General features: G+C 36.1%; 1 protein-coding gene across 1 annotated transcript; it reads left to right on the top strand.

Moving 5' to 3' along the window:
• Positions 1-45939: 45939 nt before the first annotated feature.
• Positions 45940-47374, top strand: LOC131160609 (calmodulin-binding protein 25-like). Its single transcript, XM_058116442.1, has one exon. It carries the CDS (start codon positions 46478-46480, stop codon positions 47159-47161), a length of 684 nt encoding a protein of 227 aa, XP_057972425.1. The 5' UTR covers positions 45940-46477; the 3' UTR covers positions 47162-47374.
• The last annotated feature ends 24715 nt before the right edge of the window (positions 47375-72089 follow it).

The raw sequence follows: 72089 nt of genomic DNA, 5'->3' as shown, positions 1-72089 counted from the left end.
TTCTGAGAATTAGAATTTTGTCTGACTTGATAGAAGTTGATTGGATCATCTACACCTATGTCAAACTCATGTTCTTGGAGAAAGACAATATAATTATCCAAAATTGCACTTCTCCTTTTTCTAGTGGATCTCCTCAATGGCATCACTTCTTGAGGTTGTTGAGTTTGCTCTTCTAGAGCAATATCCTCATTTTTTGTAGGGAGCACAATAATATTCTCTTGTATCATTTCTTGAACAAGTTCAATATCAATACTAGGAAGAGAAATAAATTCCTCCTTAAAGACAATATCCCTAATCTTATCTGGGGAGCCCCCCCCCCCCCCCACAAACTCAACTTCCTTAAGAAACTTGGTGTTTTCTGTCTCAAAGAAGGTCCTTCTCGAGGAATCATAAAATTTATAACCCCTTGACCTTTCAGCGTACCCAACAAAGTAGCAGTTAATTGTCATTAGGTCCAGTTTCTTTTCATTAGGCCCACAAGGCCTAGCCTTAGCCGGACAACCCCAAATGTGTAAATGCCTAATACTTGGCTTTTTGCCAATCCAAAGTTTATAAATAGTTTTAACTACTGCCTTACTTGGCACCCTATTTAGTATATATGCTGTAGTCTTTAGTGCTTCTCCCTAAAGAGATTCTGGTAAAGAAGAATGATTAATCATACTTCTTACCATGTATTTAAGTTTCTTGTTTTGTCTCTCAGCAACGCCATTCAAGGTTTCCCTGGCATGGTGTACTGTGGGACGATACCGCATTCCACTAGGAATTTAGCAAAGGGTCCTGGATATTGTTCTCCTGATCCATCATATCTACCATAGCATTCACCACCACAGTCAGATTTAACGGCCTTAATTTTCTTGCCTAGTTGGTTCCCAACTTCGGCTTTGAAAACATTGAACATGTACAGAGATTATGACTTCTCATGTATCAAATAAAGGTGCCCATAGCGCGAGTAATTATCTATAAACGTGATAAAATACTGTTGTCCATTCCAAGAAGTTGTAGGGAATGGACCACATATATTAGTATGTATCAGTTCTAAGACACTTGAGGCTCTATTGGCACCTAAATTTCTTTTGTTTGTCAATTCCCCCTTAATACATTCCACATAAACTTTAAAGTTCGTTAAGTTAAGAGGTCCCAGGATTCCGTCCGACACAAGCCTTTCCCTTCTCTGTTTAAAGATATGTCTTAACCGCTTATGCCACAAGGTGGCGGAGTCCTCCTCAGTTAATTTGTGTGTTTAGTACCTCATGAACTAACATGCAAGGACTCATTATTAGAGGCAATAGTATCCAACATATATAAATTGTCAACCAAAGATCCCGTTGCAACCATATTTGAATATTGAAAAAGACAACTTATTATTTTTGAAAGAACAAAAATAACCAAATTTGTCCAATACAAAAATTGAAACCAAATTCCATCTAAAATACGGTAGCACATGTCTCTTCCAAATCCAAAATACAACCGGGTTTAAATAACAATCTAAATGCCCCATTAACTTAGTATTAGACTTCTACACATTGTAAAGCCCATACCCAATAGATTTTAAAATAACTCAATAAAATAATTGTTCTTAAATATGTGAGCCCACAATAGAAAATTAAAATTTCTTGACGGGAATGTGATGTTAAGGTTATGGACATTCAAAAATTTTGTATGATATAATAAAACATTCTTTAAAGGCACTTGTAGAGGGCCATGAACCATCACTATAGAATTTAGCATAAAAGTTTAAGAAAATTAATTGTGAAATTTGTCTTATGGGTCCACATAATAACAAAAGAGAGAGAGAGACATATATATATATATATATATATATATATATATATATATATATATATATATATGGATCTGTGATATTTATGAGCATGTAATGGATAACATCATCCTCTAATTAAGTTAAATATGGACCATGTGCCAAGTATGATGAAGCCAGAAATGCTTTTAGAGACCATAAAATATATAACTATACTGTTTGAGGACTGATTCCAAGTAATCAAATACTCGAATGAGATAAGGGGATTTTGTAAGAATCAATTTTTAGAAATCATGAAAAAAATATTATAGAAATTTGAATCATCCCCTAGCCCTTCCCTCCAATTTTCAAGTAAATTTAATTAAAGTTTTTTTTTTTTTTTTGGGAAATATTTCATGATTCTCAAAAATATGATCTTTATAAGTCTACAACATTGTATCCTATTACCAAAAAAATAATGATAATAATTTTTCACTAAAGAACAACACATTAAAAATGATATTCAAATCATGACATATATTATATACTATGTCACATTAATATTAATCATCAGCCTTACTACATATTATATTAATTTAAAAGGTCAATTCTAGGTTTTTACTATTTATACCTCCATCTCCTAAGATTTTTTAGAAGACATGCGAATGAATAAGGTTGAGACTTATATCATGAAGGTCTTAAGATTATACGTAAGAAGGGTAAGGAAGGGGTATGATAGTATGAGATAGTATGAGAAAGGAGATGGATTCTCTCTCATTATATATCCCTACACCTTGTGGGCATTTAATGACAGCAACAACAACAACGAGGACAACAACAACTGTATCTCTTAAGAAATATCCCAATGGTTAGAGTTTGAGACTTTCATATTGGAGAAGTGCTAAATTCGAACATCAAATGGAATAGAAAAGAGTATGTGATTGCAGATGAACTGCCTCCTATTATGTAAACCAAATTCAATATAAGCATCTAATCAACCAAAAAATAAAAAAGTTTCCTACCACTCTAAGATCAATAGAATCCGCAAGCCCAACTAGAGAATAAATTGTATACCTTTTTTTTTTTTTTTACCGCGACAAAATATTATCATAATATTTCAATAGTTATAATTAATGTTTATATATTAAATCGTCATGTACACAATTTTTTAAATGTGAAAAATTAAAATAAAATGTCATTTGAATTTTGAGTAATATTTTGAAAATATTTTTAAATTGCTTAAATTTTTTAAAAACAACTCATAAACTCTTATTGTGCAAATTAATGCGCATTGGAAACAAACAAACCATTTGGATCAATGCAACAACTAGCGATGAATAATACAGAAAAACCAATCACGCAGATTATAAGCAAGAAAATAAAATAATGACACAAAGGATTAACATGGTTCAATCATGCCTACGTCCACCAGAGCAAATGGTTGTAATTTCCACAATACTCAAAATCAAGGTTACCGCATTGTAAATATGCTAACCCTTACATACAAAGTAGTTAGAAAGTTCCCTAAATATTCCTGTATCAACCCCCCGGAGGTATTCCCTCCTTAAACCCCAACCTTTTCAACTTCTCATTTCAAATTCAAAAATAGCGCCGAGCAAAACCATTGATAGTTTCAGACAAATCATTGACGGTTTCTTACTAAGATTGAAACCGTCAACGGTTTATTATCGACACCAAACTGTCAATGTAATACTTGTAAACCATCGACGGTTTCTTCTATAAAGCAACCTCTCTATTTTTCAAACCATGTTTTCTTTATACATGTGTTCCACTCAATATTTGAGCCACATATTACAACAATTTCCACCTTGACGAATATACACTCCTTAGGAGAAAAAACCAAAAACATAACCCGCAGCTCCACCTAGGACAAGAGGTTGGGACGCCTTTCGTCTAGCATGTGGAGACATTGATCAAGTCCAAGCAATGCTTGAATTTATCCATGGTAACAAACTTTGTCAGCATGTCTGCTGCATTCTTAGAAGTGTGAACTTTCTCAAACAAGAGTTTACCAGAAGAAACCAATTCCCGGATCCTATGAAACTTCAAATCTATGTGCTTGGTCTGTGCATGATACACCTGGTTCTTCACCAAATAAATGACACTCTGACTGTCACAATGCTACTGAACTCCTCTTTACAGAATACCCAACTCCTTGACCAATCCTGTAAGCTACAATGCTTCCTTAGTAGCTTAGGCCACTGCCATATACTCCGACTCAGTTGTAGATAGTACAACTAGAGATGGTACCATGGACCTCCAACAAATAGGCCCTCCCATAAGGGTGAACACATACCCTGTTATAGACCTTTTGTTATCCAAGTCCCCTGCATAGTCTGTATCCACATATCCCACAACTAAAGGATCACTTTGTTGTCTACCAAACATGATGTCATAGTCTATAGTACTCCTCAAGTATCGAAAAATTCACTTGACTACATTGTTGACTTTTTGAGTTTGATCCTTGTTTTGATGTTGACAAAGCACATATATCTTATGTGTATACTTAGCTTGTGAACAGGTATATAATTCAAATCACACATAAGATCAACGGAAAATAGACTCCAGTAGGAACATAAAGCTCGCACACTTCTAGTGAATTCCATGGATTATGTAGAGCAAAAGAAGAAGACATTTAATTTAAGTTGTATATGCATTTAATTTTTATTATTTGGTTTGTAATAATGCATGCATCTGCATGATATGTTTGAAAGCTCAGAACGACCTTAGGTTGACCATAGGGGACCTAACAATAGCACCAAAAGTCTTTTTTTAAAAGGTTAAAATTAAACAAGGATTTTTGAAATAGCTTTAAGGTCAAAATCGAGGCAAAAAGTCGACCGACGTTGGATTTTTTTGGCTTAATTCAAAATCCTTGACCATAGAGAACCGGACAAGGACTATAGCTGACCTTAGGACATAAAATATTTAATGGAAAAATCTCTCACTTAAAAACCATACTCATACATTTAAAGTGAGATTGTGTTAAGGTCAAAATCAAGAGCAAAATATGAATTTCACTTACCTCAGTCGACCAACCATCGCAAGGTCATTTGACCATGGTCGACCGAACTGAGAAGTTGACCAAATTAAAAGCTTCGTTCGACCGTACCCTTGGCATTATAAATGCCTTGGTTGTCTGAACCTTCAAAAGTCAAAATGTTGATTTCGCTCAATCAACCATTCTATTTTCAATGCACCATCCTCGGTCGATCGAACCATCAGCCTCTGACACCTCAACTACTTAGTTGACTAAACCTAGATGAGTAGCCTACTGATCTTTTGTCTTGGTCGACCGAACCTACAAGGGTTCAAAATTTCCCTAAGTTAGTCAAACAAATCTATAGTTCAAATTTGCCCTAGTCGACCGAACCTTGTCCTTGGTCGACCTTTCCAAAATACCGAGCGTGTCCCTCAATGGTCAAATTTCCTAAAAATATATAAATACCCCCCTTCATAACTTAGATTAGTAACTTTGATTAATTCTAAATTTCTCTCTAATCCTTTGTTAATCAAATTTCCCTCAAATCAAGTTTTATTGCTAAAATCATTCTTTTGGGGCAAAATCTTTTAAGCAAATCTCTTTCAACTCTCTTTTACTTGTTTATTTCAAAATCATTTTTGAAGAGAGAATTTTATTTTGGGTCTTTAATTTGCATATACTCTCACTTGTTATTTATTTCCAAAAAATCATTTTTGAGAGTATTGCTTAGGCTTTCTCCCAGCTATTTCTTTGATAAATATTTTTGGGAGAATTATTTACCACACAAATATTTTATTGAGCTTAAATTCATAAATTCTCCAAATATTATTTATTTGCAAAAATATTAATAGGAGAATATAATACTCATTTTTCATATATATTTTATTTGTGCAAAAATTACTTGAAAAGCAAACCCTAGGTTCTCCTATATTGAAATATATTTTTGGGAGAAAATTTTATTAGGGTCATATCTTTGAGTATTTTATCATACACATCATTTCTCAAAGAATGAAAATATTGTTTTGAAAAAACACTCTTTCTCTACTGAGCACATTTCATATCATAAGAGAGTGCATGTATTTGAGCTTTTGTAACATTCTCAAAATTTCTCCATTTTTTTTAATATCTATATAACCATACCTAAACAGCAGAAACATAAGTCATACAACCACATATACTATACAATACCATAATTCTGTACATATAGACTATAGACATATACAATAACTCCCACCAGTATCATCTACCCCAAAAAAATACAAAACCCTTTCACAAACTTACCCTACAACCAGGGTAGGCAAGTCTACTCTCTATCCGCAAGCCTGATCTGCTCGCCTAGCTGGTTCACCTGAAAAATGGTAAAGTAATAGAGTGAGACGATGCTTAGAAAGTGGAAATATGCTATTACTAGTGTGTGGCGACCGAGTCATAAAACTATAACATTAATATATATAAAACTCCATGATCTGGAAAATCTGTAAAACACATGTATAGTAGCTTAAAACATTTATATCATCTAAAATTTCTATCATTCATACTGCTATATCATACTATATACAACAAAAGCTGTAAAACTGTATACATATAAATAATTGTGCTCTTTCCTTGGGACTCTGTATGTCATGATTTAACCCCTCATGACAGGGTTGTGCGGCCCGTAGATGGGACTTAACCTGGTCAGCCCTCCAGGTAAGTCATCATACTCTACACTACCTCAACCTGGCCAAACTGCATCCACTCCTAAGCTTGGGACTGGCTACTACCTCGTCAACCGACCCCCTCAATCCAGCGTTTTGGGGAACTGCATCCTCTCCGAACACAATTAGACGGTACCCACACACTATCTGAGATATGTGGTTGCACTCTATCTGTATATAGCAACGGTACTGTGCTCTATATTCTGTATCTATACTATATATGTCTGTAATCTTTCCTCAGGGATCTGATACTATATATATACATATATACTCTTTTACTGTTTTCATCATGTTTCCAAAATAACCATAACGCTATAATTTTGTACTGTAAATACTGTAATATCTGAGTAACTGTAGCATCTTGATGCTATAACTATATAATTTTTCTTTATAATCTGTCTGTAAAAACTGTGCGTTGTGGCATTTAAGAAAACATGACATTCTGTAAATACTATAATATACTGAACTGAATAAAATCTATATAAATATGTCTGTTAAATATCTATGAATATCTCTATATATATACTATATAACATGATATGCTGAAACACTGAATAAATTCTACATCAAGTAAATATCTACTCAGGCCACACAAACATTAAAACTCTTATTCTGTAAAAATTGTACAATAAATTGGTGTGTGTATATATATATATGAAATCTCTGTTAACATTCTTAAAACTCCTAGCATAGCATATTTCTCTTACCTTAAATCTGAAAAGCCTCTCACTGAACTCTAGCCCTACACCCGTAGGGTTCTCCACTCAACACCCTAAAAACAACATCCCCCGGAACAAAACTTCAGTATTTTTCTACATGCAACATTTCCTATAACTGCAGGGAGAGTAGATTCTGAATAAAACACCTTACCCTAAATTTGGGATGAATTTCAAACTAACTCCGCCAATGATCAACTCCAGGATAGGTTGTAATGGCTTTTGCTCTGCCCGTTTAAGTGAGCAAGGATAATGTAATCCTTGGTGGGTATGCCTAAGGCAAGGATGTAAGTGGGTTTGGCCGAACCTCGATAACAAATATCGTGTGTCTCTCTCTTTATCTCATTTACTTTCTACACTTTAATTTTCATATGTGTATGTTTCTTTATTTACTGTTATAATTATTTGCATGCACATATTTTTGTTAAATGAGATATGCCGCACGTGTATGTTTGAATGTATAGTTTCATCATTTTTCATACATGCTATTATACTGAATGGGATATGGACTGTGGTGAATCGATGTAAATGTTTAAATTAGTCAAAATATTTTTAAAACCCATTTCAATCCCCCTCTTGGAATCACACTAATTCTAACATACATCCTAATGTTGTCGACTCAGATTTGAAAGAAACTTGCTCACTACACTGAAAGCTTGTGCTAGATCCGACCTTGTACAAACCATAGCATACATCAAACACCCAACTTGTGGTAACCCAAAAATTTGCTCTGATACCAACTATAGTAGCCTGATTTTTATACAGCGGAAGACCTCAAATATATTTACCAAAGTACTTAAAACCTTTTATTACAACAATATCTCCAATATCAAATATTATCATATGTCAAATTCTAAAAATTAAAAATACAACTAATCTAAGATCTATTCTAAATAAATCTTATTATCCCACCCACGTTTCCTCTACGTTACTCTGATTTCGGTTAGGCTCCTCAGGGTATCTGAAATATATGAAAATAATTGGGTGAGACACCTCTCAGTAAGTATGGACTAGATTATTATCAGTGTGGCCAAAAAGAGCTTTAGTGTAAAAATAATTTAATAATAATAACTGTTAAAACTGCATTTGAATAATTGTAAATCAATTGTATAAAATTAAACTAACTTTCCTGCAAATCATAACTTGGGCCTAATAAATGGCCCTGATAACATAAATATATAAATACGTATAAAAGACTCCCTTTGGCTTATATATGTCATATTTAACCCCCATGACTAAGTTGTGCGGTCCAAAGACTGGACTTAGTTAGTTGGCTGGCCACCCAACCAACCTAAGTCAAATATCATGTCTGTAAGATCAATTTTCCTACCACAACCTGGTCCAAAAATAGGTGGGTACTCCATCTTTACTTAGGCCAAATCGACTATCCATAGCCAACACTTCCACAACAGTGTGGCTGCACTAATATTCATCTCTAGCTACAATACCGAGCATTCACCACATTTGAACAATCATGGTTCTTAAAACATATAAATATAATTTTTGCAATAAAAACAATATCATAGTTTCATATGCATAATCCTGCATAAAAACCTCAAACTTACTCATTATTCACAATCAAGTACTAAATATATCACCGTAAAAATCTCATCATTTTCCCAACATAATCTCATCATTTTCTTAACATATCATTTGTAACAAACTCTCATCATTATTCCCAATAAAACACGTAATAAATATATCACTGCAAATATCCCAAATCTACTCAATTATTAAATGAAATAAAATAAACTCATGTCACATAATTTGTATAACAATTATAATTTCATAAAATATCAGAGAGAATGTTTAAAAATATATTAGGATATATTTTAATAAAAATGCGGGTATAATCACCTTCCCATATTTAAATTTAATCCCCAATATATTTTGAAAAACCCAAATATGATCAAATCCTTGCAGTTTAATTTGATCCAATCATATGGAAATAATTGAATTTAAAAGATCAATTTAAATCAGGAATATATTTAAAATAAACCCTGACATAATCTAGTCTACTTACCGTAACCCTGGAGTGGTGCCTGTTGAATCAGGTGTAATCCCAAGAGGGGGGGTGAATTGGGTATTTATAAAATTCTTTGACAATTATTTACCTCTTAAACCCTTCTTATATATTTTCCAGTGACTTTTTGTTACTCAATTACTTATGTGTAAGGCTATCCAACCAATACATGCAATATACACAATTTAAATGCAGTACTGAAAATAAAGAGTAAAGGGAAGAGAGAAGACAAACACAGTTTTACGAGGTTCAGCCGACTTGGCCTACATCCTCACCTTGAGCAACCACTCAAGGATTCACTGAATCCCTGCTCCTTAAATTGAGATGGAGCTTCCCTTACAATCCGCTGCTTACAAGAGGCACAGCTCCCTCTTACTCTGCTACTTACAAGAGATACAGCTCTCTCCTCACACACTAGTTCACACACCGAACCGTGAATACAATAGAATCTGAAAAATAACACTCAAAAATGCTTCTAACAAATGCGTGTGAGTACAAATCAAATTCCTAATACATTAACATATGATATAACTTGAAGCTCATGAATGTATGAAAACGATACAATCGTTTTAATGTATGTTATGCTTCAACACACAAATCCCTATTTAATTAAAACTCCCAAGTAAATATATATTTGAAATGTTTTGGAGTATACTAGGGCTCTTCATTCACTTTGAAAAAAATGCACAAATATGTTTGATGTGAACTTATTAATAAAAACTTTGTCTTGAGTATTAAATCAATCAAAATCACAAAGTTTTCTTTCAAGTATTCAATCACAAACTGAGTATATTATTTTTCAGAAAATATCCCTCAATAGAATATATAGTTATAAGTACCAAAGATATTTAATCAAACGTTAATATATCTAAAATATAATTCCTTTAAAAAACACACACTTGAATCAAACCTTACAATCGATCACACAACTTAAGTCAAGTAATGATCTTGTTTAGAATAACTATGTATATGTATAGGCACCTTCAAGATCAACCTTTTAATCAAAATAGGTTTCTCAATAATAAGCTCTTTCAATGAAAAATATGTATATTTATATACTCTTGAATCAAAAATCAAACAACCAAGCTAAACAAGCTTTATCAAGTAATGATCTTTTCAAAAATCAATTTTTATACTGCACACACAAGATCAAAACTTTTCTAATGATAATCAAGAGCACATAATGGGATGAGATGAGAAGTTCTTAAGAATAGTAACTTGAAAGATCAAACCTCAATACTAGATTGAAGTATAGTTGAGTAAACAAGTTCCCTTTGAGAATCTGAGTTGATTTGCCCAAGCTCGAAGATTAGAGATTGAAGTGTAGGCAATCGTATAACAATAGGAGCAAATTTTCAATGTTCTTTCAACAAGGTGTGTTCTTCTCTTTCTTGTGTGTCTAATATCTGTTCTAGGGTTTAGATATTCAGTATATATAGTGTCTTACCCTTAGGATTGATCTCAGCCGTAGGATCAATAAAATAGCTCGCGAGTTCTTTTAATAAAAAACAAGTTTTTAAGTTTCCCGCAAGTTCAGGCGCCTAAGGTCGAAAGCCAAGGCGACCGAAGTTCTTTAAGCCTTTGAAAAGTCAAGTTGGAATACAGGGTCAGGCACCTAAGAAGGTAAGTTCAAGCTCCTGAAATGGGTTCAGGCGCCTGAGGTTCCAAGGTCAAACGACCGAAGAGCCTCTGCCAACTTGCTGTGTTTCCCATTAATTCTTCAAGCTACCGAACTTAATCTTCAGGCTCCAGAATAAATTCTTCAGGCAACTGAGGTGAAGTTCAGGCTACCAAAGTCCCATTTTTCTCAATTTTTCTTCTCTAGTTTTAAATTCTGCTTTGCTTCTTTTCTTGGGTCTTTTACAAAACATATTTTCCATGATTTAAAAAACATTTCTAAGTCCATGGAAGTTCCCTAATGATGTACATGAAATGCATGAATCCTAGAATCATTCTAAGTTATGTTGAGCCTCAAATTAAATCATATGACAATGTAAGTACATAAGTTCTAAATACCCATTCCCAAGATATTCTTGAACTTTGCTGCTTGCACCTTGATTCTCGTACTCTTTGAGTTCAATGGATCTTGCCAAGATTTGTAAGTTTTACTTGAAGGCTCCATGACTTGTCATCTTTCCATGCATGCTTAATATAGTTCGTGTTCACAAACTTCATGCACAAATCAAATATCAAGTGATTTGTCATTATCAAAAACGGATTGGACTCGTAGAGTCAACAATCTCCCCCTTTTTGATGATGACAAATGCACGAGCAAAAATATATAATGGGTTACGCCTAACAAGGCTCCCCCTCAATTAATGCATCAATTAATCAGTGAATGACAATATGCACATATTCATATACAAAGTGTTTAGCCCGAATCCAAATGAAATATGAAATATGCTTATGATGAATATGCTATGCTCATAATAAATATGCTCATGATGTTTCAACCATGACATCAAACAACTATTTTTCCCTTTTGCATATCTCCCTCTTGTATTAGTTTTACCAACATTCTTTGCTTCCATTTTATTATTTTTGCTTTCAAAGTTTCTCCCCCTTTTGACATCAACAAAAAGGTGTAAACTAATAAAGCATAAGTAGACATACCTTTATGTTCTTCTCCCCTTAGAGATCTAAAGGTTTTGAATGTGTCCAATTGTTGATCAATGCAATACCAAGTGATTATATCATAAGTGATGTTGCTCCCCTTGAATTATATCATCTAACATGATTCTAAGCAACCTCTCGACTATGCAAAAGACCTAATTCAAGCCTAATTTGAATAAACCTATCCTCCGCAAGTGGTTTCGTGAATATATCTACCCATTGTTCATCCGTGCATATAAACTCTAGTGTTACATCCCCTTTTTGCACATGGTCAGGAAGAAAGTGATGTCATATTATGTGCTTGGTTCGTGAATGTAATATGGGATTCTTTGAGATATTTATTGCACTCGTATTATCGTATCTTATAGGGATTGTTTCATAACTTAATCCAAAATCCTTCAGTTGTTGCTTCATGTAAAGCATTTGAGCACAACAACTACCTTTCGCTATGTATTCAGCCTCAGTTGTGGAAAAAGCAACTGAATTTTGTTTCTTGGAAAACTAAGAGACCAAGGAGTGTCCTAAGAAATGACAAGTACACTAGTGCTCTTCCTATCCACTTTGCTGCCCGCAAAATCAGCATCTAAATAACTAAGAATCTCAAAGGATGTGTACTTAGGATACCATAACCCAATGTCCATGGTTCCTATCAAATGTCTAAGTATCCGTTTAACAGCTAGCAAATGAGACTCTTTTGGAGCAGACTAAAATCTTGCACACAAACATACGCTAAACATTATATCTGGTCTATTGGCAGTCAGGTATAACAAGCTACCTATCATTCCACGATATAACTTAACGTCTATTGGTATACCTTGTTCATCTTTGTCTAATTTCAATAAAACGCTCATAGATGTACCTAGTATTTTTCCGTCTTCCATATTAAACTTTTTGAGTAAGTCTCTAATATACTTTGATTGATTTATGAATATTCCATGATTTTCTTATTTGATCTAAAGTCCTAGGAAGAAATTTAGTTCACCCGTCATGCTCATCTCAAATTCATTTTGCATGGTATTGGCAAATTCATTACACAATTATTTATCTGTAGCGCCAAATATGATGTCATCTACATATACTTGCACTAGGAGAATATCATCTTTCTTAGACTTTATAAACAGAGTTGTATCTATCTTTCCTCTTATAAATCCATTTTCTAATAGAAAACCGCTTAGCCTTTCATACCAAGCTCTAGGAGCTTGCTTTAAACCGTACAAGGCTTTAGTCAGTTTATACACGTGATCTGCATTCTTATGGTTTTCAAAGCCTAGGGGTTGTTCTACATACACTTCTTCATTTATGTAACCATTTAAAAATGCGCTTTTGACGTCCATTTGATATAGCTTGAAATCCTTAAAAGCTGCATATGCTAAAAGCATTCGTATGGCTTCCATCCTAGCTACAGGGGAAAATGTTTTTTCAAAATTTATACCTTCTTCTTGATTATATCCCTGAGCTACTAATCTAGTCTTATTTCTCACAACTACTCCATGTTCATCTTTCTTATTCTTATATATCCATTTGGTCCCTACGATTGACTTATCCCCAGGTCTGTGAACTAAAGCCCATACTTTGTTTCTTTCAAATTGATTTAATTCTTCCTTTTAACTACACCATTTTGTTGCGGTGTTCTAGGAACTGCAAAATTATGGGCAATTCCTAATGAATTACAATAGTCTTCCATGCCTTGATTTTTAAATTCTCTACCCCTATCACTTCGAATTTTAGTAATTGTATATCCCTTTTCATTTTGGACTTTCTTGCACAGGTTTATAAATTTTTCACATGCTTCGTCTTTATGACCTAAGAATAGTACCCCATGTGTATCTTGAAAAGTCATCAATTATGACAAAAGCATATGATTTTCCTCCTAAACTCTGAATTGGGTTTGATCCAAATAAGTCCGGCCAAGTGTAGCATTTAGAGTGGCCTAGTAGTGATCTCTTTCTTCTTCTTAAAGCTTGCCCTAGCTTGATTTCCTAGTTGGCATGCATCACAGATTTTATCTTTCACAAATTTAGTCTTAGGCAAACCCTTAACTAATTCTTTCTTAACTAGTTTTGAGATTAAATTCATGTTTGCGTGTCCTAGTCTCCTATGCCAAATCCATCTCATTTCATTCATAGCAGATAAGCATGTCACGCTCTATGAAGTTAAGTTATCAAAGCTTGTGGTATATACGTTTTCATGACGTTTAGCAATGAACAATATCTTATTATCAGTTTTGTGTTCAACTATGCATTTGTCATGTTCAAATGATATTTTGTAGCCTTTATCACATAGTTGACTTATGCTCAATAAATTATGTTTTAAACTTTCAACTAATAAAACATCATCAATAATGAGTGAGGAATCATTACCGACTTTACTGACACCTGTGATCCTTCCCTTAGCATTATCTCCAAAAGTAACAAACCCTTCATCTTTGGGTATGATGGATGTGAATTTTGCTTTATCCCCAGTCATGTGGCATGAGCATTTGCTATCCATATACCATCTATCTTTTGAGGATGCTGATCTTAAGCAAATGTCAATGTCATCATGTGCCATTAGACACAGATTGGCAACCTCGTCGTCACTGGATTCAGATTCTGAACCGCTAGTGTTGTGTGTATCCCAACCAACTTTCAACACCTTCTTCTTTTTCTTTGAAGCTTTTATGAGCTTGGGGCACTCAGACTTGATGTGTCCAACTTCTCGGCATTTGTAGCATGTTGGTGGATCCTCCTTCCTTTTCTTCATGCTTTGCTCTCCTCTTTCCAATTTAGAGTTCCGGAATTTTCTGTTGAACTTTTTGTTCTTCTTCAAGAATTTCCCGAACTTCTTTGTTAGCAAGTCCATGTCATCATCCATTTCAGAATTGCTTCCCTCACTTGAATAGCTTGATGATGCATTAAGTGCAGTGACCTTCTTAGCTTTGCTTTGCTCATTTTTCCTCTCGTTTATTGCCAGCTCATAGGTGATGAGTGATCCAATGAGTTCGTCACCGACATCTCCTTGAGATTTCTCCCTTCTCCTATTGCTGTAGCTTTCACTTCCCATACTGGAGGTAATCCCCTAAGTATTTTCCTGATCAACCCATAAGTAGGGTAAGTTTTTCCAAAAGCATTTAAAGAGTTAACGATGTGTTTGAATCTAGTGTACATGGATTGTATGAATTCATCAGTTGTCATTCTAAATGCTTCATATTCACTAGTGAGCATGTCTATCCTACTATCCTTGACTTCCTTAGTGCCTTTATATGTAACTTCTAATTTTTTCCAAATTTCTTTAGCTGAGTTACATGCCATTACCCTATTAAATTCATTAACATCTAATGCACAGAAAAGTAAGTTCATGGCAGTGGCATTGATTTGTACTGACTTCCAAGATATATGCTCACCCTACGCTTCCAATAGGTGTAATTTACACCACAAAAGATGGGTGGTCAAGTGGATGAGGGTCCCTCACTGAGTGGAGTTACACCGGTGTTTGCCATGTGATCGTTTTACAAATTAATTATCAAGTCTATGTAAACCCTCTCGGATACCAAATGTTGAATCAGGTATAATCCCAAGAGTGGGGGTGAATTGGGTATTTATAAAATTCTTTGACAATTATTTACCTCTTAAACCCTTCTTATATATTTTCCAGTGACTTCTTGTTACTCAATTACTTATGTGTAAGGCTATCCAACCTATACATGCAATATACACAATTTAAATGCAGTGCTAAAAATAAAGAGTAAAGGAAGAGAAAAGACAAACACAGTTTTACGAGGTTCAGCCGACTTGGCCTACGTCCTTACCTTGAGCAACCACTCAAGGATTCACTAAATCCCTACTCCTTAAATTAGGATGGAACTTCTCTTACAATCCGCTGCTTACAAGAGATACAACTCTCTCCTCACACACCGGTTCACACACTGAACCATGTATACAATAGAATCTGAAAAATAACACTCAAAAATGCTTCTAACAAAAGCGTGTGAGTACAAATCAAATTCCTAATACATTAACATATGATATAACTTGAAGCTCATGAATGTATGAAAATGATACAATCGTTTTAATGTATGATATGCTTCATCACACAAATCCCTATTTAATCAAAACTCCTAAGTAAAGATATATTTAAAATGTTTTGGAGTATACTAGGGTTCTTGGTTCACTTTGAAAAAAATGTACAAATATGTTTGATGTAAACTTATTAATAAAAACTTTGTCTTGAGTATTAAATCAATCAAAATCACAAAGTTTTCTTTCAAGTATTCAATCACAAACTGAGTATATTATTTTTCAGAAAATATCCCTCAATAGAATATATAGTTATCAGTACCAAAGATATTTAATCAAACATTAATATATCTAAAATATAGTTCCTTTGAAAAACACACACTTGAATCAAACCTTACAATCGATCACACAACTTAAGTCAAGTAATGATCTTGTTTAGAATAACTATGTGTATGTGTAGGCACTTTCAAGATCAACCTTTTAATCAAACTAGGTTTTTCAATAATAAGCTCTTTCATCGATAAATATGTATATTTATATACTCTTGAATTAAAAATCAATCAACCAAGCTAAACAAACTTTCTCAAGTAATGATCTTTTCAAAAATCAATTTTTATACGAATATGCACCCACAAGATCAAAACTTTTCTAATGATAATCAAGAGCACGTAATGGGATGAGATGAGAAGTTCTTAAGAATAGTAACTTGGAAGATCAAACCTCAATACTAGATTGAAGTACAGTTGAGTAAACAAGTTCCCTTTAAGAATCTGAGTTGATTTGCCCAAGCTCGAAGATTAGAGATTGAAGTGTAGGCAATCGTATAGCAATAGGAGCAAATTTTCAATATTCTTTCAACAAGGTGTGTTCTTCTCTTTCTTGTGTTTTTAACATCTATTCTAGGGTTTAGATATTCAGTATATATAGTGTCTTACCCTTAGGATTGATCTCATCCTTTGGATCAATGAAATAGCTCGCGAGTTCTTTTAATAAGAAACAAGTTTTTAAGTTTCCCGCAAGTTCAAGCACCTAAGGTCGAAAGCCCAAGCAACCGAAGTTCTTTAAGCCTTTGAAAAATCAAGTTGGAATACAGGGTCAGGCACTTAAGGAGGTGAGTTCAGGCTCCTGAAATGGGTTCAGGCACCTGAGGTTCCAAGGTCAGGCGCCCGAAGAGCCTCTGCCAACTTGCTGTGTTTCCTATTAATTCTTCAGGCTACCGAACTTAATCTTCAAGCTCCTGAATAAATTCTTCAGACAACTAAGGTGAAGTTCAGGCTACCGAAGTCCCATTTTTCTCAATTTTTCTTCTCTAATTTTAAATTCTGCTTTGCTTCTTTTCTTGGGTCTTTTACAAAACATATTTTCCATGATTTAAAAAACATTTCTAATTCCATGAAAGTTCCCTAATAATGTACATGAAATGCATGAATCCTAAAATCATTCTAAGTTATGTTAAGCCTCAAATTAAATCATATGACAATGTAAGTACATAAGTTCTAAATACCCATTCCCAAGATGTTCTTGAACTTTGCCGCTTGCACCTTGATTCTCGTACTCTTTGAGTTCAATGGATCTTTCCAAGATTTGTAAGCTTTACTTGAAGGCTCCATGACTCGTCATTTTTCCATGCATTCTTAATATAGTTCCTCTTCACAAACTCCATGCACAGATCAAATATCAAGTGATTTGTCATTATCAAAAACGGATTGGACTCGTAGAGTTAATAGTGCCTACGACGTGTGGATGATGAAATTTCTTGGTTAAATCGTTGAAGAGCGAAGCTAGAACTTGGGAATAATATCCGTTCTTCAATTTCGTAGAGAAATGGAAGAAAGTTTGAGAGAGAGAGAGAGAGAGAGAGAGAGAGAGAGGATTTTGGGTGGGGGGGTTTAATAGATTTTGCTTTCTTGAAGTATTAGGAAGCATCTGATACTTATATATATAATATTATTATATTATTATATTATATTATATTAATATATTATTATATTATATTATATTAATATATTATTATATTATATTATTTAATTAATAATATTTATTATTTATTTATTTATTTATTTATTTTTATTTTTCTTACACTTCTATGCATATTATTTTTGGGGTCGTTATACAACTGTACTAGCATATGGGACTTTTGACATGCCATGAACATCATCATTCGTCTTTGGACACTGGGCAATAGACAATCTAAAATGATTCACCAACGATGCACTCATCGTTTTTGCATTATCCATGCTAAACCTCTCCAACACCTTCTCAACATAGCTACCCTGAGATAACCACAATCTCCCTAGAGCTCTGTCCCTGTGAAACTCCATCCCAAGAATCTCATTGGCCGCACCCAAATCCTTTATGTCAAATTCTTTGCTTAACTAAGTTTTAAACTAATTAACATCAGTCATACTTTGTGCAGCAATCAACATGTTATCCACATAAAGTAATATAAAAATAAGTGTACCATCATCAAGACTGTCCACATAAATGCAACAATCATACTCACCCCTTCTATCGTCAATCTAGATCATGTAGGAGTCAAAACATTTGTACCACTGCCTCAGAGACTGATTCAGCTCGTTAAGTGATTTTCTCAATTTACAGACCAAGTGTTCCTATCCAGGTTGACTAAACCCTTCTAGTTGTACCATGTAAATCATCTCCTCCAAATCACCATGAAGAAACGTTGTCTTTATGTCTATTTACTCCAAATGCATATTGAAATGTACCACCAATCCCAACACTACCTTGATGGGAGCATGTCTTACCACAGGTGAGAAGATCTCATCATAATCAACCCTTTTCCTCTATGAGTAACCCTTTTCTACTAACCAAACCTTGAACTTCTCTCTTTCTTTTTCTGATACTACTTCTTTCTTCCTATACACCCATTTTCATCCTATCGCTCTCTTGCCTTCTAGAAGCTCCACCAACTCTCACATCTAGTTATTATGTAGTGACTCCATCTCCTCCACCAGAACACTTATCCATCTACTTTTCTCTTGACTGTGCACCACCTCTTGAAAAGTAGTAAGATCCTTGCTACTAGTAATGAGTGTATAAGAAACCAAATCATCAAATCTATACATGGGCGGTGACCTAAAAGTGCATCTAGGTCTGTGTATAGCTATACTGTGATGTTGCTGGTCTCTTGAGCTAGAATTTCCTATATTCTTAACATTGTCATCTCTGCTCTGAGTCTCTAACTCCACCTACACCACATGCTCATTGCTGTTGCAGTTTTCTGGTACTTGCTTCTTTTCTTCTACCTCCTGAGTACGATGCACCATGGATTTCTCATCAAAAATCACATCTCTACTGGTCACCACCTTATTTGCTTTCAGATCCCACAACTTGAACCCACCTTTCTGATACCCTAGAAAGATACACTACCTAAACTTTGCATCAAGCTTCAATATCTCCTCAAAAGAAAAATGCACATACGCTGGACATCCAAACACTCTCAAACTAGGGTAGTCTACCACGTTGCCTGTCCACACCTCCTCTGCAACTTTCTCATCTAGTGATGCCCTTGGTGATTGGTTAATTAAGAAACATGTCATACTCACTATCTCTGCCCCAAAGTTCTTTGCAAGCCTTGCATTCAACCTGAGACATTGAGCTCTTTTAGCTATAGTTCGGTTCATCCTTTCCACCACACCATTCTGTTGTGGTGTCTTGCGTACTATGAAATGTCTCCTTATACTATGCTACTCGTACAACTTCATGAACCTCGAATCAGTGTACTCAATTCCATTGTCTGCCTTAAGGCATTTAATTTTCCTCCTGGTCTAGTTTTCCACCTCAGCTTCTATAATTTGAACTTGGAAAACGTCTCTGACTTGTGCCGCATAAAGTACACTCGGACCTTTCGTGAATAATCATTAATAAAACTCACGAAGTACATATGTCCACCCTGTGATGCTACCCTTATTGACCCCAAAACATCTGAATGAATATAGTCAAGAATTCCCTCCATCTTGTGTGTGCCTGTCATAAACTGCACCCTATTCTGTTTCCCAACAACACAATACCTATAGAAATTCAGCTTGCATGTTCTGACACCCTTCAAAAGATTTCTCTTATGAATCTCCGTCATCCCACACTCAGCCATATGCCCTAACCGCATATGCCACAAGACATTATTATCTGATTCTGACTCTATAGATGCAGCTCCACCTACAACTGTGGTACCCAACAATGTTTAAATATTCCCTACTAATTTTTGTCCTTTCATCATCATTCAGACGCCTTTACTCACCTTCATTTCCCACTTACATACTTGTAACTAAACTCATTACAATCTAAAGTGCCCAATGTAATCAGATTCTTCCGTAGATCCAATATGTGCCTAACATCACATAATGTTCTTATAACACTATCAAACATTTTAATTCTGATATTCCCTATTCCAACAATTTTTCATAACGCATCATTTCTTATCAGAATAGAACCAGAAATTACTAAACTGTAGGTGTTGAACCAATTTTTATTTGGTGTCATGTGATAAGAACATGTTGAATCCAAGATCCAAGAATCTGTGAGACAATCTGAATTCGATGAAACAGAAAGCATATCACCATCACCACTCTTTGAGTATCCTTCTTCCAATACATTCATAGATTTTGACGAACCCTCTTGATATTCTGTATTCCCCTTCTTCCTATCTGGACAATCTGGTTTTATGTTCCCCTTTTTCTCGCACTTAAAACAGCATATGTCCTTCTTCTTCCTAGATTGGGACTAAGATTTATCACTACTTGGTCCGCTCCAGAACTTACTTCTCCCACGTTCCTCGTTACCCTTCACTACAAGCCCTTTAACTTGTGAAATCTGTTCGCTGGCTTTCTTCCTCTGATGAAAACCTAGCAAAGCGCTTGTGATCTCCTCTAAATTCTGGGTTTCTTTTTCCCACGTTAGATTTGTAACCAAATTTTCATATGTATGAGATGCAGGTAGGGAATTCAGTAGCATCAACGCCTTAGCTTCTTCCTCAAACTTCACATCAACCCACATCAAATTACTAATGATCTAATTGAATACGTTGATGTGTTGGTTCAAATTCAAACCCTCTACCATCTTAAGCCAATACAATTTCTACTTAAGATACAACTTGTTCGTCAACGACTTGGACATATATCGACTTTCTAGTTTCGGCCAAACTACCGCCAATGATTCCTCATCCATAACGTGATACATCATGTCATCAACCAGAAAAATTCTGATAGTTGTCACATCCTTCGCTTCCAATTCCTTCCAACTTGCTTCGTCCATGCCTTCCGTTTGCCTTCCGTACAATGCCTTCACCATACTCTGCTACACTAACAGATCTTTAACCCTTCTCTGCCATAGTCTGAAATTTCCTAATCCGTCGAACTTGAAAACATCGAACTTTGCAAAAGAAATCCTAGCCATTGTAGCCAATTGCTCTAATACCAATTTGTTGTGCAAATTAATATATAGCGGAAACAAACAAACTATTTGGATCAATGCAGCAACCAACAATGAACCATACAGAAAAACCAATTACACAGATTATACGAAAGACAATAAAACAATGACACAAAGGATTAACGTGATTTTTCAATGCCTACGTCCACGGGGAGCAAACGACTGTAACTTTCACTATCCTCAAAACCAGGGTTATCGCATTGTAAATATGCTAAAGCTTACATACATAGAAGTTAGAATCAACCCTCGAAGGTAATCCCTCCAAAACCCCGACCTATTCAACTTCCCAATTCAAAATTAAAAAGCAACGCAAAGCAAAACCGTCGACAGCTTCTTACTAAGACTGAAACAATTAACGGTTTCAAACAAAATGTCAACGGTCTATTACCAGGGCCAAACCGTTGATGTAACACCTGCAAACCATCGACAGTTTCTTCTACAAACAGTTTCTCTATTTTTCAAACCATGTTTTCTTTGTACATGTGTTCCACTCAATATATAAGTCTTATATTACAACAGCTCTCAAGTTTTATAGATTTGGAACCACTTATAGAAAGATACTTTTTTGAAAAAAAAATATTTATTTGTGAAAAAACACTTATCAAAAATAGCATGCAATTACTTATTATAAGAACCTTTTTAGAAAATTATTTTTTAAGAAATTTTTTGTTTCCCTAAAAAAAATATTGAAAAAGTAATTTTTGGAATAAATATTTATTTAAGTATAAGTCAAACACTACTTATTGATATAAGTTAACAACTATTCATAATGAGTACTTATTTACTAAGATATTCCAAATGAGAGCTTACTCCTTAAATGCGAAAGAGTAAATTTAAACATATAATTATTAATTTATTTTTAGTTTTATATTATTTTAAACGTTTTGATTGATTAAGACTTTAAAAATATTTCTAAATATGAAATTTATTAGATTGTAGAAGTTCTATTGGTATATTGTTAAATTATTTTGAAAACTAGAAAATGAAAGTTTATATAAGAATTTACGGATAGTTTGATCATTTTTATTATTTTGATTATATTTTAGTTTATCAAGGTTATAACCTAAAGGCTACAATTCTACAGGCCGCACACAAAATCCAAACTAAATTCAACAATCACATAAATTGAAATCCAAACAATGAAATAAAATCTACACATTCATCATCAATTAAATATTAAAATAAATGTGAAATTAAATAAAACCCTAACCTCAAAATTTTTTAGGTTTCCATGGATATGACTTTAACAACAAAACTAAATTCAACAATCACGCAAATAGAAATATAAATAATGAAATAAAATTTACACATTTATCAATTAAACATTGAAATTAAATAAAAGTTCTAAATCTCAAAAATTTAGGATTTCATGGATATGACTTCAAATAAGCAAATTTACTTCAATATCAGCAAATTGAAAGCACAATTTAACATTTTCTACTTCCAACTATCATAAATTTTAATTCAAATTTGTAAATGTAAGAAGAATTTAGGGTTGCAAACAAATGCAATATGGGAGGAAAATACATCATCTTTATTGTTTAAATAAAAATTTTCCTACTGTTCGCAAACCCTTCACAGTTTACTGGTAGTAGGGGTGACAAAATGGGTTAACGGGTCGGGTTCAGGTAGGTCATAAATGGGTCGGGATTAAACGAGTTCAGGTTCAGGTTGACTTGTTTATTAACAAGTGACTAATATGTAAACCCAAACCCACCCGTTTAATAAACAGGTCACCCGTTTAAAAAATACAATTTATTTATTTAAAAAAAATTAAACATTTCTTATAAAAATGATATTAAAAAAAAAACACTCTATTTTATTTTTAAATAGGTTGTAGACACCTCAATTTTAATCGGACCTCTCTTTTCTTCTTAGTGTATGGGTTTTTTGTTGTTTGTTCCCTTGCATTGTGGAGAGTATGTGGGGATCCTTTGTGTTGGAATTGATGTGTTCCCAAGAGGGGGGTGAATTGGGTATTTAAAAATTTTCTCCTAGGTCAATTCAGAATCCACAAACAGTATTACACAAACCTAGGGTCTTTCTATATAATAAAAAAACCTATCAAATATTCAAACAATTAAACACAAACATTCAAGTGCTGAAATTTAAATTTGCGAAAATTAAAAGCAGACACAAGAAATGTTATCGGCGTTCAGCCAATACTGCATACGTCCCCGCCTCAACTCGCAAGCCCGAGGATTACCACTGTTGCTCACTTAGCGAGTAAAGCGACACCGTTTACAACACCAGGTCAAATTACCAGGGCTGACCTCAACCTTTACAACCTCTCCTTAAAGGGGCGGAGAAAACCCACCTCAGGTCACGCCTGAATTACAACCGATTAATACAAATTTTGCGTATAATGAAAGGTGCTTCTAACATAAGCAGATTTTTACAAAATTACGATCCAAATATGCAGTCACATATAATAGGAATATATGCTCAAGTGAGATAATTTCTAACAAGATTTCAACTCTCCAAAGATATATATAAACGTGTGTATATGTGAGAGTGACTACCTTTGATTTACAAAGATTATAATCAGTATGTAATATCAAAGGAACTTTGAATCTCAAGGTAAGAATCTCAATAGTAATATTTTTCAAATATTAAGCACAATTTAGATTTAGGGATCAAGCTCGCTCAAAAATAATTTATCAAATAGTGCAAGCAAGCTTTCGAATCTAGCAATGAAGATGCCAAGACTCAGAAGCTAACAAGAGTTCTTCTTAGATAATATTTATCAATCAAATATATTGAGAAAAACCCTAACTTTACTCTCCAAGAAAAATATCAAACAATGCAAGACAATGAGAGTAAAAAGCTTCAAGCGCAAAATATGTAAGCACACACAAGTTAGAATCAAACTCACTCTAACTTGCAATTAGTTTGTAAGAAATGAGCACAAGAAAAATAAAACTCTTTGTTTTGAAAAAGATTTAGCAAGAATAAAAATGAGAGAGTATTAAAAATTTGGCTTGAAAATATGAAGTATAAGCAATATGAGTTTAAGAAAAATCAGAGAGAATTTTTGCTAATTATATTGCTAATCCCCTCCTAATATCTCCAAATGAATGGGTATATATAGAATTCCCTTAATTTTAGACTGTTAGGGACACAGAGGGAATTTTTTAAAAGTTTAATGAAAGTTAATTAAAAATAATCCTGGTTTAACGCGGTAAAATAAGGCAACTCAAGAGTTTCGGTCACCCAATTAACTGTTCGGTCTGCCGAACTCCATAATTCGGTCGCCCAACCCTATTTTGAACTAAACGTTTGGTCGCCCGGGGACAGTAAAAAGGTAGCTTTTAAACATTCGGTCGACTAGGGATAGTTAGTTCAATTTAAGTTCAGTCAGCCAAGAAAAGTCAAAAGTTGACTTCCTGGCCGTTCGGTCACCCGAGGCATTTATAACGCTAATGGTTCGATCAACAGAGGTCTCTTGAAAACTTTTCTTCTTCTTTTGACCTTATATGATTTAATCCCTATTTGTATGTGTTTGCAATTTTGGCTTAAGGGACTTAGTAATGATGTGTCCTATGGACAATCATGGCCTTGAGAGTTAACCCCAAAAATCTAACGTCGGTCAATCCCTAAGGTCAATCTATGGTCTTGATCATATAATCCTATCATGCATGATGCAGTTTTTACAGGCCATAATAAATTACAAACCAAACTGAATTGAATGCAACAAGAAATAAAATTTGTCTTCATTCCTTTTCCTTTTTCAAGAGCCATCTTAGACTTGAACTTTATGGACTATATGGCTTCCTTGTGTTCCTACCCTTAATGCATGCAAAGGATGATCATGTTCAAACAATTCAGTGCACATGTAAGATACTTTGTATTTGTCATAATAAAAACAAAATAGAACTCAAAAAGCCAACACTTTTGTAGTAACATGATAATTTACGAAAGGAGGGGTCGATTTTATATTCTGAAAATTGAAGGATCCTTTTAAAAAATCCAAGTAGCTCCTTTCACATTCATGAGCCCTTTTGTGTTAAAATTAAGGCCTGCTTATTGAGTCATGTCATGTTAAAATTAAGGTCTGTCTATTGAGTCCTTTTATTATTGAGTCCTTCTTATGTTGATATTAAGTCCCTTTTATTTTAAAATTTAGTCATGATTATTTTAAAATAAAGTCCTTTTTATTTTAAAATAAAGGCCTTCTTTTATTGAGTCAAGTCCCTTTTATTGAGTCCTTTATTTATTGAGTCCTTCTTATGTTAAAATTAAGTCCCTATTATTTTTAACTTTTGAGTCCTAGTTATTTTGAAATTAAGTCCTTTTTATTTTAAAATAAAGGCCTTCTTTTGTTGAGCTAAATCATTTTTATTGAGTTCTTATAAGGTAAAATCGAGTCCTTTTGTTACGGAGCCCACTAGGTCCCTATTGTTTTAAAATCGAATCCCTGAAAATTGAGTCCTTTTTTGTTTTAAAATTTAGTGCGTGTTATTAAATCCCTTTGTTTCCTAGAATTAAGATCATCCCCTTTTGTTGCACTTGGGTCCCACAAGGCAATTAATGAAAAAACCAAATTCTCACATTTATTGCATTAACATGTTAGAGTACATATATAAGGAATACGTACAGGGAATACACCATACAAGGGATACAAATACAATATACAAGGAAATCCAAATACAAAATAAGTTGCACTCTAGAAAACCCTAATTCAAAATTTAGAGAGGACGAGCAACGCCCCTGTGAGCAGGAATATCCTCCAGCATCTCTATGGATACTTGCACCCAAAGATGGAAAGTAGATCAAGTGTGTAAAGGCAAATCAAATTTAAAGCAATCATGTGATTTTGAAGATTGGGGTGTATCCCCCCATATATTCAGCCAGACACTCTAGTAGAATGAGAATCAGCTTAAATCACAAGAATAGGGGGATTTTTTGTTGTAGGAAGGAAAGTGCAGCTAGGGTTTTTCTTAAAAGGAAACAATAGAAAAGGGAAGGACCATAGGCTGCCTAAACTAGCTAAGGCCCAACCCTATAAATTGAGGGGTCTCGCAGGGTTCAAAGGAGGAATTCATAGAGAAACACAGAGAAACACATTCGGAGAAAAATAGAGCACTAAAAAGGAAGGAGAAACAACAGTTTTGAAGGGCAAAACCCTAGAGACACCAAAAGGTGAAGTTCTCACCCTACTCAGATGGCACACATCAGTGCCCCATCGGCTCTCAAAGGCACAAACCAGTGCTCCCTACAACCCAAAAGGCTACCTAGACAGACACAAACCTATGGAAAAGAAGACCCAAATGAGTAGAAGACTTCAGGTATACATTTACTAGCTTATCCTTCCATAACCTATCCTATGCACTCAGTCAGAAATAGGATTCCCCATCCCTATGTATGCAAGCATGAAGGTTCCCCTCAGCAGACCAAGCAAAGCCCCCCACAAACCCACTCTCTCTGAAAGGCAGGGAGGCCCAAACTAGTGAAACCAAATCAAACCCACGACCCAATCCCAAATAGTGAACCATGCCCCAAGCCCAAACACAAACCAAGGCCCAATCCTAAACTGAAACCCAAGCGCTAGGTTCAATAATGAGCCAAGCCTCGAGCCCAAAAATAGTGAACTAGGCCCCAAGCCAAAACTCAAACCAAGGCCCAATCCTAAACTAAAACCCAGATGCCAGGCTCAATAGTGAGCCATGCATTGAGCCCAAAAACAAATCTGATATGAATGGTGTTTCCCAAGAGAGGGGTAAATTGGGTATTAAAAAATACTCTTAGGTTAAGTATGTGTTATTTCAAAATCCACAACTAGAATTATGCAACTTAGGGTCTTTCTAAGCAATCTTAGTTCCCACAAATATTAATGTATGCTGATAAATAAAATAGATAACAATTTAATCAAAAGCATACAAGTGCGGAATGTAAAAAGTATAGAGAAAGAGAATGACACAGTAAATGTTATCGAGGTTCGGTCAAACCAGCCTACGTCCCCACCTTGGGTCAACAATCCAAGAATTCCACTAAATGCTTTTTTAAATGAGGCGAAATGAAGCCACTTACAACTCTCCTTACGAGGTTGAGCCACAACTAGTTCTCCTTAAGAGGCGGAAACACCTTGGTTCACTTTCCGCACAGAACCAAGTCGTACACACTTTACATGATGGTGTACCTCCTAGCTCACCTAACCAAATTCAAGCCAAACCAGGACTCCTTATAGGGTGAGTCTCCCTCATTAGGCCACTCCTGGAATACAAAGATATTCAATATTTTTCATACAAACAAAATGCTTCTACAAAAGCATAAATGTATAAATTGAAGCTTTGAATGCACTCTCATATGAAGTGAAATATGCTCAGTAGAGTAAGGGTATTTTTCTCAATAATATTTTTGTAATCTTTGAATAAAATATTTATACTGAATACTTCAAAGATTTAACCCCAATAAAACTTTTCTCCCAAAAATATTTTTCAATAGGAATGTAGGAGAACCTAGGGTTTTGCTCTCAAACCCTTTTTGCAAATGATGAGAAAAATGATCTTCGAGTAAAAATGTATATGAAGATAAATTCTCAAAGATTCAAAAAAAAAAATCAGTGATTTCTCCAAAAAAAAAATTTAGCAATAAATGATGCAAGGAGAAATTTTATTTTTGCTCACAAAAATATTTACAATAAAAACAAGATGAGCTTATGAATCTTGCAATGGAGATGCAAAAGGATTCACAAGCTAAATAAGGTTTCTCCAAAAATATATATCAATAAAGAATATGTGGAGAAACAATAGTGATAGTTTCAAGAAATGATTTTAAAAAAATAATAAGTGAATGAGAGTAAATGATTTTTTATATGAAAAATGTATGCCCAAATCAATCCTCTCTTGAAAAGATTTTCAAAATAATAAGTGTAGGAGAGTATAAATGAATACAAAAACAAAAACAAAAAAATTCAGAGGATTTTTAATCTGACCATTAATTAAAAAATAAGTAATGAGGAGCTCTTTATAAAGTGTGGGAAAAATATGACCGTTTAGGACCTATTAGGCATTTTTTAATTTGTTTAATGACAAATTAATGACGTTTAAATGCTAAAAAAATCATCTGACCTGAGAGGTTCGATCGACCCTAAGCTTCATCGATCGACTAACCCAAGCCAAAAATTTAAATTTTTTACAGGCTCGATCAGCTGAGCCAACCGTTAGTCGGCTACTCTGAGGCGATTTTCCAAACCGCGAAAAATAGACTGCCGAGCCAAGGTTTGGTCGGCTAACCCTTGAGGGTCGGTTGGCTGAGGGCCTTTTAAACTAAAATGGCCAATCGGCCGAGCTTAAGAAACCTAACCAAATATGAAGGCCAGTTGGCTAGCCTTGAGGCTTTGATAATAGGTCGGTCAGCTGAGGTGGTCAATCAACTAAGGCATTTTAAGCCTGAGAAGGTCGGTCGACCGGGGTCTTTATAAAACCTAAGTTTAGCCCTGTTTTTGACCCTAAAGTTATTTCAAAAACTTTGTGTGTTTTAACTTTTATGAAAAAAGTTTTCGATTAATGATTGGGTCCCCAAAGGTCTGTCTATGGTTATATGAGCTTTCATCCACATTATGCATGATATGCATTATTACAGACCAAAACATATATGCAATTACAATTTAAGAATATGTCTTCTTCTTCTTCTTTGCTCTTTTATCTTCATGGAATACGCTAGATGTATGATACAAGCTTTCTGTGCCTTATGACTTCCATTTTCCAGTATCTTATGTCCATGTTGAAATGTAAATCTATTCACATACTGAATGCACACATAAGATGCGAGTGGTTTGTCATAATCAAAACAGAATCGAACTCAAAAAAGTCAACAATCTCCCCTTTTTTATGAGGACAAACACACGAGAGAAAAATGGATTTAGCCTAAAAAGGCTCCCCCTAATAATATGCATAACTAAAAATAAGCAGTATAGTTCATGCATATCAAAAGACAGAAGACATTTTAAATTAATCATGCATTTAAATTTTTGCAATGAAGCACATTAAAGCTCACATATTTACCCCATTAAAAATATTTACTCTATTTAAAAAATTTTCTCTTTTATCATTTTCCTCATAAAATTTTCCCTCTTTTGGCATCAGCAAAAGGGTTAGGCTAAGTATAAAAATAATTTTGATCATTTAAAACAAACTTAACTTAAGAGAACTCCCCCATTTTAATATAACACTTGGGCATAAAAATTTTATAACTGTGTGAAAAATATAGCCATTAAGCATACAAAACAATATAACTGGTCATTAAAAAATTAAAATGACATGACAAACATAGTCAGACTAGAATTATCCTCAAAACATTGCAGTTCAAACAATACATAAGACCCGAAAAAAAAATAGAGTTTAGAACATGCGGCATATGATAGCAAAGAGTAGGTTTGAGCATGAATATAGTCTAACTAGTTCATACGTGTAACGACCCGAAAATTCTACTATATTATTTTTTTTCACATATTAAACTCTGATACCCCCAAATATCAACAAAGTCAACCCGGACCCAAAGTGGAGTACCGGGGATATACCTGTCCATAAGTACATACTATATATGCAACAGAAAACATAATATACCTGACCCTATATACAATACCAGAGTTCTACTATCTCCATAATTATACATGTACATCCTTAAAATCCATAAAAATGTGTTCCCACTTCCATTCGAGTATGTGAAGTCGTTGCAACGATCCTGCCAGTCTCTAATGCTTAGCCTTCAACTGCTGATAGGTCAAACACTACTCTACATATCGGGAAATTTCTCTTTTTATATTGTTCTACCAGAAGGATACTCGCAAATCCATGTACATTTTTGTGCTTCATGGATGTACCGTATATAGGGAACAGTGCGCCTCTTCCAAAATGGTCTTTTTAATTTAAGCATTTTTCCTCAAATGTTGGTACAAGTGATAGATAGCAAATAAGGAGGGGAGGATGTAGAGACCCAGAAAATAGTAATTAATGAAATAATAATAAAAAGAGGAAATTTGGTTTGGCACAGGCCAAACCATTGACGGTTTTGGTGGAGCTTAGAAAATTGTCGACAATTTTGAGTTACTAAGGGAAGGTAAGGGTAAAACAGTGAAAACGGTTTGGTTAAAAGACCAAATCGTAGACGTTTTTGCCCCCTATGGATATCTTTGCTTCAGAACAAAACAATTAGAATTAGACTCAGTCAATTGGAATGTGTATTATCCATATAGGGGATCCTTAAATTGAGAAGTTACATTTTATTCATGAAATGGGTTGGATTGGTATTAGTCTAGATATGGTAAAATCATTCTATAGATCTAATGTACTTATTAAATCTAATAAGTATCTTGTGTTCCTGAAATCGTCAACGGTTTTCCCCTGTGCCAGCAGCCTATAAAAGGGGATCAAGCTCATTTTTTTTAGAAAATTAAAACTCTTCTCTCTCTCTCTCTCTCTCTCTCTCTCTCTCTCTCTCTCTCTCTCTCTCTGCTACAACCATCCTTCCTTCTCTCTTCGATTTTTAGCCCGAATTGAAGGATAAACGACATCTTGGGATCCCGCTGACGATTCTCCGCAGTTAAACCAAAGTCATTTCGTTGTTCAGGCTTTCTAGGGACCTCTCCAAAACTGGGTTAAGGAAGATGTTTTTCAAGTTTAATTAGTTATTGGAAGAATATGGGCTTAGGAGTATTTAAATGGTAAATATTCTAGGGTTGAGCTAATTGAGTTAGGGTGTACGGATACAGGGTTTGTGCGAGTGCCGCAAGCACAGTTTTGGGATACCTATAGGCACATTTCTAGGAAACAGGTAAGGGGAATAGATTATGTTAGGAGTTTTCAGAAATTTGACTGGTTAAATTATAATATGTGATTTCTGAGTAATATATATATGTGTTTTCCAAAGTATACAAATTTATGAAAATGGGAACTTTGGAAATGATATATGTTTGTTTTGAGAAAGTTGGGTTATTGAGTTGAGTAAAACCCTTGAGAGGGTTATACCGATATTTTCAGTAGAGTATCATAGTATAGATTATCACTTAAAATGTGTGGCATGAGTTGAATACTATGCATAATTATTTTGTTAGTTTTAATGGAAATGTGTGTATATAGACAAAGATATGGATTTATACAGACTTTTAATATGATGATATTTTATATAGAACTACAGTATGGCAATATTTGATACAGATTATATACAACATTATAGCGTCCTATAAAGGACTACAGTACAGATTGTATACAGTATTACAACGTCCTATAAAGGACTACAGTACAAATCTTATACAATATTACAACGTCCTATAAAAGACTACAGTACAGATTTTATACAGTATTACAGCGTCCTATAAAGGACTATTGTACAAATCTTAGACAGTATTACAACGTACTCTATAGGACTATAGTACAAATTTTATACAGAGTAACAGTATTTCATTGATTTTATACAGATTTAAAGTATAACAGATTATACTGATTTATGAAATGAAATCATGTTATTATATTGTTTTGGAAATCGCATTATATGATTTAAGAACCCTAATGGACCATAGCTAAGCACGATACCGTAGCTTCATAGATACCAGTGCAGCTACACTTCTCAGATAGAGTGTTGGCGGTATATAGTCGATTGTGCCATTTAAGTGTAGAGTTACCCCCTAGAGTCCAGACCAGTTGGGTAGGCAAATCATACTCATAGTTATAAATACAGATACAGATATAGTTGACTTAATCTGGTTAGGCCAACCATGGCTAGGTCCAGCCTAAGGGCCGCACAACCCGAATCATGTGGGGTTAATACATGACATTATTGTTTATCCATCCAGGGAAGTTCTTTTATGCATATATGCGTATTTACTTGTACAGAGATATTATCTTATACAGAATATGATGTGAAAGGAAAGCATGTATTTTGAGATATACTTATATATACATGTATATAGTTTTATATGATTTCACAGTGAAAAGAAAGGTAAATTATGGTTGCATATTTGAAACACTAAAACTCATATTGTCACACACTGTCAATAATCTATTCCCACTTACTGAGAGGTGTCTCACCCCAAGAATGTAAACATTTCAATAAATCCAGACAGACAAGCGGAGCAAGCTCTGAGGTAGAGGAGGTTGTGTTACTGTCCTAGTTTCAGGGTAAATGTTTGAGCTGGGGATATGTTTTGTGTAATCCCTTGGATGTCTTATGGATTTTGGGAATGTACATGTATAAATATGGAGATAGTAGAACTCTGGTATTATATATAGGGTCAGGTATATTATGTTTTCCGTTGCATAGATAGTATGTACTTATGAATAGGTATATCCCCGTTACCTCACTTTGGGTTCGGGTTGACTTTTTAAAAACTATATATATAAATAATAAGGCAAGAGATAATGAGTTTTAGTTTTGAAAATATTTCTTTCCATAAAACATTAAAAAAAAATGTTCCCCCTTTGATGTTTTCGAAAAGTATTAGGGACGATGTTTACTGAAAAAGAAACTTTAAGGATCATGTAAGTTCAATTTTTCTAGTAGTCATTTAAGCACAGAAACAAAAAATGACCAGAAAAATACTACCATACAGATCCTAAGGATATATCAATTAAAATCAAGATCATATGGCTACACATGTGAGTGTGACTAAACAACATATTTCAAATTAATATTTTCAATAAGATCATTACAATTTAGCACATGCCACACAGAATTCAAAACAAATCTAAGCTAAAGATGTTGGTGAGCATAGTAAGATGGAAATTTATTTTTAGATGCTCCCCCTTTCAATTTAAATTCTAGCTTAGATGCAATGAACTGCTTTTACTACCCAACGATTAATTTTATTTTGAATACTAATCAGTATAAGCTATCATCTTAAATGTCTTGAAACAAATATAGTGGATTAAGATTAATGCACACTATTATGCAACCAGTATAATTATCCTTATGTTTCACATATGCATCAGAAAATACATATTAAGGCATACACTAATGCTCATAACCCTGAGAACAATCTATATCTATTCATAAAACTTTAAGAGCATGATATAATGTTCAGGGTATTTAAAAAGCCTCAATATTCAAAAAGCGAGACGTGATGCACATGAGTCCTTTATTGCTCTTTCTCTAGGGATGGAGCTCAGTTCTCCTAAATATGCGATGATTATGTAAAGATGAAGTTTGATATCTATTTACCTTTCACTCATCCTTTCAAAAACATTTTACCATGCATTTTATCATAATTATTTTTACATATGGTTTATGCACCTTGATTATTTTGGGAAAAGTCTAACGAAATTTTGACAGCATGTCATCTGTAAATAGGACATTTTCCAAATAGATAGACTCCAAAAACCTGATTGTTTATAGCAAATAAACCATTTTAAGCATGCAACAACCTAAATCCACTACTAGCATGTAAATCACACTGCAACGGCCATGCATGTGGCATATTCCAAATTAAGCATGCATTTCAATAGATAATCAACAATTTATAAAATGAAACCATCCATCAAAGAGATTTAATCATTTAATACATCATGGATAGTATGCTGTAGTCCTGTTCAAATAAAGGCATATAAGCGAAATAAAATCATGGGAGCATTTAAATCATAGAACAAGAAATGCTCCCCCTAAGTTATGCCTTTTACTCATCACAATCTTATGTCTTTTTCTTCTATCTTTTCAGTCTTCAGATTTTATTTTATTTTTTAGCCAAGTGCTCTATATTTTTAGCGAATTAAACTTCGCTCAAAATGCTTTGGCTTAGAGGACCAAAAAGTCACCATGAACATTTCTTCAGTGTCATAAACCTACTTTATCTCTTTTCTTATGAATCTCAATACGTGTGAGAGGCTCAAGTTAGAATGGCTTTCTATTTAACTTCTCGTGCATAGGTTTCTCTAAACTTTATGTCTTCTTCCAAGTTGAAACCTAGTGTAATCATTTTAGCCATTCAACTTCATTTTAAGGATATAAAGCTCTAATTGATTAGATTTAAGGACAAGAGCTTATAAAGTGAATAAGAATAAATGCCCTTAAAAGATTAAATTTCTATTAAGTTCAGAAGAGTATTCAGGTGAAGCGGGATATTATCCAAAATATCTTCATGCTAGCTAATATGTCCTAACTTATTTTGGAAAAAAGCATTATGGAGTATAAATATTTGAACACTACTCTTTGGTGATTGGAATGTATCCTTTAGATATGATTACAATTTAAAGTAAGGATATGGGCTGGTGAATAGATGAAACCTAGCCGAATATGATCATGGTTTGATAAGGATTTCCTATGATGATAAGGCTTCAAAATTAAAGAACTTTTACATGTTAAGCACAAAGGGAATGTTATATTATGATTCAATGAATAGCTTGAATACCTTAATGGATACCCCCAAATTTGATTAAAGATGGATGCATTTTAATAAGCACATAGTAGATTAGGAATTTGACATAACCAATGCTTATAACTAGAGTGATGACTAATATTTGATCAGGCTTTTATATTAAAAAGAATAAGTTTAGGGTTAAATAATATATAGTAAGACGAATTCCCCAAAGCTCAATTCTATGCAACGGACAATAGATGTTTAACTTAAGATATTCGTATTTAAGCATGGATTAAGAATTATTTATCAAGCAAGAATGCTTTTGTCCATTTGGAAGTAGATTTTCTAGCGCATGCTTTTGATATATGATTCAAGATATGATAATTTATGTCATTTATCTCAGACTTCCAAGGTTCTAGATATTATAACTATTTAATCCCTTAACCTTTACTTTGAATATTTTAGATGAATGATATGAATAGTGTGGGGACTGACATCCCATTCAAGTAGAGATAGACTTATTCCTTTCTAGTTCAAAGGTAGCATGCTACAGCCAAAATTTTTATGTTTTAACCAATCGTTATGATATATATGCTGTCACACCCCGAACCAGGCAATGGGACCCAAGGTGTGATGTAGTAACCTAGCCTATCCCTATATCATACAAAACACATATGATACTATAATGAATGAGGGTCCGGCACCATGGGGTTCTCGTACACCCTATACACATTCACATACACGACATATACACAGCGGAAAAGTTCATTCCATACATACATAGATTCTAAGCTCCATAATACAAAACATAACCTAGGGTGCCAGCAATACCCAAAACAACAACCCTGTTACAGTCCAAGTACTTACACAAGTACTTTACGTAGTAAACCGACCACCACGCTCCTAACACTAGGATGCTAGTTCTGGTTACTCAAAGGACCTAAAAACATGTACGTACGATAGGGGTGAGACACATCTTAGTAAGGCAGAATGAGGTTATATCGGTGTGTGGCATATGAGTGTTATCATAACATAAAACATACAAAGTTCAGTTCCAATATTTCCACAAAATAGTTCCAATATAGTTCTCAACACACACACACATGATCAAGCAACCCAATGTCGTCATACCCTTCAGCACGAAGCCGGCCCACATTACACGGCGTCCCCGATGCATGGCGTAGCCCCAAGCTCTCATGGCATCGTACCAATACATTTGGTGGATCCACACCCTTCGATGATTAGCCGATAAGAGGCAATATTTCACTCCCTCGGATATAGAGCCAGACACTCTTGCCACTGGCAGGTGGTATTTCACACCCTCGAATATAGAGTCGGACACTCTTTCGTAACCTAGAACAATTCGGAACACACGTTCCTATATCTCATTTCAACAAATCACAACTCAATGCATATTCATATAACAGTTCAATCCACACTCATTTGGTAATCACAAAATCATGATTTTCAAAATATAGTTTTAAACAAGTCAAGGCACGGCCATCTCCATAACACAATATATTCAACAATATATCCACGGTTTTCCAACGAAACCAGAGATGCAACCCAACGCCCCCTTTTTTCCCAAAACTGTAACATGAAAATCCCCTAATTTTTACCCATTAGATTTCCCCAAATAAGTAATCAAAACACACACAGGATCATGAACCACAGTTTTACCGAATCTAATTAACTAATATAAACAAAATCCCCTTACCTTTCCCCAAAAATCCAAACCCGAACTCTATGGCTACTAAACAGTGAACCAAGTTCCCAAAACCTATAAACCACAGTATGATAATTACTTACAATCTTACTCTCTGTAGATCTACCGAAACAAAACTGAAAATCGAGCCTTACCTCGATTTTTGGGTCAAAACCCGAAGACCTCAAAATGAAGATCCATTCCACATAACACGTAGAGATTCCATCCCTAATCCTCGCAATAACTTCGGATCGTCGATTCTAACAATGAACGAAGAAGAAATCTAGAGAGAGAGAGAGAGAGAGAAAGAGAAAGAGTGGAGCTTCGAGTTCTAGAGAGAGAGAGAGAGAAAGAGAGAGAGAGAGAGAGAGAAATTTGGATATCTTAGCTTCTAAGCAAATAAAAAGATATTTATAGAGCCTTTGACCCGGCCAACCTCATCAACGAGGCAACATCTTCATTGACGTGCCAGCGAAGGAAATTTGTCGACATTGCGATGGTCTCGTTGACGAGCCTAAGATTTCCAGATTTCCCAAAATCTCTCGACTTCTCCTCGTCGATGAACCTCTACATTTCATCATCGAACAATATAAGGGCCTTCGTTGATGAAAACACTGGTTTCGTCGACGAAGCCTGCTCAAATTACTGTTTTACCCTTTTCTTATTTACTATTCCATATCTCACAGGTCAGGTTCTTACATATGCATTAAGTTCAGATTGGATATATTATTTGAGTTTTCACATTGGCTTTTCTTTCTTGTAAGATTCTTAGTATAATGATAGTGTATAGCGAATACATATGCTAAGATTTTTCATTTTAAGCACACACCACTTCCCAAGCCTTTTGGTCATCACTACCCCTAAACCTAGGGACTAAGAAAAGATTAACTAGTTAGGTAATTTCAATTTGAATCCATTTTTCCTTAGGTCCTACAGGGTTAGCTTTCCTAATTATCCACATCACCTCCTTATCCATGCCTCAGGCATCTTTAGATGGACAATTATGTTTAATGTGCCCCTTCCTTTTGCAGTATAAGCAAGTTATGTATGTGTGTGACTAATTATGCTTATTTGTTCTATTTTTGTTTGAGGAAGCATAAAAATGACTATGAGATTTTAAAAACGGACCTTTTTTGAAAGAAATATTCCTTTTAACTCCTAAGGGTTTATCATGATTATTCTCTCCTTTTTTACTTTTGTTGTACTTCCTAGATCATCTCCCCTTTCTCTCTCCAAGCAAATAATTTTCAATATTTTTTTAATCTTCTTCTTCTCTATAGTGGCATGATATTATTTTAATAATTTTAATTCTTTTGCCACCTTTTTATTCTCATTTTTCAAACACTTTTTCTTCTTAGATATCGTACCTAGAAGTTTATGCATTTCAATTAAGGCATTTTCCTTTTTATTATAAGGAAGCATGCTAGCATCATTGAATTCAACATGTGATTCATTACAGAATTTATCACAATAATTATCATATGAATCACTACATGGATTATTATCGGAAATAACACATGAGCTATCAGATGATTCATCACAAGATATATCGCATAAGAGTCAGCACATGATATATAACAGCATTCACTATAAGAGTCATCAATAGAAATTAAGTGAGGATCATATACCTCACTGTCTGCAAATGCTACTTGTCCATGATTTGCCACTACCAAATCATTTGAGCTTGGAGCTTTTAGAGTGGCGATCTCTTTCTCCTAGGTCTCTCCATATTTATTTTCGAGCTCTACCCATATTTCCTTAGTGTTAGAGCAAGCCATGATCTCATGAAAAATATTAGACTCTAAAGCACAATATAAAATATCCATGGCATTGCAATTAATCAACCTAAAATCATTTTCATTTATTAGCGCCCCAATTTCCTTTGACAATCAATTACCTAGCCCTCTAATCCATTGATTTTATAAATATGCTCATTCTTAATTTCCAGGCGGTGTAATCAACACCACAAAATAATGGAGGCCTAGTAACTGACTGTCCCTCACCGAATAAGGATACACCAATAAAAGCCATTACGATATTTAACACAAGCGGTTAAATTTTTTGCAACGAGGCTCTAATACCAATTGATGTGAATGGTGTATTCCTAAGAGGAGGGCGAATTGGGTATTAAAAAATATTCCTAGGTCAGGTATGTGTTATTTCAAAATCCAAAACCAGAATTACGCAACCTAGGGTCTTTCTAAGCAATCTCAGTTCCCACAAATATTAATGTATGCTGATAAATAAAACAAATAATACATTCACAACAATTTAATCAAAAGCATACAAGTGTGGAATGTAAAGAGTATAGGGAAAGAGAATGACACAGTTATTGTTATCGAGGTTCGGCCAAACTAGCTTACGAACGCCTTGGGTTAGCAACCTAAGAATTCCACTAAATGCTCTCTTAATCGAGGTGAAGTGACACCACGTACAACTCTCCTTACAGGGCTGAGCCACAACAAGTTCTCCTTACAAGGCAAAAACACCTCGGTTCACTTTTCGGGCGAATCAAGTCGTACACACTTTACAGGATGGTGCACCTCCTAGCTCACCTAACTGGGTTCGAGCCAAACCGAGACTCCTTACAAGGCGAGTCTCCCTCTTCAGGCCATGCCTGGAATACAAAGATATTCAATATTTTTCATACAAACAAAGTGCTTCTACAAAAGCATAAATGTACAAATTGAAGCTATGAATGCACTCTAGTATGATGTGAAATATGCTCAGTAAAGTAAGGGTATTTTTCACAATAATATTTATTTATGATGAATACTTCAAAGATTTAACCCCAAAAAAACTTTTCTCCCAAAAATATTTTTCAATAATAATGTAGGAGAACCTAGGGTTTTGCTCTCAAACCCATTTTGCAAATGATGAGAAAAATGATCTTACGGTAAAAATGTATATGAAGATAAATGCTCAAAGATTCAAAAAAAAAAATTAGTGATTTCTCCCAAAAAAAAAATTAGCAATAAATGATGCAAGGAGAAATTTGATTTTTGCTCACAAAAATATTTTCAATAAAAACAAGATGAGCTTATGGATCTTGCAATGGAGATGCAAAAAGATTCACAAGTTAAATAAGGTTTCTCCAAAAATATCTATCAATAAAGAACATGTGGAGAAACATTAGTGATACTCTCAAGAAATGATTTTAAAAAAAAATAATGAGTGAATAAGAGTAAATGATTTTTTATATGAAAAATGTATGCCCAAATGAATCCTCTCTTGAAAAAATTTTCAAAATAATAAGTGTAGGAGAGTATAAATGAATAAAACAGAAAAAAAAAATAAAGGATATTCAATCTAATCATTAATTAAAAAATGAGTAATGAGGGGCTATTTAAAGAGTCAGGGAAAAATATGACCGTTTGGGACCTATTAGGCATTTTCCAATTTGTTTAATAACAAATTAATGACGTTTAAGTGCTAAAAAAATTGGCTGACCTAAAAGGTTCGGTCGACCTTGGGCTTCACTGGTCAGCTGACCCAAGCAAAAAATTCAAAGTTTTGAAGGGCTTGGTCAGCTGACCTTAGGCGATTTTCCAAACCGCGAAAAATAGTTTGCCGAGTCGAGGTCTGGTTGGTTGACCCTTGAAGGTTGGTCAGCTGAAGGCCTTTTAAATTGAAATGGCCGGTCGGCCGAGCTTAAGAAAACTGGCCAAATATGAAGGTCAGTTGGCTGGCCTTAAGGCTTTGATAATAGGTCGGTCGGATAAGGTGGTCTGTCAACTAAGACATTTTAAGTCTAAGAGGGTTGGTTGACCGAGGTCTTTATAAGACCTGAGTTTGGCCCTATTTTTGACCCTTAAGTTATTTCAAAAACTTTGTACGATTTCAACTTTTATGAAAAAGGTTTTTGATTAATGATTGGGTCCCCTAAGGTATGTCTACGGTCATCTGAGCTTTCATCCACATCATGCATAATATGCATTATTAAAGACCAAAACATAAATGCAATTACAATTTAAGAACATATATGTCTTCTTCTTCTTCTTTGCTCTTTTGTCCTCATGGAATATGTCAAGTCTATGATATGAGCTTTTTGTGCCTCATGACTTTCATTTTCCAGTATCTTATGTCCGTGCTGAAATGTAAACCTATTCACATACTGAATGCACACATAAGATACGAGTGGTTTGTATAATCAAAACGGGATTAGACTAAAAAATTCAACAAGATCAAGGCCCATAGACCCATGAAAACCCAAAGGCCCACTCCCAAACTGAAACCAGACTCCAAGCTCAACTGAAAACAAACCCGAGCCCACGACCCACTCTTTTTAAAACACCGCCGGCCCAACCATTTTAAAAACAACTTGGGCCTACATCCCACTCCTTTTAAAAAAATACCCAGAGGCCCATTCATTCTTTTTAAAACAACCCCGACCCAACTATTATGAAAACAAACCCGAGCCCACAACCCACTCTTTTTAAAAACAACTGGCACATTTTTGGAATTACCCACTAGCCCACCTTTTAAAACACCCAACCCATTTTTTTTAGGAAAAACTCAAAGGCTCACTCCTTTTTAAAAACAGCTGGGCCATTTTTGGAATTACCCATTAGCCCACCTTTTAAAACACCCAGCCCATTTTTTTAGGAAATACCCACGATCCACTTACCTTTAAAAAACATTAAGCCCAAAATCATACCCATTTGTCGAATGGTCAATCAAACACACTCACTGGGTTGACTCACCCGAGTCAACTCAAACCTAACCCACTTGGTTTCGAGTGAGTTGACTCGCCTTGAACCCCATTCATCTCAGAATAGTAAACCCAACCCAAATCAGCACGCGAACACCAGTCTGAATAGAAACCCACACACAAACATGAATCCGTACAAAAAATCAGCACACAAACACCAATCCATACACAAATTAGCACAATCACAAATCCACACACACACATTCAAACCCCAAATCAAAAGAGGATACTTATCTGTTAAGGATCATGTCTTGAACTCCTTTTTGCATCGAACAAAATACCAACAACAAAAATAAAGGAGAAATGGGGAGGGGATATTAACAGCATACAAATAGGAAGGGAAAACCACCCATACATAGGCTTGATCCTTCGTGGATCTTAGGGATAGGGCCATCACCAAAGGGGAAAAATGTCTCTAAGTGATTAGGGGAACCGAAATAGGTGAGAAAAGGGAGAGTGAAGAGAGTTTTGAGAGACGAGAAAGAGGACTAGAGAGATCAAGCGAGGGATCTGGGAACCAAAAAGATAGGGAGAGAAAGAGAAACAAAGAGATGGAGCGAGGGATATGGGAACCAAAAGAGAGGAAGAGAGAATAGTGATAGAGCGAGAGATATGAGAATTAAAAAGGGAGAGAAGGAAAGGGAGAGAAAAGAGAGTTTGGGAGAAGAGAGAGAGGAGGAGGAAAAAATGATGGAAAAAAAATGAGTTTTTATATATAGGGTTTAATGGCCACGTGTCACCACCGATCAGTGACACATGGCATAATCTGGTTCGGGTGTTCAAGGAGCAACGTGACTCAACCATGACCATCTGATCTGTGTTTTCTTCGGATGGTCCTGATCACACCACGTCAATGATCCATGTCCATCAGTACAGGCCACCCAACGGGTGACATGTGGCAGGGGTGACATCAGCATGACGTCACCCTCACTTTTCAAAAATAAATAAATAAATAAGACTATTAACTTTGGTGTATTCCCAAGAGGAGGGGTCAATTGGAAATTTAAACTTTCTTCATAGGTTAAATTAGATAACAGTATAACACAACCTAAGGTCTTTCTAATCATACACCAATTGCGCAAATAATGATATGCGGAAATTAAATCATGTGCACCATTCACCATATATTAAATATAACATTCATGTGCAGTAAATAAATTGTGGAAATATAAATAGTGCACACACGATATGATATTGGGGTTTGGCCAACTGTGCCTACGTCCCCGCCTCTAGCTCGCAAGCCCAAGGATTCCACTAATGCTCACTTAACGGGTAAAGCGGCACCGGTTAACTAGGTCAATTAACGAGGCTGACCTCAACCTACAACTACACCTTACCAGGATGGTGCACCTAAATTTCCTAACTGGTTCAAAGCCAATTCGAGACTATTCAATAAGGCTTATCTCCCTTTTCAGGCCCACGCCTCGAATATAACTAATCAGCTCAAACTTTGACGTACAAATAAAGTGCTTCTATATAAGCATATATGTACCATAATTCAGCACAGTATAATAAATGCACACCAAGATGATGAGAACTATAAGCTCAGTGCAAATATGTGTGTAATAACACTCAACTATGATATGAATATAAGCTTAAGTCAGATCTTGAAAATTTAATTCAAGATAAAGTATTCACCAAGTGAATATTCAAGATACCTAAAAAACCCTAGTCAAGTATCAAGCAAATATTTTATCAAATAAATCACAATAGACACTTAGGGTTTATGCTTGCCAAAGATTTATCAAATAGAGAGTGCAAGCTTTCAAGTCTTGCAATATAAATGCCAAGACTAACAAGGTAAAATCAAGATCTTCCAAATCAAATATTTATATATTAAATACTATAGGAATTATCAAACAAGCAAGAACTCTCGAAAAGGATTTTCAAAAATGTTTGAGTATAAGAGAGTATTTGCTAAGAGAATGATGTGTAAAGTTGTATGCTATGACCACAAACAACTCCCTTCAATCTTGCAATTAATTTGCAAGAGAAGAAAACAAATGAAATACACTCTCTATTTCAAAAATGATGTTTGCTAGTAAATATGAAAGAGAGTATTTGAAAATGTGTGCTTGGAATGCAAAGTGTATGTCAAAAAGGGTATAAAATTTTGAAAGGAAATTCCCTAAACACTTTTTCTTAATCTCACCTTAATTGAGTCAAATGAAATGATACATATAGGTGGGACTCAAAAAGTAACTGTTGGGATACAATGAGAAATATTAGAAATGTTTAATTTGAATTTTAACTCCAATTAACCTTAATTATAGTAGTAAAAATAAAGCAACCCGAGAGATTCGGGTGTCCAAACAGAAACATGAAGAAAAGTGCTTTTTAAACATTCAGGTGCCTGAGAAAAGGGTCGATTTGCTAAACTAAGGAGATTTTCATTATGTCCGAGGTTCGGTCGCTTGGTCTTGAGTTCGGTAGCCTGAGACATTTTTGAACGTGAAGTTCGGCTTGCCGAGTTGGTGGGAAAAGTCAGAATTATGGTTCGGTTGACCAGGGACGCTACGGTCATTTTGGTTCGGTCACCCGAAACTAAGTCAACATTTTGACTAATCAAAGGTTCGGTTGCCCGAAGTGTTTTGAACGCAATGGTTTGGTCACTCGAAGCCTCACTGATCTTACCCTATAAGTCTAGTCTTAAACCAATTAATTCTCCTGATAATATATGTAATTTTGGGGACTATCTCATGTATATGTGCAAGGACCTTAGGTCTTTTGATTTAGTCCCAAAAACCTGACTTCGGTCGACCTCCCTAAGGTCACTCTATGGTCTTGAGTTTATCAGTTCCTACATGCATGATGCACATCAATTATTAAAGACCATTCCTACTTTACTATTATAGACCCGAATTAAACAAAATATAAAATTACAACAAATAAATCTTCTAGGTCTTTATATACTTCAACTCACTGTGTGTCGTATGATATTTTCAATTGATCATGCACACAAACTCGTCAAACATTAAATACCTTATATTTTTTTTTTTATAAAAAATGAGATAGTAATCAAAAAAGTCAACAAAGACCAAAAAATAAAAAATATAATAAAGTATATATATATATATATATAGCCCCATGTCAGTGTCTGAGGCTGACACGTGGCTCCCCTTGCTACCTCACACTCCCCTCGAACCGGTTGACCCGGCTCAAACTGGTTATTGTTTATTTTATTTATATATGTTATTTATTTAATTTTTAAATTAAGAAAAATGTTAGAAAAATCACAAAAAAAATCAGAAAAATAGAAAAAAATTCATAAAAATATTTTGAGTTATTGTGACTTGGAAAAAAATTAAATAAAGCTCTTTGAAAAAGCCTAGAAATTTTGAAAAAAATGTCAAAAGTACTCAAAAAATTTCTACAAAAATTGAAAAAAAAAATATTTGGGGAATGTTTTTAAAAGATATTTTCTTGATTTTTGAAGGGGGGGTGTTTCCTTATGATTTTAAAAAAAGGTAATGAGGTATTTTTAAACCTCACCCGTATCGGATCTGAGGGGAGTTTTTCTAACATGATCCCCTCTTTAAGAGGTCTTATTAGAAATTCCTAAGTCGCATCCTGTTTTTCTTATATCCTATTAATTTTATAAATTTATTCATTTATTTGTTCGTTTATTTTAAAATGAGTAAATTTAAAGGTTATTAAATTCAATTTAGGGATAATTCTTAATTAATTAGGTGTCATTCATAGAATGGGTATGTAAGGGGTGTGAATACTTTCCCCTCACATTACCAAACTCCTGATCCCAATCCTGGTATACACAGACCGAGACTACTAGCTTCTTGGCTTAAGTTTAGTCTAGTGACCAAATAAATGAGTAATAATTATATGTTCTAACCGCACCAATGAAAAATAGGATAGTGACGACTCCAAATTCAAAATTTTCAAAAATAACTCGCTTTATTTATTCGCTTCCCGAGACTCCTTTCAGGACATCGCGACACGGGTTATAAACGAGTCACTTGGCGGGTGACTTGACCCGAACCCGCCTAACTCGTTTAATAGATGGCTCGGGTTTGAACTGACCCGTTTATAAGCGGATTAGCTTGTATTAAACTCAAACCCGATTTAAACAGGCGGGTCACGGGTCATCCGTCGGGTTTCAACCATTTTTGCGCTCCTAATCGGTAGTGGTATTCATTGTTGGAAGACCTATGCTCGCAATAGTCACCTACTGCTCCTTTGGAAAGCCTCTAATTGCTACTATTGCTCGTCTGCGTTGCTGCTTGTTTATGTATCTATAGAGGGAATGAGAGAACGACTTCAACTCAATCAAAACTCGTTGATACGTCCAATGAGTTTTTATCAAGAGTCTCAAATGGCATATCACAACAAAAAAAAAAAAAAAAATTGCTAGATTATCCGGTGTCTTTTAAGTAGCCACGACACCAAACTAGCTCGTCTATCGAGCACCTTTAAATTGAAATTCCCATCACATCAAGCAATAGTGAAAAATGTGTTTCATCAAACAAGTATCAGTCGAATATGAAAATGAAATATTATGAATATCATTTTTTTTTTAAATTTAAAAGAAAGCAGCAAAATAACATCTTGTAACATTAGGAGTATTTTGTAAATAATTATGTATGTTAAAAAATGGAATATAATAATGAGAGTAACGGCAGAGGAGGGGGGGACTAAACAAAAGCGCCAAAACTGGCACTCCTATCTGCGGGTGAGACGGCAGTATACGCGTCTATAGATTGGGGTTTAGGGCAGGAGGATCTGATATGACGCGGCTTGACCGTCAAACTCCCTCCTGCGCCTCTACTGTGTACTCAACTTTACCAATCTACAAAATACAATTATACAATTTCTTAATTTTAAATAAACCAAACAAGCGAACAAGCACAAACCGCTTACCACAACCAACAGTCAAATACCATAAACCATGGTTAGCATCCGTACACTATAGCTGACGCGTGTCCCGATGAACGCGCTTCCTCCCCATCGCCACCGCCCTATTTATTCCTTCTACCCCTCTCTCATTTCTTTCTCATTTCCTTCTTCCTTCTCCTCCTCCTCCTCCCCCCCCTCCTTCCTTCCCTTACTTGCTGGGCGAGTATGAAGATTTTGTTCTGATTCTGGTCTTCGTCGTCGTTTTTGTTCTGTGTTCTTTCTCTCTCTGTTTGTGGATTCTCTGCTAGTTTAGTTTGCTTTTCGGTCCACTCTTCTTTTTCTTCTGCTTCCCGCATCCTCAGCTCGGAATTCCTGGGTTTTAAAATCTGATCGGTTCTCCGAGCTTCGTTGTGTTGACTTCATCACTGACCTCAGTTCAACTGCGGTCGTTTCTGAGTTTTGCTTCGTTTTTCTTCTCTGCTTTTTTGCACGCTCTGCTTCTTCCCAGGTCAAAAGCCCTTCTTATCTTGAATCCTCTCCTGTTTATTGCACCAAAAAGGAATTGGGTGCTTGAATTCTCAAAATGCACTGAAGATTCAGCGATTCTCCGAGACGAATCCTCTCTTCCTAACCCCCAATTGTTGAAAATAAAAGAACATATCCAAAACAGAGAAGGCGTAGCTTGCAAATGGCGTCCTCTGAGAACTTGGCTAGCCTCGAGCCGTGGATTCCTCGGCTTCCGTTCGCCGATTCGTGGTTTTCTGACGCCTTCGCTCGCGACACCGAAACCCTCACAAAAGCTCTCCAGAAATCTCTCTCCGGCGTGCCGGAGCCGTTACCCATGGCCTCGAACAACTTGTCTTCCTTCTTCGACCTCAAGCCCGAAACGCAGACGCCGACCGTCTCCGGCGTTTCGGGCTCAGACCCCGAAACGGCGCCGAAACGCCGGGTCCCCGGCGGCGCCATCGCCTGCGCGACCTCCGGGAAGATCGCGAAGCGCAAGTCGCGCGCCACCAAGCGGACCCACACCACCTTCATCACGGCAGACCCCGCGAACTTCCGGCAGATGGTGCAGCAGGTGACCGGGGTGAGGTTCAGCAACGGGCAGCTACCAGTGCCGCCAGTTCTGAAGCCGGAGCCGCAGCGACTAGGTAACCGGCTGCAGGGGTACCTACCCACGCTCGACACGTCGGCGTTTTTGCTGGACCACCACCACCACCATCACCAGGTGTTGAGTCCGGCAGCAACTTCGCAGTCACCGCTCTCTTTCGAGCCGGCTGTGGTGATTGACGGTGGCGCCGCCGCCGCCGCGGCCTTGGATTTTGACGGTTTCGGGAGCTTTCCGACCCTGGAGTCTTGGAAAGTCATGTAATTTTCTTTTGGAATTTGTTTTTAATATAAATTATGTAAGATGTATTTTACCATTTAGGCGATGGGGAAGATGTGGCGGTGGTGGATTTGTTCATATTTTTGGGAAAGGCTGTGGCAATGGCTGGTTTTAGCTTTGTTTTACATGCCCACATCCTATATTTTCAGGCGCTGTACTGCTGATATGGTATAATGTGAAAGGGATCTTTTTCCTTAATTGAGTTTTTTTTTTTTTTATCTTTATTTACATATATATAAACTTGCTTTCCTGCTCATTTTTTTGGCCTAGCCTTAGCTGCATTAAATGCGATTGATGTACGTTGTGTGGGCCATGTGGATTGTCTCTCTTTAAATATTAAAAAATTCACTATTTAAGGAAAACAATTAAATATATGATAAATTAGTGAATCAAATTTTTAATTATATTTAATTTTGTTTTAAATAATATTTGACATGGAAAAGACAAAAGAAAAATATAATATATATTGTGCCTTTTTAATGGTAAAATTTGTGCACATTTTAGTTATTTAATTCCAATAAAAATGAAATATATTTTTTTTATTTTGTAATTTTTTGTAGTACAAATTTAAAAATAAAAAGTAGAGAGAGAGAGAGAGAGAGAGAGAGAGAGAGAGAGAGAGAGGCTGTGATGCATATACAAGTGTGGCATAATTATATGAGGTAGGGGGGGAGATTAGGTTTGGTGGATTTTCATAATGTATATTTTTTAAAGGTAAACTTACAAAATAAAAATAAAAAAATTATGGGGAAAAGGGTGCAAAGAGAATTTTTTTCATTATCATATATGTTCTGTTAAATTGTGCTACGCCAAATAGCAAACTAATAGGGTAGCTTTATAGCTTTGAAAAATTAACGAAAATAATATGGTAACATGTACTTTGACTTCTAAATCATTTTTTATTTTTAAAAATTTACAACTAATGTAATTTTTAGCTTTAAGAAAATTAACAATTTGTTTTGAAAAGTCAAAGCAAATCATTTTTTTTTTACCCAATATAAAAATAATTTTATTTTCAAATTATTGCTATTTATTTTTAAGTTAATAATATATTTCTATCTTTTAATATTGTATAAATTTTTATTTCATGCTTGGAAACTTGGTATTTGAGCTCTCAATTTGATTTTGCGTAAATTTGAATAAGCTACATTACAAAATCTTGTTGAATTTTATTTTAATCCATTCAAAATATATGCTTTCGAAGAAAAACCTCTAAGCAATTCTTTGTATATTTATTTAGTAATGTTTTTAACTATTTTATCTTTTAAATCAAGTAGGAAAAAGAATTAATTTTTTTTTCTAATATAAAAGAGTTACTCTCTAATCATTTAGATTTAAAATAAATTTAATATTATTAAAAATAAATAAATTTAAAATGCATAATGCTCAAATATGTTGACAATGTTGAATGTTCTTATAAGCATTAAATATGTTGAATGGATTGTTGAATGTTCTTATTTTTTTCATACAATTTTATATTCATTGTTGCTTTCAATAATACTCCATGCATTAATGGTAACAAAATGGAAAAAAATTAAAATAAAATTTAAATAATGATAGATGGTTTTAAGAGATTCAAAAATTTTAATTTTATGCTAAATTTTAAAATATTTTATATAATTAGAGGAATTTTAGATAAGAAAATTACGGTACTTCGAAACTTGGAAGTATGTATGACAAAGATAATTGTTGCTGCCAAAAAATGAATCGTGTACGTAGATGGATCTTGCGATCACTCGTAAGAATTCAAACAAGAAAGGTTTAAAGGACCTTGAGTGTACTTTGAGAGATCACTTCGATACCGAAATTAGGGACTATGGGAGGTATAAATTGCAACAGTAAAAGAGAATGGGTGAGAATAAGAGGTTTACCTCCTCTCGGAGTACCCTTTTTATAATGATGGAGGAATGTCTTTCTTTAACTTAGTATTTGTGGGCATATTGACAATTATGGAGAAGGCTTATGGATGATTTAAGGGCATTTACACGAGGGAGTTAACAGTGGTTTGATAATCGTAATCCTTCATGAATATGCCTATTGAATTTTGATATATTAGTTATGTAGGGGTATTGATGATGATTTTATAATCGTAGTCCTCATGAATGTGCCTATTAATTTTGGGTGTATCAGTTGCCCCCCTTTTAGCTCCCTTCGAGCTGGTTCTCTCAAAGTTTGGCTCAATCTTAGCCAAATGATTTCCTATTCGGCCCTATCTAAGCTGGTTGTTCGACTCCATTTGAACCGATTGCATCCTTATTCACCCTAACCCAAGCCGAATGCTTTCCTATTCAGCCCATTCCAAGTCGATTGTTTCCAAACACGACCTAATCCGAGCCTGTGAAAATGCTCTAAGGCCAACTTTTGATTCAACATCATGCCTTTATCCGATCGGCTTTCTGCCAACTAGCCTTTGTTAAGCTAGTTCTTTTTTGGCCCCATGAGCTATGCTCATCAAGTGGGTATGTGGGGTCTCATAAGCAGTGCTCATCAGATAGTATTAGCTTTACCGTGATCCCAAGAGGGGGGGTGAATTGGTATTTATAAAGTTTAACCCCTAGGTATTCTTCCTAACAGTAGTATGTTCACAACCCTATGGTCAATCTAATGCGAATAATATAAATATATCAGAAATTAAATGAAGCAGTTTAATTAATCGAACAAGCACTAGAAAGCAGTAAATAAAGGGTGACACACAGATATGTTATCGAGGTTCGGCCAACTGCCTACGTCCCCGCCTTGGCTAACCAGCACAAGGATTATCACACTAACTTGCTCACTTGAACGAGTGGAGCGGCACCTATACAAACCAGGTCAAATTATCACGGGACTGACCTCAACCTTAATCAGATCAATTAGAACAGGGCTGATCTCAACCTTTACCAATCCTTACCGGGCTGGATTACCGCCCCCTCAGGCTACGCCTAGAATCTCTCAAATATACAATCAAAAGGTACAATGTATGAGTGCTTTCACGTAAAGCAAATTTGTACCACAAATGCGCACAATATCACATGCACCATAGATGATTTAATAATGTAAGAGCAGTGTGGTCTAAGTAGTTTAACTCTCAAAAATGTTTTCTATCAGTGTAGTGAGTACATGAGAGTATCAATAATAATATTTATATTTCAAAATATTCAAACAAACGTGTTCACACAGAATATCAAACAAGCATTAAGAATGTCAATCAGTGGAATATCTAAATCACACAAATATGTATATGCTTGGACTTGCAAAATATATATGATCTTTGTTTTCAGCAAAAATATATGAGTGAATAAATATTGCAACAAAGATGTTTCACCTCAAACATAAATATTTTCTCAAATGGTTTTCAAAATAAAGAGCAATAGATATTTGTAAATGATTTTGAAAATATTTCCCAACCAAAAGCAAATATGAGTTTCTCAAGATATTACAACGAATATGCAATCTCAGAAGACCTAGTGAAGTCTTCTTAGGAGGAACTTATTGGCTAAGTCCCCTAAGAATCCTTTTGGTTCAGCTCTCAATAAAAATAGATCAATCTCACAACCAAGAGAGAGCAAACCTTCCTATCTAAACACTCAAGAGCACTTACAGATGATTTAATGAGTTTTGAATGTAAGCTAGAGTGTATTTGAAAAGGTATAAGCAAATGGAAATCAAAAGAGAGTAATTTTTCTTGAGAGAAATTTTCTTAATCTTTTTGCTAATCGATGCTTAATTCTCCCAAATGAAAGAATATATATGGACATACAAAAATATTTGACCGTTGGGGACTTATTAGTAATTATTGGAAAAGTTTAATAACATTTAAATCAATTTAACCCTGTTTAAAAATATTTAACCCGCGGTAAAAATTATGGCAACTCGAGAGGTCCGGTCGACCAGATCAGTTTCGATCGACCAAGTCTCATATGGTTTGGTCGACCAGGGGAATATTAAACTAAGGGCTCGGTCGACCAGGAGAGGGCAATTTCTCAATTTTCTGAGGTTCGGTCGACCAGACCACTGGGAATTCTCCTAAGGACCCTCCGATCAACCAGGTAGTTGGAGAACAAAAGTTCTCGGTCGACCGGGAGGTCAAAATGTTGACTCCCAGGTGGTTCAATCGACCAAGGTCAAATGAACTGTAAGGGCTCGGTCGACCGGACAGTGGTCAACATGTTGACCTGGACCAATTTTGGTCAACGAGGAGAAAATGACCTATGTGGGTCGGTCGACCGAAAGTACAATACTTGTTCATTTCTGTCCTTTTTCAAGCAAAGAAAGGGAAAACCCTAAGGTCATGCTAAAGTCATTTTGCATTATGATTTGGTTTGAGCTTACAAGATAAACCATGCATGTGTTGTGTGTGCTTATTACAAACCAAATGTCCTAATTACTATTACAAACCAAATAGACCACTAAATATATTACAACTGAAAATTACGAACTAGTCTTCAAGCTTTAAGCTTTTCACATGCCATTTATGATTTGCTAATATGGACCTGCACATAAACTAGATGTTCATTAAATACAGGAGTATTTGTCATTATCAAAACCGGGCATGACCTATAAGGTCAATATTCTCCCCCTTTTTGATGATGACAAATACAATTGGCAAAATATAGGGTTAAGCCCAAGAAAGCTCCCCCTCACAATATGCATCCAATGTATTGTTAAATAAACCCATTATTTTTGCCGCTTTACATCTCCCCCTTTTAACAACAACAAAAAAGGTAATATGAATTAAAATCCTAGGCAGTGGGTAAAAATAACATTTATACATGATGAATTTTGGAAAGATTTTTGCAAAAAATTTGGCAGAGTGCTGTTTGTAAATTGGACTTTCCAAAATAGATCCTGTATAAGATGTAGCCTGTTTGAGTTTATATTTCCTAGCAGTTTATCCACAACTACTCATACAGTCCAGTATGGTCCAATACAACAAATAAACTATCAATATGAACAGGAATTGGACAAATGGTGCAGTCATAGATGATAATCAATATAATCATGCAGTATAAGTATAAAATATGCACATAATCAATAGCCAACTTTCACAATATCTCAAGCAAGAAGATAAGTCAACAATGGACCTAGTTGCTTAGACTTGGAAAGTGTTCATGAAATAGCTCCCCCTAAATGTATGCAAGTTATCACGCTTTTAAGTTTAGGAAGCTTCTCTACTATGCATTAAGCCTAACTCACGTCTGATTTGTATGAATCTATCGTCAGGTAGTGGTTTAGTGAATATGTCGACCCACTGTTCATTAGTGCATACAAACTCAAAAGCCACATCTCCTTTTTGCACATGATCACGAAGGAAATGATGTCTAATCTCAATATGTTTAGTTCGTGAATGTGAGATAGGATTTTTAGAGATGTTGATTGCACTAATATTATCACATTTAATCGGTATTGTTTCATAGTGCAATCTAAAATCCACAAGTTGTTGTTTCATATAAAGAGTTTGGGCACAACAACTTCCAGCCGCAATATATTCTGCTTCAGCTATGGATAAGGCAACTGAATTTTGCTTCTTGGAGAACCAAGAAATAAGAGATTGTCCTAAGTAATGACAAGTGCCGCTAGTGCTTTTCCTATCAACCTTACTTCCAGCAAAGTCAGCATCAATGTAACTAACAATCTCAAAGGTAGTATGCTTAGGGTACCACAATCCTAATTCAGTAGTCTCAAGTAGATACCTAAGGATTCGTTTAACAGCTTTTAGATGAGATTCCTTAGGAGCAGCTTGAAACCTAGCACACATGCATACACTAAACATAATGTCGGGCCTACTAGCAGTGAGGTATAGGAGACTCCTAATCATGCCACGATACAATTTTACGTCAACAGGGATTCCTTGCTCATCTTTATCCACCTTAATGGAAGAGTTCATAGGTGTTACCAAGAATTTTACAATCTTCCATATTAAATTTCTTTAGCAAGTCCCTAATGTATTTAGATTGGCATATGAAAATTCCATGATTAGCTTGCTTAATTTGTAGCCCTAAGAAGAAACTAAGTTCACCCATCATGCTCATTTCAAATTCATTTTGCATGCATTTGGCAAATTCATTACACAACTCATCATTTGTTGCCCTAAAAATGATATCGTCCACATAAATTTGAACAGGCAACATATCATCATTTTTGGACTTGATGAAAAGTGTAGTGTCGATCTTGCCACAGGTAAACCCATTTTCTAGTAGAAAACCACTAAACCTCTCATACCAAGATCTAGGAGCTTGTTTCAATCCATACAAGGCTTTAGATAATCGGTAAACATGATCAGGATATTTATGATTTTGAAAACCGGGTGGTTGTTCTATGTATACCTCTTCATCAATATAGCCATTTAGAAAAGCGCTTTTAACATCCATTTGAAACAATTTAAAATTTTCAAAAGCGGTAAAGGCAAGTAACATACGAATGGCTTCTAATCTAGCAACAGGAGCATATGTTTCATCAAAGTCAATCCTTTCCTGTTGGTTATACCCTTGGGCAACTAGTCTAGTTTTATTCTTAGTTACTACCCCATTCTCATCTTTCTTATTTCTATATACCCATTTAGTTCCAATGATGGTGTGCTCATTAGGCCTAGGAACTAAGGTCCACACTTTGCTTCTTTCAAATTGATTAAGTTCTTCTTGCATGGACATTACCCAAGACTCATCTTCTATGACTTCTTTAATATTTTTAGACTCTTCTTGGGATAAGAAAGTGGAGTGGTTTACTATATTTCTCAATGAGGATCTTGTGGCTACACCACGGGATGGTTCGCCTATGATTTGATCTATAGGATGACTTCTAATATATTTCCAATCTCTAGGCAATTCCTCATTTCCATTTTCGTTATCTTTAGGTGATTTTTCATTTGCTTCTTGATTTTCACTTGCATTGATTTCAATTGACATTTTCTTTAAGCATTTTCTAATATCAATATTGTCTTCATCATCTTTATTAGAAAATGGATTAGACTCATCAAACACAACATGAATGGATTCAATCACAGTTAAAGTTCTTTTATTGAAAACTCTATATGCTTTACTATTAAGTGCATAGCCTAGGAAGATACCTTCATCAGATTTAGAGTCAAATTTTCCTAAATGCTCATTATTTCTAAGCACAAAGCATTTAATGTAAAAACCCCAAAAAGAGATATAAAATATTAGTGGATTGATTTCAAAAAAAAATAAATAAAAATAAAAATAAAAATAAATAATTAAAAATAATAATAATTATTAATTAATTAATTATTAAACGAATTTAAAAAAAAAGAAAAAAAATAATTAATTAATTAATTGAATTTAAAAGAAAAAGAAAAAGAAAAAAAAATTAATTAAAATTTATTTTTATTTTTTATTTTTTTTAATAAAATATATTATTATTAATATTAATTAAATATATATTTATTATTATTATTATTATTATTATTATTATTATTATTAACATTATTACATCCTGAAGCTTCCAGCTTCAGGATTTCTTTTTCTTCTTCTTCTTCTTCTTCTTCTTCTTCTTCTTTCTTTTCTTCTTCTTTTATTTCCTTTTTCCTGCAATAGCGCAGGTCTTCTCTCTCTCCTCACGTTCTCTCTCCCTCTCTCTTTGATTTCGTGATGGATTTTCGCCCGATCGAAAATCCGAAAATACCACTAGACTCCATTCGTTGCTGCCGTCATTTCTACTGGAGCGGATCGGTGGTAGGAGCGGCGTAGGCATATTCCCTCGGGTAAGCCATTTCCCCCTTTTTCTTTAATTTCTTGCAAAATATAAGCTCAATTGACGAACGGACACCACCACGAGAATCTAGGGATGATTCTCTACAAGTCTAGTGGGACGGAATTCTCATGGAGGTGTCGGGCCAAAACTCCAAATTTGGGGTGCGGCCATTATTAAGGGGCTTATTTTTAATTAATTAGCATTAATTTAGAAATGCTAAAATATTAAGCATCTGCGACTGAAATAGGATTTTTGAAATTTAGGGCTCGGGTGAGCGCCGCGGGTGTAATTTTGGGACCCGGAGGCAAAATTTGAAAAATTAAGTAGGGATATTAAATAATAGTTTAAATATTAATTTGAGGTATATGGAGCCTAAGGAAGGCTAGATGAGTATTATTTTGGAGAAATAGATTAATTAATCTGGGAAAAAATGTAAATTGCAGGAATTAAATTTCGGGCGCCAAGGGCGTGAAATTTTGGGTTCTAAGGAATTTTTCAATAGTCAGGTAAGGGAATAAACTAAAGCAGTAATTTTTCATACAAATTATTATTGATTATGAGTAAATTTATTTTCAGAAAAGCATATGTTATATTGTGTATTACGCATGAAATGTACGATTGGGAAAATACTGCTATGATGATTAAAATGTATATGTATGTATGAGATGTAAATAATTCACGTTTTTAGAATATGAAGTATGACTTTTAACAGCATATGTGTGGCATGAATATTATTTTATGTGAAATGTATTATGATGTGAAAGATTTTACGAACCAAGCATGATTTCAGGCATTTATGAAAATATGAGTTATGTTGTGATGGTTTTGACGATTGTGTGATAAATGAGATATTTTCAGTATATATACCTGAAACAATTTTGGCGCGAGGCCATATATTTATGTTATCGGCACGAGGCCGTATTTATGTTTTTGGCGCGAGGCCATATATTTATGTTATCGGCACGAGGCCATATTTATGTTATCGGCACGAGGCCGTATTTATGTTATTGGCGCAAGGCCACGTATTTATATTTTCGACACGAGGCCGTATCTATGTTTTCGGCACAAGGCCGTAATGATGTTACGTATGATCATGTATTATATGTTTTCACAACCAGGATGTTAGTTTAGTTCAGACCAGGAGCTCGGTACCGTAGCTATGGGTTCATTTTGGCACGAGGCCTTATTAGTGCTACCGTCCCACGAGGGGACAGGAGATGGATAGTCGATGTGGCTTTCAGTAGAGTGTGGACGTCCACCTGGCAGTCCGGACCAGGGTGTGGCGGGCTCATCGTACTTACAGACATATTTGATTCGGCAGTGGTCGGCCAGCCATTGTCGGGTCCCGCCTTCGGGCTGCACAACCCGTCATGGGGGGTAATACATGACACTAGCTAGCTATTCATCCTGTGTTTATTTTCAGTACTACAGTTATAACAAATGATTTTATGTATGATATGAATTATTAACAAATGTGAAAATATATGTTTACCCAATACGATATGATGATGTTTATGGAGTTATGAAATGTACTATATACGTATAAATGCATTAAATATTCATGTTGCCACACAGCTGTATTTAGTTTATTTTCCCTTACTGAGAAGTGTCTCACCCCCAAACTTAATTAATTTTTCAGGAGCTCCTGAGAGACTGGCGGGTCAGGGCCGCCGTTGAGCTAGTGAGATTACCCTGTGAGAAGGGTAAAATTTTGTAATAGCGTCAGAGTTATTTTGTGTTTGACCTTAGAGATATTTGGATGTATGTGAGGATGTATAGAATGCTCTGGTATTATATTTTATGACTGGATGTTTGAGATTTTATGTGTACTGCTGCTAAGTTTTCCGCTGTGTATGACAGGTGTCCCCGCTACCCACGGGTTCGGGTTGACCATATTATTTATTATGTGATATTTTATGTTAAGAAATTGAGGGACGTTACATTTGGTATCAGAGCCTAGGATACTAGGTTCTGTAGACTCTAGAGTGCAGCAGTAATAATACCAGAGTATAGGATGAGAGGATTTGAGGTCTGGTTTTGTAGTCTAGATGCAGGACTTCCGTGGTGGTTTGTATGATTTTCCTGGGGTGACGATTTCAGGAAATTCATTGTAAACTATCGTCGGGTTGGGTATCTAGGTTGCAGAATTGAACCTTGAATTAAGATCAAGAGTGACGAGTTAGTTAGGAAAATATGCCATATGAGTTGAGTGATATGTATAGAGAATGAGGTTTTAAGTTAAGTTACATGTTTTTCAAGATGGACCTTGGTGGCAATAGTGCCCACACCAGTGGGAGTGAGGGTGCTGGATCCTTGAGTGCTGCGGGTAGTGACTTAGATGCAGTCTTATGCAGCGTAGCACAGCAGGTTATGGCATAAATTGCCAGGAGTTCGAGAGAACAGAGTGGTCCATCTGTAGGCCACGGTTGTACGATCGAGAAGTTCATAAAGATGAATCCTCCAGCTTTCTCAGGAGGAACGAATCCTGCAGTCGCTGAGAATTGGGTGCAGGAGATGGAGAAAATATTTGTAGTACTGCAGTGTTCAGAGGAGCAGAAGGTGTTGTTTGCCACCTACAGACTGACTGGAGAGGCCGAGAGGTGGTGGTCGACGATGAGAGTATTAGAGCAGTAGAGGACTATACCTGTAGAGATGACTTGGGAGCGATTTAGAGAGATATTCTTCGACAGGTATTTTCCAGCCTCTTCCAGGGAGGCTAAGATTACGGAGTTCCTGAATCTGAGGCAGGGACAGCTGTCAGTACAGCAGTACGCGGCGAGGTTCATCGAGCTATCTCGCTTTGCCTCGTACATTATTCCAGATGAGGCGAACAAGGTACGACAGTTTGAAATAGGCTTGAGGAGAGAAATTTATAAGCAGGTATCGATTCTGAAGTTGTAGGATTTTACTGAACTAGTGGATAGAGCCACTATAGTAGAGACTAGAAAGCGATTGGAGGCTGAGGAGCAGAGGCAGAAGAAGAGATCCATACCTTCTGGTTTCTAGTAGGGAGTTGGTCGTGCCAAGTGGAAGAGAGGTGGTTATTATAGGGACCGGAGACAGAGGACAGGGAATGGCGGTTTCCAGGGTGCACAGCCATCTCCCGTTTGCCCTTCTTGCGGGAAGAGACACCTGGGAGAGTGTCGTGCTGGGCGAGGTGTCTGCTACAGGTGCGGGGAGCCAGGACATATGATGAGGGAGTGTCCGACACAGATTGGTATTGTTCCTAGACCTGCACGAGGAGGTTACCAGGCACCACGAGGAGGCCAGCAGAGGAATACGGCCCCAGCCAGAGTTTTTGCTTTGACACCGGGCGACGCTGAGGCGGCAGGAGATGTGGTGACAGGTACTGTTTCAATACTGTCATTTAAAGCTACTGTTTTGTTTGATTCTGGGGCGACGCATTCATTTATCGCCTGGGATTATGTTAAATTGTGTGGGTTTGAGCCTCAGCAGTTAGAAATTAGTTTGTATGTTGCTACGCCAACTGGGACCGTAGGGGTGTGTAGGAAGGTACTCAGGGACTGTCCAGTGGATATTCTAGGGAGGTATTTGTTAGCTGATCTGGTGATTTTAGACATGCATGGGTTTGAGGTAATCTTGGGCATGGATTGGCTAGCTGCCCACTATGCTAGCATTGATTGCCGTCAGAGAGTGGTAGTGTTTAGACCTCCAGAGGGACAGGAGTACAGATTCGTGGGATCACGTGTGCGCACCCCACCTCAGTTATTATCTGCTATTCAGGCATGTAGATTGCTATCAGAAGGTTGTCACGGATATTTAGCCTATGTGAAGGCTGTATCAGAAGGGGAATTGAGGGTGGAGGATATCCCAGTGGTGAGAGATTTTCCTGATGTATTTCCAGAGGATTTGCCGGGACTACCTCCAGATCGTGAGGTAGAGTTCGTTATTGATCTGGTTCCGGGGACAGCACCGATTTCGAAGGCGCCGTATAGAATGGCACCAGCAGAGCTGAAAGAATTGAAAGAGCAGTTGCAGGAGCTGTTAGATAAGGGGTTCATTCGGCCCAGTGTGTCACCCTGGGGAGCACCAGTTTTGTTTGTGAGGAAGAAGGATGGCTCGATGAGATTGTGCATCGACTATCGAGAAATCAATAAAGTAACTATCAAGAATAAATACCCGCTCCCGCGTATTGATGATTTGTTTGACCAGTTACAGGGGAGACAGATCTTTTCGAAGATAGATTTACGCTCCGGGTATCATCAGGTGAAAATCAGGGCCGAAGATGTTCTGAAGACGGCATTTAGAACACGGTATGGTCACTATGAATTTCTAGTTATGCCATTTGGGTTGACGAATGCTCCTGCGGTGTTTATGGATCTTATGAACAGGGTTTTTCACCAGTACTTGGATCGGTTTGTGGTAGTATTTATTGATGATATACTGGTATATTCGAAGAGTGCAGAGGAGCATTAGGAGCATTTGAGTATAGTGTTGCAGGTGCTGCGAGAGAAGAAGCTATATGCAAAACTCAAGAAGTGTGAGTTCTGGCTGGAACAGGTTACCTTCCTTGGACACGTTGTATCCAAGGGTGGTATTTCTGTTGATCCGAGTAAGATTGAGGCGGTAGTTGACTGGGTACGACCAAAGAACGTACACAAGATCAGGAGTTTCCTAGGATTGGCTGGGTACTACCGCAGGTTTGTTGAGGGCTTTTCTCGATTGTCAGGCCCGTTGACCAGATTGACTAGGAAAGGAGCGAAGTTTGAGTGGTCTGATGAATGTGAGCAGAGCTTCCAGGAGTTGAAGCAGCGACTCATCACTGCGCCTGTGTTGACAATTCCTTCAGGAGAAGAGGGGTTCGTAATTTACAGTGATGCGTCCCATAAAGGGCTCGGATGCGTGTTGATGCAGCGGGGGAGAGTGATAGCCTATGCCTCACGACAGTTGAAAGAATATGAGAAGAACTACCCTACCCACGATCTGGAGTTGGCGGCGGTTGTTTACGCGCTGAAGATTTGGAGGCATTATCTATATGGGGGTAGGTGTGAGATATTTACTGACCATAAGAGTTTAAAGTATTTCTTCACGCAGAAGGAATTGAATATGAGACAGAGGAGATGGTTGGAGCTAATAAAGGATTACGACTGCACTATTAGCTACCACCCGGGAAAGGCTAATGTGGTTGCTGATGCTTTGAGTCGGAAATCAGTGGAATCATCTGTATCTGCAAGGGAGATTCAGCATCCGATTCAGATGGATTTGGAGAGGCTTGGTGTGGAGCTGGTAGAGGGCGATGCCTATATACTGTACATCCGGGTAGCACTAAAATGTACAGGGATCTCCGAGAGTCCTTCTGGTGGAGCAACATGAAGAAGGAGATAGCTCAGTTTGTGGGTCAGTGTTTGACGTGCCAGCAAGTGAAGGCTGAGCATCAGAGACCGGCGGGATCGTTGCAGCCACTCCACATTCCTGAGTGGAAGTGGGAGTATATAGCGATGGATTTTGTCTCAGGATTACCGCCAGCATTGCATGGACAGGACGCTATTTGGGTAGTGGTGGATCGATTGACGAAGACTGCCCACTTTTTGCCAATTAGAGTTAGCTACTCCATGGACAGATTGGCTGAGTTATACATCCAGGAGATAGTTAGACTCCACGGCGTCCCAGTGTCCATAGTTTCAGATAGAGACCCACGGTTTACATCTCGTTTTTGGAAGAGTCTGCAAGGGGCCATGGGTTCTCAGTTGTCGTTCAGCACAGCTTTTCATCCTCAGACAGATGGACAGACAGAGAGGACGATACAGATTTTGGAGGATATGCTGCGAGCATGTGTGCTGGATTTTGGAGGTCGTTGGATGCAGTATTTGCCATTAGTTGAGTTTGCGTATAACAACAGCTACCAGGCCAGCATTGAGATGGCACCATATGAGGCACTGTATGGCAGGAGGTGTCGATCCCCATTGTATTGGGATGAGGTTGGTGAGAGACAGGTATTGGGGCCAGAGCTGATACAGCAGACTCAGGATAAAGTCAGACTCATCAGAGACAGGATCAGGACAGCGCAGAGCCTGCAGAAGAGTTATGCTGATACTCGTCGGCGAGAATTGGAGTTTGACACAGGAGATCACGTGTTCCTGAAGGTGGCACCGCTGAAGGGCATTATGAGGTTCAGGAGGAAGGGTAAGCTGAGCCCTAGGTATATTGGACCATTCGAGATTCTTGAGAGAGTGGGTCCAGTTGCCTATCGTTTGGCATTACCACCGGTCCTATCTAGGATCCATGATGTATTCCACGTTTCTATGCTGAGGAAATACGTCCCAGACCCCTCTCATGTGATTAGATATGAAACACTGGAGTTGGGCGATACTTTAGCTTATGAGGAAGTGCCAGTGCAGATTCTTGACTGGAAGGAACAGGAGTTGCGCACGAAGAAGATTCCACTGGTAAAAATTCTGTGGCGCAACCATGCCATTGAGGAGGCTTCTTGGGAACTAGAGGATCAGATGCGCCAGAAATATCCGCACTTATTCAGTGGAGTTAGAGTTGAGCCAGTTAAGTGAATGGAATATTGTTGTAGTTTTTATTTGTATAGTGTAACATAAGATAGATAAAGTTTTTAGTTTTGAAACATGAATGGTTTTGGGAGAATTTTGACTAGTTGTAATCTCTCAGAGCCCTCGTTGTAACCACGGTATTCCTCCGCCATAAGTGAGGGTAATTAATAAAAATAAGAAGTGGTTTCGCTAAGAAAGGGAAATAGGGGAATGGCAAATTTCGAGGACGAAATTTTTATAAGGTGGGGAGAATGTAAAAACCCCAAAAAGAGATATAAAATATTAGTGGATTGATTTCAAAAAAAAATAAATAAAAATAAAAATAAAAATAAATAATTAAAAATAATAATAATTATTAATTAATTAATTATTAAACGAATTTAAAAAAAAAGAAAAAAAATAATTAATTAATTAATTGAATTTAAAAGAAAAAGAAAAAGAAAAAAAATTAATTAAAATTTATTTTTATTTTTTATTTTTTTAAATAAAATATATTATTATTAATATTAATTAAATATATATATTTATTATTATTATTATTATTATTATTATTAACATTATTACATCCTGAAGCTTCCAGCTTCAGGATTTCTTTTTCTTCTTCTTCTTCTTTCTTTTCTTCTTCTTTTATTTCCTTTTTCCTGCAACAGCGCAGGTCTTCTCTCTCTCCTCACGTTCTCTCTCCCTCTCTCTTTGATTTCGTGATGGATTTTCGCCCGATCGAAAATCCGAAAATATCACTAGACTCCATTCGTTGCTGCCGTCATTTCTACTGGAGCGGATCGGTGGTAGGAGCGGCGTAGGCATATTCCCTAGGGCAAGCCATTTCCCTCTTTTTCTTTAATTTCTTGCAAAATATAAGCCCAATTGACGAACGGACACCACCACGAGAATTTAGGGATGATTCTCTACAAGTCTAGTGGGACGGAATTCTCGTGGAGGTGTCGGGCCAAAACTCCAAATTTGGGGTGCGGCCATTATTAAGGGGCTTATTTTTAATTAATTAGCATTAATTTAGAAATGCTAAAATATTAAGCATCTGCGACTGAAATAGGATTTTTGAAATTTAGGGCTCGGGTGAGCGCCGCGGGTGTAATTTTGGGACCCGCAGGCAAAATTTGAAAAATTAAGTAGGGATATTAAATAATAGTTTAAATATTAATTTGAGGTATATGGAGCCTAAGGAAGGCTAGATGAGTATTATTTTGGAGAAATAAATTAATTAATCTGGGGAAAAATGTAAATTGCAGGAATTAAATTTCGGGCGCCAAGGGTGTGAAATTTTGGGTTCTAAGGAATTTCTCAACAGTCAGGTAAGGGAATAAACTAAAGCAGTAATTTTTCATACAAATTATTATTGATTATGAGTAAATTTATTTTCAGAAAAGCATATGTTATATTGTGTATTACGCATGAAATGTACGATTGGGAAAATACTGCTATGATGATTAAAATGTATATGTATGTATGAGATGTAAATAATTCACGTTTTTAGAATATGAAGTATGACTTTTAACAGCATATGTGTGGCATGAATATTATTTTATGTGAAATGTATTATGATGTGAAAGATTTTACGAACCAAGCATGATTTCAGGCATTTATGAAAATATGAGTTATGTTGTGATGGTTTTGACGATTGTGTGATAAATGAGATATTTTCAGTATATATATACCTGAAACAATTTTGGCGCGAGGCCATATATTTATGTTATCGGCACGAGGCCGTATTTATGTTTTTGGCGCGAGGCCATATATTTATGTTATCGGCACGAGGCCGTATTTATGTTATTGGCACAAGGCCACGTATTTATATTTTCGACACGAGGCCGTATCTATGTTTTCGGCACAAGGCCGTAATGATGTTACGTATGATCATGTATTATATGTTTTCACAACCAGGATGTTAGTTTAGTTCAGACCAGGAGCTCAGTACCGTAGCTATGGGTTCATTTTGGCACGAGGCCTTATTAGTGCTACCGTCCCACGAGGGGACGGGAGATGGATAGTCGATGTGGCTTTCAGTAGAGTGTGGACGTCCACCTGGCAGTCCGGACCAGGGTGTGGCGGGCTCATCGTACTTACAGACATATTTGATTCGGCAGTGGTCGGCCAGCCATTGTCGGGTCCCGCCTTCGGGCTGCACAACCCGTCATGGGGGGTAATACATGACACTAGCTAGCTATTCATCCTGTGTTTATTTTCAGTACTACAGTTATAACAAATGATTTTATGTATGATATGAATTATTAACAAATGTGAAAATATATGTTTACCCAATACGATATGATGATGTTTATGGAGTTATGAAATGTACTATATACGTATAAATGCATTAAATATTCATGTTGCCACACAGCTGTATTTAGTTTATTTTCCCTTACTGAGAAGTGTCTCACCCCCAAACTTAATTAATTTTTCAGGAGCTCCTGAGAGACTGGCGGGTCAGGGCCGCCGTTGAGCTAGTGAGATTACCCTGTGAGAAGGGTAAAATTTTGTAATAGCGTCAGAGTTATTTTGTGTTTGACCTTAGAGATATTTGGATGTATGTGAGGATGTATAGAATGCTCTGGTATTATATTTTATGACTGGATGTTTGAGATTTTATGTGTACTGCTGCTAAGTTTTCCGCTGTGTATGACAGGTGTCCCCGCTACCCACGGGTTCGGGTTGACCATATTATTTATTATGTGATATTTTATGTTAAGAAATTGAGGGACGTTACATTTAACACCAAACACATGAAAATAGGAAATATTAGGTTTATGGTTGTTCCACAATTCATAGGGGGTTTTATTTATTGATGGTCTAATCAACACCCTATTCATAACATAGCATGCAGTATTAATGGCCTCGGCCAAAAAATATTTAGGTAAGTTATGTTCATTCAACATAGTTCTGCCCATTTCTTGTAGTGACCTATTCTTTCTTTCAACTACACCATTTTGTTGAGGTGTCTTAGATGCAGAAAAAGTTATGTGATATGCCCTCTAAGTCAGAATATTTTTCTATGCTTTCATTTTTGAATTCCGTGCCTCTATCACTTATGTGAGTGATTTTATATCCTTTTTCATTCTGAATTCTCCTGCAAAGTTTGGTGAAAAGTTCATATGACTCATTTTTATGTGCAAGAAATAACACCCATGTGAATCTATAAAAATCATCCACAATTACAAAAGCATAAGATTTACCACTAAGACTTTGCACAGAATTAGGCCCAAATAGATCTTGGTGAAGCATCTCCAAAGGTCTAGTAGTAGATATGAATTTCTTTTTCTTAAAACTAGATTTTTTTTGCTTACCCATTTGACATGCATCACAGATTTTATCCTTTACAAAAGACATTTTAGGCAGACCTTTAACCAATTCGTTTCTAACAAGTTTAGATAATAAATCCATACTAGCATGTCCTAAACGTCTATGCCACAACCAATTAGCTTCATTTATGGCAGAAAAACATGTTACTTGTTGTGAAACTAAATTATCAAATGAGGTAGTATAGACAGTTTCATGTCTATTAGCAGTAAAAAGCACTTTATGGTTTGTTTTATTTTCTACTATGCATTTGTCATTTTCAAACGATACTTTATATCCTATGTCACACAATTGACTTATGTTAAGTAGATTATGTTTCAGTCCATCAACCAACAGAACATTATCAATAGTGGGAGAGGAATCCTTACCAACCTTACCTACCCTGATGATGCTTTCTTTGGCATTGTCACCAAATGTCACATAGCCTCCATCCTTGGGAATAATTGAAGTGAATTTTCCCTTGTCGTCGGTCATGTGCCGTAAGCACCCACTATCTAAGTACCACCGGTCCTTGGAGGAGGATGATCTTAGGCACACCTGCAAAATAAGCTAAGTGACTGATGCTGGTCTCCAAATTTTATTGAGTCCACGGGGGTTAGTAGCAGGATCTCCCTTAACTACCCATACCTTCCTAATTCTCGCATGTTTATTCCTAAGTGGACAATCAAATTGAATGTGACCAATCTGTTTACATTTAAAACATTTCAATCTACACTTAGGTTCTTTAGGAGGAATAGGAGATTTTGACTCATGTGTAAAGTGTCCAAGGTAAAGATTAGGTCGTTTAACATTTTCAATACCATTAAAACCAAGACCCTCTTTACTTAAGGAGTATCTTTGGGCGCCAAGTAATTTTTTAAAATTTTCTTTGCCCTTGGTGAATTTAAAAATAATTTTGGAACTATCCTCCAATTTCCTCTCAAGCTCAACAATAGTAGTATCCTTTTCTTTTAAAATAGAGGCATGAGAGGTTTTTGCCATATTAAACAATTTTGACCAATTTTCACATTTCTTTTTCAATTCATTATTCTCTTTGGTCATTTTTCCTAACAATTTTGAAACATGAATATATTCAAATTGTAATTCTCCAAATGTAGGCATGCTGTCAGAATCACAATCATCATATGAATAATAAGAAGATGATGAACTAGAAGACAATACCTCATCCTCGTGTGCCATCAAGCACAGATTAGCAACCTCCGTGTCACTATGATCTGAATTCGATTCGCTGCTGCTGAATTGGTCCTATGAAGTCCCAGCCTTCATGGCTTTCTTCCTTTGCTTAGCCTCCTTTTGCAATAGTGGACAGTCAAGTTTGATGTGCCCCACTTTGTTACAGTTGTAGCATGTAGAAGCATTTGATTTTTCCTTTCTTTTACTGGACTCACCCTTCTCATTAGTGGAGTCTCTGTATTTTCTAAGTGGCTTCTTGTTCTTCCTGAAAAATCTGCTAAACTTTTTGGTTAGCATGGCCATTTCATCATCAGTGTCAGATTCACTATATTCACTAGATGTGTCATTAGATGCTTTCAGTGTAGTCACTTTCTTAGCCCTGTTATGCTTATTAAGTCTTTCATTTATGGACAGTTCATAAGTGATCAAGGAACCTATCAGTTCGTCTAAGCTTATGGCCTTAAGGTCTCTACCCTCAGCAATGGCTATAGCCTTAGCTTCCCAAACAGGAGGTAAGCCTCTAAGAATCTTCCTGATCATCTCATATGTGGGATATGTCTTTCCTAATGCATGCAGTGAGTTTATGATGTGTGTGAATCTAGTATACATGCTCCGAATGGACTCACCTACATTCATTCTAAAGGTCTTATACTCACTGGTCAACATATCTATCCTACTATCTTTCATATCTCTAATACTCTCATATGTGAACTCTAACTTATCCCATATTTCTTTTGCAGTAGAACATGTCATAATCCTGTTAAATTCATTTACATCAAGACTACAATATAAAATATTCATGGTAGTGGCATTAAGACTAACAGCTTTCATGTCATCATCATCATATTCATCCTCAGTCTTAGGAACCCTAGCTGCACCCTCATTTCTCATAGGGACATAGTTTCCCTTAGAGACAATCTTCTACACCTTCCAATCAGTATTCTGAAGGTAGATGCGCATCCACTGTTTCCAGAAGGTGTAATTAACACCGCTGAAAACAGGAAGTCGTGTGGAAGATGGTCCCTCAGGGAAAGGGGTCAGGGAGCTATGAGCCATATGTGATCTTTTTGCAAAATAACAACTAGTCTATGCAACATGGCTCTGATACCAATTGTTAGCTTTACCGTGATCCCAAGAGGGGGGGTGAATTAGTATTTATAAAGTTTAACCCCTAGGTATTCCTCCTAATAGCAGTATGTTCACAACCCTATGGTCAATCTAATGCGAATAATATAAATATATCAGATTTTAAATGAAGCAGTTTAATTAATCGCACAAGCACCAGAAAGCAGTAAATAAAGGGTGACACACAGATATGTTATCGAGGTTCGACCAACTGCCTATGTCTCCGCCTTGGCTAACCAGCACAAGGATTATCACACTAACTTGCTCACTTGAATGGGTGGAGTGGCACCTATACAAACTAGGTCAAATTATCACGGGACTGACCTCAACCTTAACCAGGTCAATTAGCATAGGGCTGACCTCAACCTTTACCAATCCTTACCGGGCTAGATTACCGCCCCCTCAGGCCATGCCTGGAATCTCTCAGATATACAATCAAAAGGTACAATGTATGGGTGCTTTCACGTAAAGCAAATTTGTACTACAAATGCGCACAATATCACATACACCATAGATGATTTAACAATGTAAGCTCAATGTGGTCTAAGTAGTTTAACTCTCAAAAATATTTTCTATCAGTGTAGTGAGTACATGAAAGTATCAATAATAATCTGTGTATTTCAAAATATTCAAACAAACGTGTTCACACAGAATATCAAACAAGCCTTAAGAATGTCAATGAGTGGAATATCTCAATCACACAAATATGTATATGCTTGGACTTGCAAAATATATATGATCTTTGTTTTCAGCAAAAATATATGAGTGAATAAATTTTGCAACAAAGATGTTTCACCTCAAACACAAATATCTCCTCAAATGGTTTTCAAAATAAAGAGCAATAGATATTTGTAAATGATTTTGAAAATATTTCCCAACCAAAGGCAAATATGAGCTTCTTAAGATATTGCAACGAATATGCAATCTCAGAAGATCTAGTGAAGTCTTCTTAGGAGGAACTTATTGGCTAAGTCCCCTAAGAATCCTTTTAGTTCAGCTCTCAATAAAAATAGATCAATTTCACAACCAAGAGAGAGCAAACCTTCCTATCTAAACACTCAAAAGCACTTACAGATGATTTAATGAGTTTTGAATGTAAGTTAGAGTGTATTTGGAAGGGTATAAGCAAATGGGAATCAAAAGAGAGTATTTTTGCTTGAGAGAAATTTTCTTAATCTTTTTGCTAATCGATGCTTAATTCTCCAAAATGAAAGAGTATATATAGACATACAAAAATATTTGACCGTTGGGGACTTATTAGTAATTATTGGAAAAGTTTAATGACATTTAAATCAATTTAACCCTGTTTAAAAATATTTAACCCACGGTAAAAATTATGGCAACCCGAGAGGTCCGGTCGACTAGATCAGTTTCGGTCGACCAAGTCTCATGTGATTCGGTCGACTAGGGGAATATTGAACTAAGGGCTCGGTCGATCAGAAGAGGGCGATTTCTCAATTTTCTGAGGTTTGGTCGACCAAGCCATTTTGAACTGCTTGGTTCGGTCGATTAGACCGCTGGGAATTCTCCCGACGACCCTTTGGTCGACCAGGTAGTTGGAGAACAAAAGTTTTCGGTCGACCGGGAGGTCAAAATGTTGACTCCCAAGTGGTTCGGTTGACCGGGGTCAAATGAACTGTAAGGGCTCGGTCGACCAGACAGTGGTCAACATGTTGACCCGGACTGGTTTCGATCGACCAGGAGAAAATTACCTGTGTGGGTCGGTCGAATGAAAGTACAATACTTGTTCATTTCTATCCTTTTTCTAGCAAACAAAGGGAAAACCCTAAGGTCATGCTAAGGTCATTTTGCATTATGATTTGGTTTGAGCTTACAAGATAAAACGTGCATGTGTTGTGTGTGCTTATTACAAACCAAATGTCGTAATTACTATTACAGACCAAATAGACCACTAAATGTATTACAACTGAAAATTACGAACTAGTCTTCAAGCTTTAAGCTTTTCACATGCCATTTATGATCTGCTAATATGGACCTGCACATAAACTAGATGTTCATTAAATACAGGAGTATTTGTCATTATCAAAACTGGGTGTGACCTATAAGGTCAACAGATAGGTCGTTGCAATGAGCAGTGCTCACTCCTTGGTTGCCTTATGAGTTGTGCTTATCAGATGGGCATGTCTTTGGGGCCTTATGAGCGGTGCTCATCAGATGGGCCATTATTGGTGAGCAGTGCTCACTCCTTGGTGGCCTTATGAGTTGTGCTCATCAGATAGGCATATCTTTGGAGCCTTATGAGTGGTGCTCATCAGATGGGCCATTGTTGGTGACCAATGCTTACTCCTTGGTTGCCTAATGAGTTGTACTCATCATACAAACATGTCTTTGGGGCTTCATGAGCGGTGCTCATCATATGAGTCATTACTAGTGAGTTGTGCTCACTTTTAGGTTGCCTTATGAGCTGTGTTCATCAGATATACATGTCTTTAAGCCTCATGAGCGGTGCTCATCATTTGGGCCTTATTTGGTGAGTCATACTCACTCTCAATGTAACGACCTACTATTTAATTGGTTTTTTACTTATTTATTTTTGTATATACTATAACATTTAACATGCTCTAATACCATACTGGATTATACCCAATCATCAGCCTAAGCAGCGAGAACCGAAAATCAAATAAACACATCCATATATACTTATATACAATACCAGAGTGCTAAATTGTTTCAAAAAATATACATATATAACTGTTCCCTAGAAATATCCTCAATTGGCTAAGGCTATACAAAAAATATTCCCAAAATACTCACTCTAATATCAGGGCAATACTGAGGCCTCTCTATCTACGAGTATGATCTGCTCACCTACCTGGATCACGTGAAAAATGTTAAAATAATTGGGATGAGCCAACTCTCAGTAAAAAAAAATATGCTATTGCTAGTGTGTGGCAGATGAGTTACAATATTATGTAAATCTGTTTCTACAAAATCATGTATAACTAGATCTGTAAATATAGTACAAGTAATAGAAACCACCACCATTTCCATGTTAACATATCAGTATTTTAGGTTACTATTCAAAATACTTTTAATGTACATAAGTATATTCTCTCTCTCTATAAATATGTGTATACATAATAATAACTGTAACTGTATCATCTGTATCTCTGAACTGAACTGTAATCTGTAAGTCATTATACTGAAAACTGTATAGTCATGGTACTGTAAACTTGTATAATCATAGTACTATAAACTGTATAATCATGATACTAAAAACTGTATAATCATGGTACTGTAATTACTATAAAACATAACCACGGACTGTATATTCTGTAAATCATATCCTGAAAATATTGTAAAATATGTTTCTTTACTATACCCATATCCTCAAGCCACACAGTAATTTTAAACATATTATACATAAATGATAACCTGTATAAATTTCTATCATGAATAATCATCTGATAAAAACGTATGGTTTATACTAAAATATAGTAAAATTTTCCTAGCATAGCATATTTCCCTTACCCGATTTCTGCTAAAATCCCCCTACTATAACGGGTCCTCCACCCCCAGGGTTCTCCACTCAACACCTTGAAAACCACATTTGTAAAATAAAATATTAATATTTCTTGGCCTACATCATTTCCTACAACTGTCAGAAGGCCAAAAACTGAATAAAAGACCTTACCCTGGATTTGGGATGAATTCCTACTTCGTTTTACCAATGATCCGCTCCAGCAGACTTGAAGAGAACTCCGTTAGGAACGTCGTGGTGGCCTTAGATCGTCAATCTGGCGACTGACGTGATTGAAATCGAAGAGAGAAGAGGGAGAGGCCATAGGAGAGAGAGAGAGAGAAGAGAAGAGCAGCGCGCTGAAATTCTGCGTAAAATGAGTTTAAGCACTATTTATACTGCGGGATTTGTCGATGAGCCATGTCACCTCGTCGATGAGTCCTTCAATAATTTCAGCGATGAACTTCCTCCTTCATCGACGAATTTCAGTCTATCCCAAAACCCTTCTCGGTATCTTCTCGTCGACGAAGACGGGACCTCGTCGACGAGGTCCTGAAGAACCCTCGTCGACGAAAAGAACCCTCGTCGACGAAACCCCTATGTTTGTCGACGAGGCCTGAGAAAATTTCTTGGAAATTTTACATCCAAAATGCAATGTCGTTGACTACCTCCTTCTGTTGCTGTTTCCATTTCTCTCCCTATTTATTATTTATATACCATTATTCTTTGGGTCGTCACATTCTCCCCTCCTTATAAAATTTCATCCTCAAAATTTACTATCTGTATCTCCATCTATACACTCCATCATCCAGTAAAGGAAAATGGTCTACTTATTTTATTACCTGCTCTCACTTATGGTGGAAGAATACCGTGGTTACATGGGTAGTTCTGGGAGATTACAAATGTAAAAGAAAATTCTCCCAAAACCGAAATACTACTTATCCTATACACTACATTACAATTTTACTATGCTAAACAAAATAAAATTACTATTACTCTAATTATACATCACTACTATGACCCACTAAACAAGTGGGGATATTTCTGTCTAATCTCGCTTTCAAGCTCCCACGAAGCTTTTTCTATTACGTGATTCATCCACAAGACTTTTACTAACGGTATCTTCTTATTGCGTAATTCCTGATCTTTTCTGTCTAAGATCTGAACTAGAGCTTCCTCATATGCTAGATCACCCCTGAGTTCCAAGTCTGCATAGCTGATGATATGGGAAGGATCGGGGATGTATTTCCTTAACATAGAAACATGAAACACGTCATGAACTCTGGATAGAGATGGTGGTAAAGCCAGCTGTTAGGCCACTGACCCAATCTTCTCGAATATCTCAAATGGACCCATAAACCTAGGGCTCAACTTACCCTTCTTCTCAAAACTCATGATCCCCTTCAATGGTGCTATTTTCAGAAATACATGATCACCTACTCCAAATTCTAGTTCCCGACGGCAAGTATCTGCGTAGCTTTTCTGCCGATTTTGCGCTGCATTGATCCTGTGTCGAATAAGTCAGACTTTATCACATGCTTGCTGAATTATTTCTAGCCCCGCAATTCGCCTCTCACCCAGCTCACTACGGTATAAAGGGGAACGACACTTC

Source organism: Malania oleifera, chromosome 7, assembly GCF_029873635.1.
Source record: "Malania oleifera isolate guangnan ecotype guangnan chromosome 7, ASM2987363v1, whole genome shotgun sequence".
NCBI classification, from domain to species: Eukaryota; Viridiplantae; Streptophyta; class Magnoliopsida; order Santalales; family Ximeniaceae; genus Malania; species Malania oleifera.
Note: the sequence above shows the minus strand (reverse complement) of the source record. Positions and strands in the feature narration are given on the sequence as shown.

Bases quoted from the DNA above. Each gene is read 5' to 3' on its own strand.
- LOC131160609 (XM_058116442.1), top strand. From the start codon at position 46,478: ATGGCGTCCTCTGAGAACTTGGCTAGCCTCGAGCCGTGGATTCCTCGG.